This window comes from Macaca nemestrina, chromosome 8, assembly GCF_043159975.1.
Source record: "Macaca nemestrina isolate mMacNem1 chromosome 8, mMacNem.hap1, whole genome shotgun sequence".
In the NCBI taxonomy this organism is placed as follows: domain Eukaryota; kingdom Metazoa; phylum Chordata; class Mammalia; order Primates; family Cercopithecidae; genus Macaca; species Macaca nemestrina.
The window spans coordinates 72,297,762-72,369,850 of NC_092132.1; the positions used below are offsets into that span (position 1 = coordinate 72,297,762).

Consider the following 72,089-nt stretch of genomic DNA (forward strand, 5'->3'; position numbering starts at 1 on the left):
TGGACTTCATAGCCTGGATTCTTGGGTGTGCTTCATGGGGTCTGTGAACCTCTTGAAATTGCATGCCAAATGGAATTGCAGACAGATACTCTCACACACATATCCATGCCCTCACACACATTTGCCGACAGCTGTCATCAGATTCTTGTAGAGGTCCACAACACCCAAAATGATAAAGAACCCTTTTCCTAGAGTTGCCTTAGAGTAATCCTCCCCACACTGCTTAGAGTTGCCTGTGCAGACGCTTTAACTTTTTCTAGTTTTGAAATGTTTCAAATGCTAATTTCTAGCTCTATGCCCCGCTACAGCTCTTTAGTTGGCTGCTCTCCTCATCACTTTGCCAAAAGGCAGCTCTGAAAACACACACTATGGGCCAACCAAGCTTCCACCAGGACAGACAAGCTCCCTTCCACCCAAACTGGGTGAGGGGGGTGAGGGTGCAAGCCGCTTTCTCAAGCCTCCGGCACCAAGTGCTGAGTGATTGCCCTCCTCAACTCTACCAGGTTGGCAGCCTCCATTTGCACAATCCTTTTTGGCTTAGCTACTCACCACACGATGCACTGTTTAAACAAATTCCAGAAAGCACATCAATTATTACTAATGAATTCCAAATCAAATCATCCAGAACTACAAAGGGCCACCAGATGTTTCAGGCAAGGAGAAAAGATGGGGTGGGAGGCATGGGGAGAGGAAGGATTCTTTCCCACCACTCTGTTAACTTGAATCTGAGAGCCATAATTTATCAGGCACCCAATGTAAAGAGGCATCACATACATCTGAAAATATTTTTTGGAGATTGTCCTGATGTTAATTTCAATGTGCAATATTGCTTTGTATTGGTATCATACCTAAAAAAAAATTTCAGACCTCTTTTACACAGACATATATCACTTTATCCTTAACAGTGTCTGAGTGAGGATGCAAAGGCTGTGACTGTTTCTCATTCTTTCACATAAGTAGGTTACAGCACAATGAGACACATAGGGTTTTGTTGTTTTGTTTTATTTTAATAGTAGGGAGGGCTATGTTTAGAAACCAGGTGTTCTGAAGTTCTTGTTGGACACTGTCATTTCCAAACAACCAGTGAGCCACCAGGAAAAAAAACTTTCCAAGGAGTAACGTCACAAGGGCCCACAGGAAAACCACATGATGTGTTTTAAAGGATGTATGTTAATGAGCTATACCAGGGCCAGAAAACAAATCTGCAGGGATGAGCCAAAGTGAGAAAGTGAGAAAGCTGGGATGGCTGTGGCAGGTGACAGTCCCCTGTGGCTGGGATCCCTGGTAGGGAGTCAGGGACAGAGGTTCTTTAGGCAGTGGGATACCACCTTTTGCAAAGGTACGCAAAAGTTTTCAGTGGTAAATTGCAGCAGACTGGCCCTTCTCTGAGCTTCTGACTCCTCCGGGAAGCTTGATCCATTACCAACCAGAATTAAAGATCTCCAGAGGACTCATGTCTAAAACAAAACCCCTTCAAACGGCTGGGGGTCAGTGTTATCAAAATACAGATGACTTACAAAGTGATGATTTTGGACTCGAAAGTGAGAAGGAGGGAATCGTGGCATAAGAGGCCAGGAAGGGACCTGAACATAAGTGATCCAACATGTTCATCTCTCAGGCAAGGGACCTGGAGCCCAGGTAAGGGCAAGCCATTTGCTAGGCGTACACCCCTTTTCTTTAGAGATAGAGTGATCATATGTTAATGAATTGCTTCCTTCTACTTTGTCTCATCTTTATGCTCCTTTTAAATATTGACAGGTTTCCAGTAGGTTTAAATATTTAAAACTTGTGCTCTGAAATGTTAGAATGAGTAAGAATTAAGTGCTGGCTTTTGTCTCTCCTACCATATATTTGATCAAGAAGTCAAATTTTCTTTGAAGGTAGATTTCTAATATTTTTTTAATAAGAACACATGTTAAATATCTCAAAAAAAGGCCTTCATGTAGCAAAAAGTCTTAGTGGCTCCACTTCTGTTGATACTGTGTGAAGACTGCTGAAGAAGGCTGGATTTTTGTTTGTGAGTGCATTGCATACTGCATTCCAGCCCTACAATACATTTGATTTATAAACTCTAAAAATAAGACATACTTTAGAAAAAGATGTGGGCTTGGGCAGAGTAAAAGTAATGGAATAAACAATTTCTTGCCATCACTAACATTCCAAAACCATTTTCCAGAGTGATTATCAAGTCAAGAACTACAAAAACACTTTAATTTACAAATCAATGCAAAATAAAAAAGCTTTATTTACTGACTCAAGAATATATTGTTTGTTTTTCAACTCTAAGATCAACTTCCTAACCATTCATTTTTTTTTAGAACAGTGAGGTGATAGTACAATTAGAACTATACCTCCTTTCTTTCTCCTATCTTCTCCCTGTCTTCTTTTTTACTGGATTTTAAATTAACTTTCATTTAAAAACTATAGTATACAAGCATGCATAATAAAAAATGTTAAGTGCTTAACATCTAGGCTATTTTAAATTTTAAGAATAAAAAAATTTGAAATATATAAATATTCTTGGGTGTGCTTCATGGGGTCAGTGAACCTCTTGAAATTGCACGCCAGATGGAATTGCAGACAGATGCTCGCACACACACATTCTTGCCCTCACACATTTGTGTGAGGATGTGTGAGAGAAAGTGTGTATCTCCATCAAGTTCTCTTCTGACAAATACCACAACCCTCCTTTTCTCTACTGAAGCCACTGGCCAACCGCCATGCTTGAAGTAACCAAAACCCAATATTTCTTTGGAGCTATAAAGAAATAACTTGAAGGACTGCCCAACCCCCTTGAGAAACAGAAGTGCTGAGCAAAGGCACCATCCAGGCGTTGTGAGCCATCACAACTTTGGGTTTGAGATCTACTTTCCAATGGAGTAGTCATTCGACAGATATGTATTGTTAGCCACCCACCAGGAGCTGAATTTCACTGATAAGTAAGATATAGTCCCTGGCTTACAGGTTCTAGTTCTGGAGAGGAGATGGATAAATGGACCGTACAGCCTCACATTGTAAGATGCACTGGAACGAAGAGATAATAGTGATAACGGCTAACATTTATGAAATGCTTGCTGAGGGTGTGGCGTTGGGCTGATAATGTACGTGGTGCTGAGAGAGCGTGGGGAAGGGATGGGAGTAGTCAGGAAGAGAGAACATTTTGTTATATATGAAAACAAAAGCAGGCTGCCCACACACACACACCACACACAAGATGACACACGATGGAAGAAATGTGGCAGCATGGCGCCGGAGAAAGGCCACAGGCAGGCTGATGGAACATTGCTTTATTTTCATTACCTCATAAAACCTAAAGTGACAGATACCTGGAAGCCTGTGTCCCTCAGCCCACCCCTGAGCCTCACTCAGTTTCATCCACTCTCTGGCACTCAAGGGAGTCAGGAACAGACCAAAATGCCATCGGTTAAACAAAAAGGCTGAGAGTTTATTAAATGCCCTTTTTCCCCCTCAGGGAAATGTTCCTGGCTGTGGCATTACAATGTATGTTAAAGCCGTCTCATGGCTTTGGAGTCTGCAGAGGTGGCTCTGAACCCTGTCTAAGCCCTCTGAGGGGCTGGGTGTAGGACCCTGGACACATACCTCACCTAACTGAGCCTCAGTTTCTTCCTCTGTGAAGTTAGACTGTGAGGGCTTCACTTCCAGGGCTGCCGCAGGGATTCAATGAGCTGTGAGAAAAGCATGGTACCTGACACACAGTAGTTAAGATCAGCAGCTCTTACTGCTGTTATTCAGTCACCCTAGCCTCTAGGTGACAGCCCAAAGCCTTGGCACCTGGGACTCAGACCCAGGCCCAGATTCCTGCATTCACCCTTGGATGTGCACATGTGTGTGCATTCATATGTGTGTGTGTGTGTGTGTGTGTGTGTGTCCTGGGCATGGATTATAAAAAAAGGGAAACGATGGATCGGTCTATACCAGGGTTTACCAACCTCAGCACGATTGACATTTTGAACTAGATAATTTTTTGTTGTGAGCAACTGTCTTCTGTTTTATTGGATTTTAGACTAATTTTCATTTAAAATTATAGTATATAAGCATGCATAATAAAAATGTTAAGTATTTAACATTTAGGCTATTTTAAATTTTGTAAGAATAAGCAAATTCAAACTATATAAATATTCAGAGAAAGTGTGTGTCTCCATCAAATTCTCTTCTGACAAATACCACAACTCTCCTCCTCTCTACTGAAGCCACTGGCCAAGCGCTATGCTTGAAGTAACCAAAACCCAGTGTTTCTTTAGAGTTATGACTTTGAAGGGCTGCCCAACACTCTTGAGAAACAGAAGTGCTGAGCATTGCAGGGTGTTCAGCAGCACCCCTGTCCTCTACCCACTAGATGCTAGTAGTGCCCATACCCCCCCAATCCCCTGCCAAGTTGTGACAACCAAAAATGTTTCCAGACATTGCCAAATGTCCCCTGGGCAAAATCACCCCGGCTGAGAACCACTGCTCTATACATTGGCATTTCACACTTCTTGTTGCCAACTAAATAAAACATGGGGTTGGGGATGACTGAGCCCATGGGGATTAATGTTACATGAAAGGTTTCCAACATTCTGTAGAGATAGCACCGGGGTCTTTTGCCCCACCCGTCGAACCAGAGTAGACAAATAAACCAAAAAGACCTGCTTCTAAGGACAGACCTTGCCAATGTTATCTGCAGCCTTTCACTCCTGCTCTTACCAGCAAAGCTCTCTTGCTTTTTGAGTTCAAAATGCTGCTTCCGAAACAATCTCCCCCTCCAGGTTTTCTGACCCACCACCACTCTTTTCTGCCTCCCAAGTCAGCTCCCTCCTCTGCACTTGGGTGCCAGGACACTGTGGCAATCTCATCCCGTGCACCTTGCTGGGTTCCTGTTTCTCATTTTGTCCAAGGGGACACCCTGTTGACCTCTTTCTTGTTCTTCTGGACGTCTGTGTTCCCCACCACCACCCCAGCTGAAGCAGCCTCCCACCTCCTTCCTGCCCATCACCCCATCTTTTCCTTGCAGAACTTTTTCCAAACCCTACTCCACAGGGATATCTCTCCACAGTCTCTGTCTGCTAATCTCTCTTCCCTCCAACAACTTTCCCATGAAGATATCTATCTACCCCTTGGTGGACAGATTCTGAGAAAAGCATCGTTTGATAACATGCCCAGGGGATTTTATTAAATGCATGGAAACACTTCACTGCTCTCGACCGCCATTCCTGAGCTGCTTTCACACAGCAGTTGTGGTGAATTTCAAAGCCGTCTCTCATATTTATCTTGATCAAACATCTGTGTGTTCTATATCTACTGACAGTTGAAAAATGAATGCCTATACAGTAGATGATTGGCTATTTACAAAGTCCACTGAATATCAGACGTGAACACACAATCAAGCCTGTACCCTTGGGCAGTTCGTTCTTGTCTTATTCTTGCTGATTTTGCTCTCTGATTCAAATCAATTTTGTTTTCCAAACTCCCCCCTTTTTTTCTGGCATTTAGCTCTCCAGTTTATAACACTTTCTCCTATACTTCAGTTCTGGCTGTAAAGTTAGAAGTAATTTTTAGTGAGGGAAAAGGATTTAAAGTTAAGTGAATAAAGAGATGACAGTGGGTAGGGAAATAAAGGCTTTGGGGAATGTGCTGTATCTCATGTTCAGGACACATTTATGTTAAAACATATTAATGTTTTTATGTTTATTCTTGCATTTCATTGAACCAATAGCATTATCAAAGTCTACTTAGGATACTTTCAGAAAAAGTTTGGGCATATGCTATGCTTAATGAATCCAGTTACCAAAAATGTCTTCATCAGCGTAATAAGAATGGCTTTTTCTTCTGTGTTAAAATATAAAATAGACTACTGATCTTTTATGCTTTACAAAAATTCCCTGCTGTGCAGTTCTTCGTGTTCTGGTTTTCATTAAGTTTATCCAGTGATGTATTCATAAGCTGTGAGCATGTTCACCCATTTTCCTGACGAGAAACTAAACAGAGGCCGGCACAGTGACTCACACCAGTAATCCTAACATCTTGGGAGACCAAGGCAGGAGGGCCAGTTAAGCCCAGGAGTTTGAAACCAGCCTGGGCAAAATAGCAAGACCCCATCTCTATTAGAGAGAGAGAGAATGAACAGTACAGTCTCTGGGTTCCCTTGATTGAGATCTCGGTCTTAGTACTGATAAGACTAGCACTCCTATTCCTCACACTTCCTGCATCATTGATCCCATTCATTAGTAGAAACTCATGGTTTTTCACTGAAGTTTATCCATTTCACCCCTAGGGGTGCTTATTTTTGTCCGCTTCTTTTCTATTTGCATAGGTAATTTTTTAAGACTCTCAGCATGCTTGTTGCTCTCCTGACCACATTTCAGTTCTGCACATAGAAGCTCATCTTCCTGTCCTAATAGCTTTATAGAACCTGAAATATAAACTGAGCTGAAAACTACCCTTTAGAATTTGTTAACAAGGCTGAAATTTTGGCTGAGGACTACCTCAATCCACCCTTATTTTACCTACACTGATGCCTATCCAAACGGGGTTTAAATCCCCACTTCACCATTTTCTAACTATGCGTTTGGAGCAGGATGTGTCAGTTTTTTCCTCTGTGAATGTATTTCATAGGATTGTCATGAAGATTAGATGAATTAATAACTGAAAGCACTTCAAACAGTGCCTAGCACACAGTAAGAACTCAATAGATGTTAGCCCTATTATTATGGGAATTGTGATCAGAGAAGAGTATCAAAAGAAAGTTCTTAACATTTCTCTTGGAATGGAATCAGAATGAGAGCTCTAACAGGAACAAGGCAAGATACAGATCATTACCCTAAAAGTTAGAAAATACCAACTATGAATGGTTTTGTGAGGCAATAAATATCAATTTTAAAGTGAATTACCTAGCTGGGCATTGTGGCTCATGCCTGTAATCCCAGCACTTTGGGAGGCCAAAGCGGGTGGATCACCTGAGGTCAGGAGTTTGAGACCAGCCTGGCCAACATGGTGAAACCCCATCTCTACTAAAAATACAAAATTTAGCTGGGCATACTGGCAGGCGCCTGTAATCCCAGCTACTCAGGAGGCTGAGGCAGGAGAATTGCTTGAACCTGGGAGGTAGAGGTTGCAATGAGCCGAGATTATGCCCCTGCACTCCAGCCTGGTGACAGAGTGGGACTCCATGTCAAAAAATGATAATAATAATAATAACAATAAATAAATAAAATAAAAATAAAGATAAAGTGAATTACTCAATTAAAAAATGGGCAAATGGCTTGAATAGGCATTTCTTTAAAGAAGATATACAAGTGGCCAGTGAGTACATGAAAAGATGCTCAACATCACTAGTCATTAAGGAAATGCAAATCAAGACTATGATAAGATACCACTGCATCCTCAATAGGATGGCTATAATTTTTAAAAATGTGCACACTGACCACCTGGAAGCTGGGGCCATATCACCTCGCAGTGCCCCCAGCCTGGTGTAAAAATAAAAAGTGCATATTGCTGGTGGGAATATAGAAAGGTAGAGCTGTTGTAGAAAACAGTTTGGCAGTTCCTCAAAAATTTAAACATAGAACTACTATATGATTGTATAATCCTACACCTAGGTATATACCCCAAAGAACTGAAAACAGGTATTCAGACATACACATGTGCACACATGTTTATAGCAGTGCTAGTCACAATAGCTAGAAGGTGAAAACAACCCAAATGTTCATCAATGGATGGATAGAAAAATAAAATGTGGTACATCCATGCAATGGAGTATTATTCAGCCAAAAAAGGGATGAACTACGGATGTATACTACAACATGGATCAACTTTGAAAAAAATCATGCTAAGTGAAAGAAGCTAGATGCAACAAGTCACATATCATATGATCCTATTTATATGAAATAACCAGGATGAGTTTATCCATAGAGACAGAACACAGCCTGGTGTTCGCCAGGGCCTGGGGAAAGGGGAGAATCAGGAATACCTGCTTAATAGACACAGGGTTTCCTTTTGAGGTGAGGAGAATGTTTTGGAACTAGATAAAGGTGATGGTTGCACAACATTGTGAATGTACTAAATAGCACTATTGTCCAGTTTTTATTACTCCACTACAACCCCCAATACTCCAGGGGCAACTAAGTGTTGTTCATTTTCTTCATTATCTGTCCAGCTCAATGAAACCAAATTGCACTGAGTTTGGCTTTGATGCCAGTTGGCTGAATCATTCATATTAAAATGATTAATTTTATGTTATGTGAATTTCACCTTAATTAAAACACAAAGCAGAAGTGAATCACTCATTTGCCAGTGAGCATTTAATACTTCATTGAAATAGAAGGTATATTATCTATGCATTCTCTTGGATATTTCAGTACACCTAAGAAAATTCTGAGGAAATACTTTCTTTGAAAAGCAAAAAATGCCAGTCATGGTAGTTCACGCCTATAATCCCAACACTTTGAGAGGCTGAGGCTGGTGGATCATCTGCTCAGGAGTTTGAGATCAGCCTGAGCAACATGGTGAAACATCGTCTCTACAAAAAAAATACAAAAATTAGCCAGGTGTGGTGGCATGCACCCTGTAGTCCCAGCTACTCAGGAGGCTGAGGTGGGAGAATCACTTGAACCCAGCAGGTGGACGTTGCAGTGAGCAACTGTACTCCAGCCTGGGCAACAGAGAGAGAACCTGTTTCAAAAAACGAATGAATGAACGAAGAAAGAGAGAGAGAGAAAGAAAGAAAGAGAGAAAGAAAGAAAAAAGAGAGAGAAAGAAAGAAAGAAAGAAAGAAAGAAAGAAAGAAAGAAAGAAAGAAAGAAAGAAAGAAAGAAAGAAGAAAAAAAGAAAGAGGGAGGGAGGTGGGGGGGGAGGGAGGGAAGGAAGGAAGAAAGAAAGAAAGAAAAGAAAAGAGAGAAAGGAAGGAGAAAGAAAGAAAAAAAGGAAGAAAGAAAGAAAGGAAGAAAAGAAAGAAAATAAAGAGAGAAAGAAAGAAAAAAGAAAAAACAAAGAAAGAATGAATGAAAGAAAGAAAGAAGGAAAAGAAAGGGAGAGAGAGAGAAAGAAAAGTCAAAACCCCAACAAAACTGGTAATGAACTCTGGACTTTAAATTGCTTTCGTGTGAAGCTGCATCCTCCACACTGTGGTGGAGTATGTGTCCCTCTCGCTGTTCAAGCCTCACTGCGTTTATGGCCTGGGCCGCTGTGGCTCACCGGGCAGGTGGGCATGGCCTGCTCCCCAGTAATGCAGGTGCCATGAAACAGCTTGGTTCGTGGAAGAGGAAAATCTAACCAGACAAGGGAAAATTGCTAACCTCAGTTAAAAAAAAAATGAGTGTCTCTGTTGTCAGAATCTTCCAATATGCTCTCAACGTACACATTACAGCAGACACCTCCAGTGCTTTAATCCAGAAGGGTGACTAGTTGGGGAAATTTGAAGCCCCATAACGAGGCAGTAGACACAGGGGATGGTATTTATGAAAGTGGGGCTTTCTGCCCATTTCATACCAAGTATGCCATCACTCCTCATACCCCTGGCTGCAGCCAGCCCGAATGGAATAGAACTGACTTCAAAACAATTGTGTGGCTATACCAAGTGCTGCAGTTTCACTGCTAGCTTAGAACCTAGGAGAGCTCAGTGAAATCTGTGGTTTTAACCATATGAAGCCAGCCACTGCCTGGAGGCCACATATTTTCCAGGATTTCCCATCTCCAACTCATGTATCACTTCAGTTTAGCTACCCCTGTCCACACTGCCACTCCATCTCCACTTTCCTATGTCCCATCTTTGCTTGTTGTCCAGCTTTTATTACGCTGCTACAGCCCAAGTACTCCAGTGGTGACTACATGTTCTTTTCTTCATTATTTGTCCAGCTCATGATACCAAATTACATGGAGTCTGGCTTTAATGTCAGTTGGCTGGCTTCTTTCCAGGTGTTAATTATTGAAGACCTTGTCTTACTATTTGATATTAATTATTTTGTGTGGGCTTCAGTGGAAAAAAATGGTCCAGGAATGGAATGTGACCTTGGAAAACAGGTCCAAATCCTGAATATTCTTCCCACAAGACAGGCTGCACAGAGATTTTAACCCCAAGAAGAATGATGCAGTGCATGCGGGTGCCTTCAGAGGAATCTTAAGACATTGCTAAACCTAAAGAAAAATGGGAAGAACAGAAAGAGGAGGATCAAGGAGAGTGGATGGGTGTGATGGGTGTGCAGGACACAGCAAGGCAAAGGCACTAAAAGGACGGGGATTCAGGGAGCACCCCTGCTAGCCATCCTTGTGATTAAGATGGGCTACAAATGGTCACTTTCCATGTAGTTGCTCCTGGGAGACATAACAGTTAAAACTACAGACTTGGGAATCAGAACAGTGTGGGTTTTAAGTCAAGCTTTTCCAGTTCCGCAAGTAGTCTTCAGGCAAACTGTCTCATCCCCTATGTTCCCTGTTTCCTCCTCTATAAAATGGGGATAAAATTGACTGCAGAATATCTTTATTATTATGAGACCCTCATTTCCCACCTCTCCTTTTATGATCATTCCACTTCCATTTCATAAGAGGAAGATACAACCTATCTCTAATCTTACCATACTGCATTGTCCTGTGTCTGACAAACCTCTGGGGTGCCTAATAAAAGGACAATTTGGCAGATGGGGTTTTTTTTGTTTGTTGGTTTGTTTTGAGACAGAGTCTCGCTCTGTCATCCAGGCTGGAGTGCAGTGGTGCGATCTCGGCTCACTGCAACCTCTGCCTTCCATGTTCAAGTGATTTTCCTGTCTCAGCCCCTTGAGTAGCTGGGACTACAGGGGTGGGCCACCACACCTGGCTAATTTTTTTTTGCATTTTTAATAGAGACAGGGTTTCACAACGTTGGCCAGGCTGGTCTCAAACTCCCAACCTCAAGGGATCCCCCCTACGTTGGCCTCCCAAAGTGCTGGGATTACAGGTGTGAGCCATTGTTCTCAGCCTGGCAGATGGTTTTGACACTGGTCTTGAGAAGGTGAGTGATTCTAAAGATCAGGTAACATATTTTTGCCGTTCAGTTCATTGTCAAATATTTTCTCTCAATACAATTGAAGGAAGTCCTTTTTGAGCTGCAAGCTGATTATTAAAAATAATTTTGATTATAGAATACTCAGATGATGTTCAAGGGGCTGAGGGGCTTTGCTATGACAAAACACCTTCCATTCTTGTAAATTTATACTAACTTCAGCTCATTGTAGCAATAAATATATATTTATCCATGGATACATGAAAGATTTTTTTTTTAAATTCCAGCTAACTCATTAAGAGACATATTTCAGGACATACCCCCTCCAACACCCTAGGGCCTCTCACTACTGGGGTCTCTTCTTGACAGTTCTACGAACTTGGAGAGGCCCTTACTCCCGGCCCCCTTTCCTGGACATGCAGACTGACTGGTGGGCTAGCCCAATGTGTAGACAATCTTCTATGGTCCTCCTTAGCACATTGACACTGCTCAGCTGAATTAATTGAAGAAAAAGGCCTGTGTTTTTAGTGGAAAGATATTGCATAAAAGGCTTATTGAACAGTCAGAATTTAGTTGATCACAAACACAAAATAGTCCAATCTTTTTTATTCAAGCGTTGCTTTTTAAAGTACTCTGTCAAATCCCTCATCCACAGTTTTCTGATCCCTTATGGTTTTTAAAAAGTAGGATCCTGTCTAATTTAAAATGAAGTCATATCCAATTTGGCAATTGACCTACAGGTTCATTGAAATTTTCTCTCTCCCACTAAATAGTTTATTAAGAAAAGCACATTTCACAGCTCCTCCACCCTCAGATGAGGCCACGAGTTCTCTAATGCAGTGGTCAGCAAAATATCTGTTTATACTCCCCACCAAAGGAATGTTGAAAAACTTTGTATCCCCATACTTTAAAAAATGTGACATCTAAGTTTTTTTATTTTGATGCAAAAGCTGTAATTTTTATTGTATTGTAAATATTGGCACTTATAAATAACACTACTATAATTACTCTTAAATAAACCCAGTATGCTACAGATATGGTAGCCATTTTATAACCACTGCCATGTATTTGTAATACATGGGAAAGTTCTCCCCTAACGGTGGGAAAGTTTGCAGTGCTTCTTTCCCTCCTTGGACTTGGATTTCCATTCCACTTCTCCCACAGAATTTTATCCCCTTATCTTGTTCTGCTTAAAAGTTTTTGCTAACCACCCTATCATAATTTCCTACAATAAAAATACCTCATGTAAATGTAAATGTTTTGATTTCCTCTGTCTCTAAGACCGTAAATATTTTTTTAAAAATGTATTCTGGAGTGAGTTATCAAGTGTTTTTAGGGCCAGGTAAGGTGGCTCATGCCTGTAATCCCAGCCCTTGAGGAGGCTGAGGTGAGAGGATCACTTTAGGCCAGGAGTTAAGATCAATCTGTGACAGAGGTCTCAACATAGTGAGACCTCTGTCACTACAAAAACATTTTTAAACTAGCTGGGCATAGTGGTGAGTGCCTGCAGTCCTAGCTACTTGGGAGGCTAATGTGGGAGGATTGCTTGAGCCCAGGAGTTGAAGGCTGCTATGAACTGTGATCATGCCACTGTACTAGCCTGGGCAACAGAGAGAGACCCTGTCTTTAAAAAAAAAAAAAAAAAAAAAGCTTTTAGGGCCGGGTGTGGTGGCTCATGCCTGTAATTCCAGCACTTTGGGAGGCCGAGGCAGGCAGATCACTTGAGGTCAGGAGTTTGAGACCAGCCTGGCCAACATGGTGAAACCCTGTCTCTACTAAAAATAAAAATATTAGCTGGGCATGGTGGTGGATGCCTGTAATCCCAGCTACTTGGGAGGCTGAGGCAGGAGAATTGCTTGAACCCAAGAGGAGGAGGTTGCAGTGAGCTGAGATCACACCACTGCATTCCAGCCTGGCGACAGAGTGAGGCTCTGCCTCAAAATATACATATATGTATTTAAATTTTTAATAAATAATTTTTATTGGAAAAATTACTTATTAAAACATGAAAAATAAAAGTTTGTTGGAAGTTTATTTTAGGGAGCCTCCAACTTTTCCCTCCAGTCCTGTCCCGCCCATGGTGCTGGCAGGGACAGTGCAGCAAGTTCTGGGAAAGGAGCTTCTTTCTCTTTGGGAATGGAAGTAAGTGGTGGCTGGTGTGGAGGAGCCCAAGATGTAGGCCAAACAGCTGCACCTCAGTTCTTTCCCAGGTGGCTACCTTCTTCCACAGGCCGCTTGACTTCTTTTAGTCTCTGTTTCCTATTCTTGTAAACTGGGGTTAATATAACATGTGCCCTGTTTCCCTCAGAGTTGTAGAAAGCTTCACTCAATATGATGCAAAAGTGCTTTGTAAGCATTAAAAACAAAAATACCATTGTTAGTCACTGTTTTGGGTAAGAGGGAAATGTTCTTTCTGAAATTTGGCATCAGATGTCTGGAATTTACACTGCAGTTTAATCTGACCTGTTTGGTATTGCTTTAGCCTTATCTGTATCCAAGATATTAAAGTACATTTATTTTTCTAAAGAAAAACATAAGGATCTTAATCATCCTTGAAGTAATCTTAAAAATAAAATTAAAAGAATTCCTAATAATCCTAAATGATTCAGTGACCACTCGAGTGAGAGGTTAGCTCTGGGTCAGTCCCCAGCCAGGACCTGGAAGCCAGGAAAGGTGTATCACCGACTAGTCAACCAGGAGTGAAGCTGCGAATCACGGAATCACACAACCAGGCAGCTTCTGGTCTTAGGAGCTTCTCATTCAAGGCGCTTAGAGGAGAGGAAAGATGGGAAGGGAGAGAGAGGAGCGAGGGAAGGAGGGAGAGAGGGAAAGAGGGAGAGAGGGAAGGAAAAAGAATGTCTTTCAAGAGTACACAGATATAAGGAAATAAGCAAGGGAGAGAAGAGGGGAAAAGAAAAACAGAAAAACGCAGCTTGTGCGAAGTGCCCTCATCCTGATTCCATCAGTTAAATCCCTGGAGAGTAAACAAAGCGAGCCCTGCACATCTGTAGTCCCAGCCCCGGGTGGGTCCCAGTGTGGAGGTGGAGGTGTGGCATGCTCTCCCCTGACAGATCCTACATCTCAGCTCCTCTTTGAAGTTAACCTGAACGATCCTTTCATCGGGTTTTCAATATTGCTGTGGCTATAATTTAAACTTGAAACAGGAACAAAGTGTTTTTGCTATTGAGTAAATCCTCTGTTAGAAGAGATTCTCCGCATGCAGATGGTTTCCCTCTGTTCTCCTCTTCCTGGTGGTGCATTTAGCCCCCACATTTCACACATCAAGTTGGAAACATCACTCTGCAGAACAAGACAACAAAACACACACCAGGACTGACTGTGGGGTCTAAACACTGACAATACCTTTTCCCAAGCCTCTCTTTGTCCCTTCCAACCTTACTCTCTTCATTCCTCTCTCCTTTTCTTTTTCTTTTTCTTTTTTTCCTTTTTTTTTTTTTTGGCGGGGGGGGGCAGCTTCTTTTCTTCCTTTCTTAATAAACATCATATTTACAATACTATTGCATTAGTATTATAAGAAATTTTTTTAAGAAAGGAAGAAAAGAAATCCAATGTGAGTTTTAGGTCACAGTTACTTGAGAAGGTCAGTACTAAAGTTTTTGTTCCTGATGGTGACTTGGGGTTAAACTTTCAGGGGTGTGAATAGATGCTGAAATCAGAGCTTTTTCTCTGAGCAGGCTTTTCTGATCTTGACCAACAAGGTGTGATTGAAAAGTGTGAAGTAAAGCAGCCCCTCAACAAGTCCCTCACCAACTGCCCTCCTCCTCAGCTAACTCTGGCCCCTACACATTCCAAGAACCCAGTGTTCTTTGTGTTACAGAAATTCTGGGAGGATTCGCAAATGGAAATGTGCCTGCTTATAGATATCACACCAAAGCCTTGTCATTGGTGTGATGGCACTGAAGGATACTCTGACTTGGATTAGATCATCAGTTCCTGGGAAGAGAAAAAGACATGGACAAAGGTGTGAGTTGGATTGGAGGAGAATTAAGGAGAATGCAGAGTTAAGGGGAGGGAAAGATGAGGAAAGATTCTGACAATATACAGTTCCTCCAATTTGATGAGTGTTCAATAGCAAGGACCAAAAACCCACTCGACTTAGTGCACACTCATACACACACAGAGAGAGGGAGGGAGGAAGGATTCCTGTAAAGATCCAATATTCTTAGAAACTGCAGGGACATGAAATAAAGTAGAGCCAGTCCTTGGCAGTTGGAAATTCAGAAAGAGCTCCTTTATTCCTTTTCTGCCTCTTTCTCTTCAGTTCCTCTATCCTCCAAGCAACACCTTCTAATCACTCACTTGGCACTTGGCCTAAAATAGTCTCAAGCCCTGATATTACAACAACCCTCTTCCAGTACCCACCACTGTTGAGAACTGTTTCTGTATCTTTTAATTCAAATTTACTAGAGTAGTAGCTCCCAAGACTGGCTTGTTATTTACATCAGTTGGGGCAATTTTTAAAGATCTAGATTTCTAGGGTCTCACCCCTGAGGACTCAACCAAAATCGCTGTGGAGAGAGAGTAGTAACCAGCATATCTCTAGCTGGGCAGACTCTGTCATAGCTGCTGGTTGGTTGCCCTTAGGTCAAGTGACCATCCAAGGACACTGAACTGTGTTTGGGGTGGAGGGGCTTCCAGAGACACATGGGGCCACTTTAGGGCTGTGGCCAGGGCAAACCCTTCAGTGCTCCCTTCAATTCACTCTCTACTTGTCACTAGGGAGTTTAAAAAAATATGTAGAAATCACATCACGCTCAGCCAGCTTCAAATCCTTTGGTTGATTAGCAATCTTTTTAGATAAGGATCAGAATTCTTAATGTGGTTCACAGGGAGAGAAAGATGAGGGCAGGAACAGAGGGAAAAAATAACTAGATAGAAGAATTAAGTTCTAGTGTTCTGTAGCACTCTAGGATGACTCTAGTTAACAAAAATATCCTATACAGTTTCAAACAGCTGGGAGTATATTGAATGTTCCCAACACAAAGAAATTATGTTTGAGATAATGGACATGCTACTTAGCCAGGTCTGATCACTATCCATTATATATTTTAAAACATCACCATGTACCCCACAGATATATACAATTATTGTTTGTCCATTTAAAAAATACAGCCGGGGATGGAGGGAATATGGCCGAGGCAGGAGGATTGCTTGAGGCCAGGAATTTGAGACCAGCCTGGGCAACACAGAGAGACTCCATCTCTTCCAAAAAAAAAAAAAAGGAATAAAATAAATACAATTTAAAAAATAGAATGGGAAACATTAAAAGCAAAACTGGAGTCTGGAGATCTGAGTTATGGTTTGGAGTCTGCAAAATCTTGTCAGTCTTGCAACTTCTCTGGCCTCAGTTTCTTCACTATAAAAGTATGTAGGTGGGCCAAGCACAGTGGCTTAGGCTTGTAATTCCAGCACTTTGGGAGGCCAAGGCAGGAAGATCGCTTAACCCCAGGAGTTCTAGACCAGCTTGGGCAACCTGTCTCTACAAAATGTTTAAAAAATTAGCTGGGCATAGTGGTGCATGCCTGTAGTCCCAGCTACTCAGGAGGCTGAAGTGAGAGGATCAACTGAGCCCAGGAGTTCAAGATTGCAGTGAGCTATGATTGCACCACTGCACTCCAGCCAGGTTGACAGAGCAAGACCCTATTAAAAAAAATATATATATATATAGATAGATAGATAGATAGATAGATAGATAGATAGATAGATAAGATGATCTCTAACTATCTCAGCTTTACCTTTTTAACATTTCTTGGTCCTGTGCCACAATCTGGGGGAAAGAAATCCATTCCAGGGCAAGGTAGGATTTGGTTGGTGCAACATAGGTCATGAATACATTCACCTATTATTAATTACTGAGATGTAAAACTAAAAAATTAGTGGTAATGAAGGACTCTGTGTACAAGATCCTGACCAAACCTTGGCTTTATAGACAATAAACATGCAGACTTTTTCTGGCTTTTGATGACACAATCAAATGATTTAAGTGAAAATTGTGATTCTGAGACTATTCTTTCAAAAAGGATAATTCTAAAGCTGACTTGCCAGTGCATCCAGATTTTAGCTTGCTGAGTATGTGGCAAATGCTGAAATAATTCAATCCTAAACAAACTGCAAGAATTGGTGCAAGCGGAAATGATGTGAAACTAACTACCAAGAGAAAATCAAAAGTTTCTATGGATGACTGGCCACATTGCAGCTCATAATAGTCATCTGTAGGGTAGATGAAATAGTGTGTCAACAATTCGTTGGTTGGATGATTATAATGATACCTGTAAATTGATGAAGAGGCTTGAATTGCAGTTTTTAAAGCAAGTTCAGAAATGCTTCATTCATTTCCACCGAGCAATGTGCGTGTCCCTGAGGTCAAAGACAGCATCCATCACTTTAGCATACCCAAGTCCTTAACAAATTCAAACTAATCCACAACAGTAGACTGAGGTCGTGGTTGGATGAAAGACTGCTCAAAGACCCTTTCACCTCGTATCCCACTTGCACTTCCAAGCCGCCTCACAGGCTTCCCGCAGTGTGCTAAAATGCACCTTTCTTCCGCAGGCTGGGCTTGGTTTCTTAGGCTTAACCTATTAAGAGATTTTATGTTCACCGAGAATGCTGTCCTTTACTGCATAGGTAGGGACTGATGACTTCTGATACCTGATGCTTACTTAATTTCTGCATTTTGTGTGCTGCCGTGTCATCTTACAAATACCATGATTACGAGGCTTGGAGCATTGATTATGTCTGTCTGCCTTCTCGTTACAGCAGACGTCATGAGTCACTTCTGTATCTCCCACATCTACCACAGTGCCCAGCACATAACTGGTTTGCAATAAATACTTAGAGAAAAAATTGTAATGATGTCTTGCAGGGATGTGGGTGGGAAGGGGAGAAGAGATAGTTACCATCTCATAAGGACTTTCGTTTTCAAGTGTTTTTTTCCTAGGGACAGGGTCTTGCTCTTTTACCAGGCTGGAGTGCAGTGGCATGATCACGGCTCACTACAGCCTCAAACTCCTGGGCTCAGCCTCCTGAGTAGCTGGGACCATAGGTGCATGCCACCAGACCCAGCTAATTTTTAAAAAATTATTATTTTTTTTTTTGTAAAGATGGAGTCTTGTTATGTTGCCCAGGCTGGTCTTGAACTCCTGAGCTCAAGCAAACCTCCTGCCTCAGCCTCCCAAAGTTCTGGGATTATAGGCATGAGCCACTGTTCTTAGCCAGGAATTTTATTCCAGTTTATTTTGTGCCACTTAACATACTACACATTGACAATGCAAATATATCACATTGCAATAGAAGTTGAATATTAACGATTGAAACACAAAAATGCTATGTGAGAAATATTTATCTTGAACGATGGTGCTTGAGGGAAAGAAAACAAACTGGTTTAAATAAAGGACGGTGAAGAAAGACCTTCGGGAGATAATCCATACCTCCTGAGTGATTTTAGGAGTTGCTCACACTCTACCCAGGTCTAGTTAAATTTCAAAGCACATGGCCTTCTTTTCCCTAGACATGCCCATTCTTATGTGTTCCCATTCCGTATGCGATACTTTGTAGGCTGACGGGGTAGGTTGAGAGCATGTAGAAGAGAGATTGAGAATAAGAGACTGCCTTGAGGGGTCTGAGCAAATTGGAAGAGAAAAGAAGATGGGGAACAGTTACGCATTGAATTGTGTCTCTCCCCACCACCAAATTCATATCTTGAAATACTGGGTGTTAAGCCCAGTATTTCAGCATGTGACCTTATGTGGAAATAAGTTTGTTGCAGACATAATCGGTTGAGTTAAAATTTGGGAGGGCTCCAATCCAATATGACTGTTGTCTTCATAAAAAGGGAATATTTGAACACAGAGACACGTACACAGGAAGACAGCCGTGTGAACATGAAGACAACCTTCTATAAGCCAAGGAGAGAAGCATGGAACAGATTCTTCCCTCACAGCCCTCGGAAGGAATCAACCTGCCAACATCTTGATCTCAGACTCCCTGTGCTACTGTGAGGCAGTAAATCTCTGTTTAAGTCGCCCTGTTTGTGGTACTTCACTATGGCAGCCCTAGCAAACTAATGCAGGAATGACAGAGAATGTGTGTGTACATGTCAAAGAATGATTTACTGAGATAGAATTAATTGAATCGTGGGCTGCGAAATAGCAGGTCTGAGGAGGACAGCTGGTGCTAGACAGTTCAGAGGAGGAAAAAAGGTGAGAAGATATTGACTCTGTTCCTGGCATCAGCCTGCAGATGGGCTGCTGATTGGAACAGCTCTCTGTAGGAGGAGGAGAGATGTTTGTACTCGGTGGGTCTTTCCCATTGGTCAGATATTTGAAAGCGGAGTGGCCACGTAGCCACAGCGTGGAAATTGCTGGACAGGCTGACTACTGCTAATCTGTGGCCCTGCATCCTCTGTGACTCTTGGAAGGCTGTAAAAGCAGGAATTTGTGGGAAATAATATTGGTGGCTATAATCTAGGTGGGTGCACATGTGTGCTGCGTGGTGTGTGGGCATGGAATTTAAACTTTTGCCACATCTGACATTGCATTTTAATGCAAGCTCCTAGAGGGTTTGTAACTGTGGCTGTACCACTCTCTTGGCATAACATCTTATGCAAAGTTAGAAGATTGTTTCTCTTTGTGACAATAATTTTATCCTTTTAAGCTTGGTGAAAGGAGAAATAGTTTTGAAAGTTATATTTTTAAGCCAATAGTATGTACAAAGCTTGCATTTACATCTACTGAAATCTTTGAGACATGCTTCTGTTTACTTCTTAGAATATAAACATTTTAATATAAAAAACTGCAATATAAAAAATGGAACCCAACAGTAACCAAGAAATAATAGTGAGTGTTTTCAAAGCACTTTCACATATACTATTTTATTTGATCCTTACAAGATCCCTGTGGGATTGTCAAGGTAGATCTTGCTGTCCCTCCCTTACAGATGAAGAAAACAAACTTGTAGAGTTTAAGTAAACGCCCTAATCACACAGGTAGAGAGTAGCAAAAACAAAACTAGAACCTTGGCTAGTTTCAGTGGCTCATGCCTGTAATCCCAGTACTTTGGGAGGCCAAGGCTGGAGGATCACTTGAGCCCAGGAGTTCAAAACTACCCTGGGCAAAATGGCAAAACCCTGTCTCTACAAAAAATGCAAAAATTAGCTGGGTGTGGTGGCGCACATCTGTAGTCCCAGCTACTTGGGAAACTGAGGTGGAAGGATCCCTTGAGCCCGGGAGGTGGAGGTTGCAGTGAGCTGAGATCATGCCACTGCACTCCAGCCTGGGCAACTGCACTTCAGCCTGGGCTACAGAGTGAGACCCTGTCTTAAATAAATAAATAAATAAATAAATAAATAAACAAACCTTTAGAACCTAGTTCTTTCCATCTCCAATTCAATAATCTTTATCATTAATTAAATATTTTAAAATTTAAGAAACTTAACAAAAAATAATACCACAAGGTTTAAGGTCTTAGGTTTTTTTAACGGTCTAACTATGCCTTTTTTGTCTTCAAGATATTTATCACAAAAAGTCTATGAAATCTTAATAGAAATCCAATTGCTAACTAGACAATTCGTTTTCTAAGTAGAAAAAAAATGTGGACGCTGGAAATTGCAGAACTGGTTTGAATATCTCTAATTTGGGCACGTTATTTTACATCTTCAAACTTCAATTTTTTTCAACTGTGAAAGATAAATGGTAACACCTGCCTTATAAGCTCCAACAAGATAAGATACATTAAATATTTAATATAGTTCCTGGTACTAAATAGGCCTTAATAAATGTATTGTGAATAAGAGAGTATTTGGAGGCCTAGTGTGCAAAGAACATGTTTTCCCTCAAGCAAATGTCTAGGATCAAGGTCAAAACCATGATACGCACCCATTAGCTGCATTCACACCCACACAGGGCTGCTGCTGGCCAGTGAGTGCACTTACTTCCCACTTACTTGTTAGAACTAAATGGGGTAGAACATTCCTTTCCCTTGAAGGGGCCCATTTCTCTCTGATTTGTTGCGTGGCAGGCTTCCTAGGACTCTCTGCCCTTCGCTGACACAAGGAGAGTTTTGCATGTAGGAAGAAAGAACAATTATATAGATCTCTACTGTGGATCAGAGAAGGCTATTTACCAAAAAAGGAGCAAAATTAGATGACTTCTTTAATGTCATCCAGATGATTTTCTCCTTTTCATTTTTGTAAGCTCTCTTATAATTCCACAGCATTTTCTAGCAGCACAGGATTAACCTTGGCATTATCCGTAGTTTTACCATCATAAACAATGTTTGCTGGGCGTGAGTGTTCTGGCTGCGCCTTTTTAATTTCAGAATTCCATTTTATCTAAACCCCTTATATGTGGATTAATGCTGTGTCGTTTACAAAGTGTTTAATGTCACCTTGCCTACTGAATGTGTCCAGTTCTAAATTTTATTATTTATTTATTTATTTTTGAGACAGAGTCTCACTCTGTTGCCCAGGCTGGAGTGCAGTGGTGTAATCTCAGCTCACTGCAACCTTCGCCTCCTGGGTTCAAGCGATTCTCCTGCCTGAGCCTTCCGAGTACCTGAGATTACAGGTGTGCTCCACCGCACCCGGCTAATTTTTGTATTTGTGGTAGAGACGGGGTTTCACCATGTTGGCCCGGCTGGTCTTGAACTCCTGGCCTCAAGTGATCCACTTGCTTTAGCCTCCCAAAGTTCTGAGATTACAGGCGTAAGACAGTGTGCCTGGCCCAGCTCTGTGTTTTAGTTCACGGAATTTTAGAGCTGGACACATTCAGTAGGCATTGGCAGACATTTTCTATAAAGGCCAGGTAGTAAATATTTTAGGCTTTGCAGGTCTTACAGTTTCTGTCTGCTGCAACTACTCAGCTCTGCCCTTCTAGCATAAAAACAGCCATAGACAATATGGAAACAAATGGGCATGGTTGTGTTCCAATAAAACTTTACTTATGGACATTGAAATTTGAATTTCATTTAAATTTCACGTGACACAGAGTAATATTCTTTTTTTTAAATTTTTGCCCATCATTTTAAAAAATGTAAAAAAAATTAGCTTACAGGCCATACAAATAGGCATAATTTGCCTACCCCTGAATTAGAAGATTATATTCATAGAATCAGTGTTGGATTTGTAGGAGATCTCATAGAGCCTCTCAAAGCCTTTCTTTTTATAGCTGGGATTCTGAGCACAGAGAAATTCCATACTTTCCCTAAGGTCATACAGCTAGTGAGTTATAGACACAAAACTACAATATCCATCTCCTGATTCTTAAATCCAAATTTCTTTTTACCACATAATTGCTTCAATAATCACCACGACTTATGCACATCCGGAAAATCATCTATGATGAACTTGTAATTAACCTATTGACATAAATGTCTGTCTCCAAATTAGCTCTACTTGGAGAGACTTTGCAAAGTCACTTCTGCAGTTGTGTTACTTGCATCCTACTATTAAGGTCAAAGAGATCACACGTGAGACCACTGCCTTGTGGCTTACACTGTTACTTAAATTGAATATTACAATTTTTGAACTAACAGGGTTCTTGGAGATTTTCTTGGCTCCCATTATCAAATTATATAAGGGAAATTGAGGCCCAGAGAGGCTAAATGAACTGCCCAAGATCACTCATTGGCAGGATCAAAGCCAGGGTTTTAGACTCCCACTACGGAGCTCTTCCGATTGCACCATGTAGCCTGACACACTAGTTAATGGAAACAAAAATTAGTCATCATTAAAGCATGTCTTTTGTGTTAAAATCCAGGGCTAACATACAATAATTATTAATTACCAGCTCATTTTTTATGAAGCAGGAACTATACTAGACATGTGTAAATTATATAATTAAATGCTTTTCTTATTTATCTCCATTTTTACAGATCAAGAAGCTGAGACTTGAGTTTACAATAATTTATTTATGTTGCATAATAAGCGATAAAGCCACAGTTCAAATCCACTTTTCTCTTTAAAACTTAAGCTCTTTTCACTTTCCATATGCCCTCTGTTGAGTGCTTTTGTTTAAAGCCACGGAAACTGCAATTGAAATGGCATAAATTATAAAAAGGATTTAATAGGGCAGAGGACTGAGAAGGGGGAAGTTTGACTTCTAATGTCAAGCAAAGCCCCTGTGATTTCCTGGCTCTCTCTCCCCTGGCTTGTTGCCTAAGATCTCAGGCTGGCTTCACATGGCCAAACGCGTCCCCATTCTCCCCTAGTATGTGAAGAGATGAAACCAAGTCGTCTATTGAACAAATGTCCCTGATCCCTGAGGCTCTGATTGGACCAGCCTCTGAATGATGGGTTCATAGACTGAGGATAAGATTAATCCTCAAAGCTCATCCCTAGAACTAGGGGTGCAGTCTAATAATGGAGGGAAGAGATGCTTCCTCTGGAAAGGAAAATCTAAAAAGTCTGTTAGAAAAAGAAGGGAAAAATTGATTGAATTTATCTTTACCACTTCCATATCCAGTTTACATTTTTTTTTTTTCATTGACAGGGTCACCATTTTTTCCCTTCTTTTCTCTGTCAATGAAAAAAATGTAAACTGGATATGGAAGTGGTAAAATAAATTCATTGACAGGGTCAAGGGCATAGAAATGGCAGCATAAACCTTACTGGTGATGTACTTGACTGCTGTCTATAAGGTGATAGGAGATGAATTACTCAAAGTGAGTTATGCATACCACCTTAAACAAGCATCTTTGGATACTAGTCTGCACATTTTGGCATTATGAAATAAATGCAGGTACTAGCCTACACAGGCAGTACCTTTCCAAAAGTTATTGGAGCTTTCCTGGTGGCTGAATCAGCATTTTCCAGGGAGAACGTAAAGGGATGAATCCTGATCTTCATAACCCAAATTCAAAATCCTCCTTGTCTGCCCGGATCCAGTGTCAGTATCTCAGACATCCCTTCCCCTTCCCTTTAATGGTAACACTTATCACCACCTGCTGCGGTGACTGCTTACACGTCCAGCTCCTCCACTGGATTTTGGTCTTCTTAGGGAAGAACCATTTTTACCCACCTTTGACCCTCAATGTGGAATGACATCACACCCTCAGAAAGAGAATGCATGCAACCATATGAACAGCGCTAGCTCTCCAGAGAGGGCTGGGCTTGACTCCCTGAGACACTGCCCAGGTCGTTTAGCTCCTTTTAACCTCCCCTTCAGCAAAACAAGTAACTTTTTGGGCAATCATAGGATTGCCCAAAAAGCATGTTATAAAACGTAAAACGATGAAAATGATATCTTGTTCCATTTTTTCATTGGTTCAGGGATACACATGCTTCCAAATTTAAACATCTCTGCAACTGAAATCTGTCCTACAATCACATATAAGTATGCATCACAGTGTAATTGGCAGACAGGGTTTTTTTTTTTTTTTTTTTTTTTTTTTTCTGTATTAGTGTAAGATAAAACACTAGTGCATCTTTTTTTTTTTTTTCTGAGACGGAGTCTCGCTCTGTCGCCCAGGCTGCCAGGCTGGAGTGCAGTGGCGCGATCTCGGCTCACTGCAAGCTCCGCCTCCTGGGTTCACGCCATTCTCCTGCCTCAGCCTCCCGAGTAGCTGGGACTACAGGCGCCCACCACCACGCCCGGCTAATTTTTTTTTTTTTTTTTTGCAATTTTAGTAGAGACGGGGTTTCACCGTGTTAGTCAGGATGGTCTTGATCTCCTGACCTCGTGACCTGCCCGCCTTGGCCTCCCAAAGTGCTGGGATTACAGGTGTGAGCCACTGCGCCCGGCCTACTGGTGCATCTTATAAGCAAAAGTGGCTAATATCCAATATTCTCTCTCTCTCTATCCATGCAGTATTCTGCCTCTGACAAATGTCCCCAAATTGTGTAAGAATCAACTACCTTATTTGTCAACCTCAAAAGGTTCCCTCTACAGCCCTCATAGCATCCCGGTTGCTTTTAAAAACTTTTTATTCATCTTACACAGATAAAAATGTAAAACATAGGCTAGGCACGGTGGCTCACACCTGTAATCCCAGCACTTTGAGAGGCTGAGGCAGGCAGATCACCTGAGGTCAGGTGTTAGAGGCCAGCCTGGCCAACATGGTGAAATACCATCTCTACTAAAAATACAAAAATTAGCTGGGCCTGGTGGCACGTGCCTGTAATCCCAGCTACTCTGGAGGCTAAGGCACAAGAATAGCATGAACCCAGGAGGTGGAGGATGCAGTGAGATCCAGCCACTGCACTCCAGCCTAGGTGACAGAGTGAGACTCTGTCTCAAAAAAAAAAAAAAAAAAAGTAAAACTTACATTTTAAATGCACCCAAACCTTTCTGGAAAGTATTTGTATTTTGATTTACACATACATTATTATAGTTACAGAATTTAGTACAGTACTTAATCCTATTTGTCTTTACTTTCTATTCCAATCTTTCCCAATCCCTCATAAAAAGCTTTATGTAAGGGGAAGAATGTTGCGGTGTTTTGGAAAGAATAATTTCAGTTCTAGTTCTGTTTTGTCACTAATTAGCTACATGTCTAATCTCTCTGTCATCTGCAAAATGAGGATGCTAATATTTTCCTCACAATTATACAGCATCAAATAAAATCATATATGTGGATTTTAAAAAAAAATTACTATATTCTGGCCAGGTGATGGCTCACACCTGTGATTTCAGTGCTTTGGGAAACCAAGACAGGTGATCTGCTTGAGATCAAGAGTTTGAGACCAGCCTGGGCAACATAGCAAGACCCAGTGTCTCCAAAATATAATTAGCTGGGTGTGGCAGCATGTGCCTGTAGTCCTAGCTACTTGGGAGGCTGAGGTGGGAAGATCGCTTGAGTCCAGGAGTTTGATGCTGCAGTGAGCTATGACTGTGCCAGCGCACTCCAGCCTGGGCGACACAGCAAGACCCTGTCTCAAATAAATAAATAAATAAATAAATACATAAATTACTACGTTCTAGAATGATGAATAGGTAGATCTCCATTCTCCCCTCCGCCTCGCCCCCCCGCCCGCCTCCATAATTTTACCAATCCTGGACAGCTTCCAAAGACAACACTTCAGAAGAAAGAGTGGCTGCTAAGGTACATTTTATTACTTCCTGTAGTCATCCACCTGATCACTGGGATGATTTTTGCTCTCCAAACATCTCCAGGGCAAGGAAAACAAAGCCACTAATTGTTACAGTTGACTGCATCCAGTTTCCAGTAAGGATGTCATCTCCATTGCTTTAAATGTCAGGGTCCTCTGACTTTGCCCATTCCTGCAGGAACAGCTTCCTTTGCTAGAGCCTGCTACGGGAGACTTATCTTGATATTTTCAAGACAGTACAAGCTTTAACTTGAGATTTGTTCTTTTAATGTTACTTACCAGAGACAAGCTCCTTTTTATGCTGTTAAAGTAGTAATCATTTGTGGTTTTCTTTTTCTTTCTTTTTTTTTTTTAAGCAACAAAACCTTTCTGCTTTCCCCAATTTTGCACACAACCAAAACTGCACTTGTCTTTACGTGATTTAGCCTTAAATTATGGAGTGGGAGTGGGGTGGACATCAGGACATTAATAGAGATATTTAGTTCCCACTAACATCGCCTCATCTCTGTGGGCATCTCACAACAATTTAAAAAGATTTAGTGTTCTATGTTTGAGTTGGGGGCACTGAGATTTGTCAGAAATCATAGAATCAGAACTAGACCCAAATTTTGTAATTCTGGAACCTAAATCTTGTGAGCACAGACCTCCTAACTTTTTGTTTTTGATTTTCAATTTTGGTTTTGTCTATAAGGAAAAGGGCTGGTGAGGGTGGGGAGGGGGCTGAAAAAAATGGTATTTGAGCAGACATTTGGCATTATACTTTTAATTCTCTTAAACCAGACCTCTTCTTCTCCTTTCTGTTATCACTTCGTTTCATGTTTTATTCCTAAAAGTGAACTTGTCAGCAGATCATTTTCCTTTACATCTTTCTGGAACTGTTCCAGATTCTTATGGCATTACAAAAAAAGTATCTGCCTAAAGGCGTTCTATAAAGCAGGCAGTCTTAGAGAAGGCGTGGGTATAAATTACATGAATGAGTTAATACAAAACTGCTAATAAAACCTGTAACATGGGAAAAGGCAGAGGGTATAATTTGCTAGCAAAGTTATTTAGTTCCAGCTACAAAAGCTAAAGATACACACCCACACCCACACCAACACACACACACACATATAAGTATATATGTATATGTTATTTCTTTAGACTACAAAAGTAAGAGAGACTTACCTAAAGAGGAAAAACTAATCTCAACGTTGAGAGTTTATTTGTATAAGCTCACAAAGAAAAAATTTCTTTTTGACTTTCGAGTGTGTTTTTCTTGGAAGATGAAGTAAGATTAGTCTCCACTGGTCAAACTTTGTGGTTAGAGTTTATAAGATAAAATTCTTATAATGTATTAAATCTTTTTCATTTCACAATGTGTTTTTTATGGTTGATTACTGTATTGTTTTACTGCTTTTGTAGTCAAGCTTTTCATTTCTACTTTTGTTAACTTTTCTCTCTGATGAGTAAAGAAAATTCCTCTAAAAATCCTTTTATGAGAAAGGAAGAAAGTCTATGAAATTAATTTGATTTCTTAGGTTCGCAGATGCAAAAAACGTTATATTCTTGGCTTCACATAAAAACCATATTAGATTAAATGATTTAAGAACATAATATGAAAATTCCAGAATAAATTTTGGTGAACAAAACGAGTGGTGCAGAAAACGTAACACATTTGGAGAGAAAGGGAGAAGAAAATATATATATAAAAAGTTAGGCAAGCATTTTATTAAAGTGAAAGTTCTAAAATCTCAGTACACAGAGTTTTCAGGCGGAGAAATTGGCTTTATCAGAAAGCAGAGCCCCGTTATTTTATTTATTCTTCCCACCATTCATGAATTGCCTCCTCGTGAAGCGAAGTGGCATTTTCCTGGGGCAGAAGAGTCCCATTATAAAATGCAGCAGAAAGAAAGGATGCTCTTCGGACTTATCTCCTGGCTTCTCTGCGGCCTGCGGGGACTGAGAGGGTGGGCGAGCTGCTGTCCGCTCTGTATTTGAATGAGCTTTCCCAGGCGAAGGCGGGTGGCCCGCGCAGAGTAGAGTGCTGCTGAGACGGGTTTGGTGCACTTCGAGTGCTCTTGGTCTCAAGGCTTTATAGTGAAAATGCCCGCTTGCTAATGTGTCCCCAGGCGTTAGAAGTACAGTTTAGAGCCAGGAAATGTGGCCTCCCCGGCCAGGCTCCTGGCTACGCCCAGGCACCCCACCCCAACCACCCCCCCCGCCAACCAGCACCTGCTTTTCCGCTCCCGCGCCCCGTAGGTCCCCGTGCTGGAGCTGGGGCGCGGGCTGGCAGCGGGGAGTGGGTGGCGCCGGGACCGTCGATTGCGGGCGCGTCCCGGGAACTGCAGCGCCCTCTCCACCTGGGCAGGGGCAGCTCCGCCACCCGCCCGGGCCTCGACGGGCTCGCCGCCAGGGCTGGGGAGGGGCGGCGCGGAGGGCGGGGGCCGGGCGCGGGGCAGGGCCCGGCTGTGCCTCTCCGGCCGTTCGGGCAACTCCCGGGCCGCGGCCAGCCGAGGAGCAGAGCGCTTGCCCGGGGGGTCTGCCGCGTCGCAGGCGCCGCCGGAACCCTGGCCATGAGGACCCTGTGGATGGCGCTGTGCGCGTTGGCGCGGCTGTGGCCCGGAGCCCAGGCCGGCTGCGCCGAGGCCGGGCGCTGCTGTCCCGGCCGGGACCCCGCCTGCTTCGCCCGCGGCTGGAGGCTGGACAGGGTCTACGGGACGTGTTTCTGCGACCAAGCCTGTCGCCTCACCGGGGACTGCTGCTTCGACTACGACAGGGCGTGCCCAGGTGGGTGGCCAGGCCGAGGGTGGGGCGCCGGTCGTTCGCCTGCAACCAGCGGGCACAGGGCAGGGCTCTGTGCCAAGGACCTCAGCCCCTGAGCCAGGTGTCCTCCAGCCCCTTCCCTCCTGGCGTGCCAGCCCCTCTATCCCCACCCATCCCCACCACTGCCATCCAGGTACGCCAGGCTCCATTCATCCTAGAGTCTCCCAGTCCCCTCCTAGACAGCGAAGTGTCCTCCCCACAACCCCCAGACAGAGCAAAGCCTGGATGGAAGGGCTGGATCCCGCTGTTCTCCTGGAGGGAAGCCGGGTGACGAAATCTCCGACTCAGGAACTCCATTTGGATAGGGCCACCTCTGGCCGGCAGAGATGGCACTGACAGATAACGGGCATGTCCCTGGGCCAGGCTCCACCACCTTCATTCTGTTAACCCTGGGGGATCTTTGGGGCTGGTGAGGGGTGATGAGGGCAGGATTGTATAATCTTCCCACTTTGTGCCAAGGGCGTGCTCTGGGAAGGTATTAATACTTTCTTCTGAAGAGCAAGGTCTTAAAAAACTGAAGGTGTCCTCATCTCTGGACCCCAAAATGTAGCACAGGCTCTTTTTCCTAGGAGGTGTACAGTATGTTCTTGGAATTCAATTTTCTCTATACAGCATGACAAGGATTGTATCTCGAGGTCCCTATTATGTTGTAATCTTGCTGGTTTTCCTTTAGGGTCAGTCATTTTCAACTTTAGATTTCCCACAGTATCTCACAGTTCCTTGCCCCTGTAAGGGCTCAATAAAAACTGGTTTAATTGAATTAAAAGATAAAGGAACAAATGATGAGTACAGCCCTAAGGAACAAGGTGTACCTGAGAGAAGCCAGCCATGGAAGTGGAAGTCGCCCTGCTCCTGTTAATCACATCATCCCCAAAGCCACACAGATGTTAGGGTTCGAGCTGAAGGATCCCGGCCTGTGGGATCCTCAGCGTTTTCTGGGGCTATGCCATTCCCTGGGCAACCAGATACCCAGTGGCGGGGGGCACCCCTCCTGCCTCTGCGCTGTTTGAAGAGGGCTTCAGCCCGCCGCCAGGCCGGATGCTGAAAGAACACACTTGAAAGCATTAAGATTTTTTGACCCTGGTTGAAAGCTAATGATTTACCTGTGAATATTGATATTCTTTTTGATAAAGTTTTTTGATAAGCTTCTTTCCCTTTCTGGCTGCAAAGCCAGAGTATTTTACTACTAAAGTAAGATGGAAGAGTCAGCTATTTAGGAAATGCAGCGCCCTTGAGCCAGGTGTCTCCAGCCCCTCCTCACAGCATCCTAAACTGTCGGCCTCATTTCCCTGTATAACTCAAGCAAAGCCTCTCTCATGAGGGGCTTGCCTATGTTTTAAAGGTAATGATGGAATTCCTGTGGTCCAGTTAGTGTCCCCTGATCTGTGGTAAGCGCAGGGATAGAGAAGCAATGAAGATGCAGTCTCTGCTCTCTAGGACTTTCTACTCTAGCCGGGAAACCTGTGCAAACCCCTGTTAGACACACTTAGCACTGAAATAGGTGATCCAGGAGCTGACCTGGAAGGGAGCACTTAAAAGACCCAGGGAATTCAAGGAAGACTCCCCTGAGGAAGTAATGGGTGAGCCTGGACCTGCAGAATGAGGAAGAGGCCTGCTGGAGGAGGGAGAGGCAGGCTGTAGGAGGGAAGCCCAATGTCACAGTCCAGCAGTTACTGTGGATGTCACCTGCTTGTGCCAGGCCTTGTGCTAGGCCTCGAGGCCAAAATGGTGAACAGGACAGATGCTGGAGGCAGCCAGATCTGGAGAGATGCAGGCACATAAGAGGGATGAGGAGGAGACAAGGCGAATGTCTTGAGAAGAACTTGCTTTCTAGTGAGACCTAACAGTGCTCCCAGGAATTGCAAAACCCTCAGTCTTTATTTGGTCAAAAAGAAATTGCTTATTTTCGGTCTAGGCGGTAGAATAGTGTGACAAAGAGCTTATGGTTTTGGAGTCGGGATTTAGTGGCTAAGTACGGAAGCGGTGAGACGGCCTGCTGTCTTTTGAAGCTCTCAGAAATCACTGTAAGTGTGCGCCCCAGAGAAGAGCTGTGAGTTGGGAAAAAGGAGATAGTGTCAGATTGAATTTTAAAAGGAGCATATTCTGAAGCCCGCAATACCCTGTGGCAGAGTCAATAGAGGACCTTGCAGGCCCTAGAAGGAAGCAGGTGTGGGACTAAAAAGCTCTGTGTTGAGAAATTCTCTGTGTCTGAAGTTTCTTGCAAAGGGAGGAGGAAAATAAAGACAGTCGGAAGGTGGCCACTTGGTGGGACTGAGTCTGCCCCTCCGAGGGTGAGAGCAGAGGGCCGGGAGCTGAGAGGCCCGGCCTGCTTAGCCCTGGACCCACGCCACAACCATATGGACCATGGCTCCTGGCCTCCTGGGCCCAGAGCTGACCTGGCAGCTGGAAGCTGGTTTGGGGCAACTCCTGGAATGCAGCCTTTCCTCTCACAGAGTCTAAGTCTCAAATATTTGTTTTTTATTTGTGATTTTTTTTTTTTTTTAATCCCAGAAGTAACCTGAATGCCTCAATTTTGCCTCTAAAGTCAGAATCCCGGGTTCGACCTTTACCCTGGTGCCGTTTGGCTTTGTGACTTTGGAAAAGTCACCCTCGTGGGGCCTAAAGCACCTCATTAAAGGGGAATGAATGATACTGCCAGGCAGCAGTGACTCATGCCTATAATCCCAGCACAGTGGGAGGCCAAGGCAGACGGATTGTCTGAGCTCAGGAGTTTGAGACCAGCCTAGCCAACATGGCGAAACGCTTTTTCTTCTAAAAAGACAAAAATTAGCTGGGTGTGGTAGCGCACCTGTAGTCTGAACTACCCAGAAGGCTGAGGTGGGAGGATCACCTGAGCCCAGGAGGTAGAGACTGCAGTGAGTTGCGATCACGCCACTGCTCTCCAGCCTGGGCCACAGAGTAAAACTCTGTCTCAAAAAAAGGTGAGGGCAGGGGAGATGAAACCACTGTGTGGGACTGTGGAGTTGACAGAAGGAGGCTACACTGCACCTGGCTTGTGGTAGACATTTAGGTAGCAAATGTACTGTCGGTTGGCTCTTAGCACTAGTGGACAGCGGAGAATATTTTATTTGATTAAATATTTACATCATAATTTTCTGACAACATATTGCTATAATTTATATTTGTTAATATTAAATCATAAACACATTATATTTAACTCACACCATGTGCCAGATACTTAATATTTTGTCTCAATCCTCCCAACAATTTTTTTTTTTTTTTTGAGAAGGAGTCTTATTTACTCTATCACCCAGGCTGGAGTACAGTGGCGTGATCTTGGCTCATTGTAACCCCCGCCTTCTAGGTTCAAGCGATTCTCTTGCCTCAGCTTCTTGAGTAGCTGGAATTACAGGCGCCCGCCACCATGCCCGGCTAATTTTTTTGTAATTTTAGTAGAAACAAGGTTTCACCATGTTGGCCAGGCTGGTTTCAATCTCCTGACCTCAAGTGATCCACCTGCCTTGGCCTCCCAAAGTGCTGGGATTACAGGTGTGAGCTACCACGCCCAGGCATCCCAACAATTCTTAAGAACAGCAGGTCAGGTCCACAAACCCATATGACAATCCCAATCTAAAAAGTGCTAACATTTTAAAGTTTTTTCATAACTCATTTGGTGGCAAAAATCTCACCTGACTTGCACTGATAGAAGGATATTGATAATCTTTGTTTATATTTTGTGTGAAAAATATTAATATATTTTTCAAGGAACTGCTCCAGACCCTGCTAAGGAGAGGCGAACACTCCAAATAAGGTACATAGACTGTATTCCCTTTCTAAGATCCGGGAAGTCCTGAGTTCTGAGACTCAACTGCCTCAAGCATTTGGGAAAAGAACCTGGTGACCTATACTAGTATTTTTATAGACAGAACAGTTAAGGCTTTCCAAGGGTTTCCATTACTCAAGTTAACACCAATGAGCAGAGCTGAGATCTGAAGTGCCTGATTTCAGACTGCCAATTGCCACATATATTTGTGCCAATTTATGGCTATTATTTATTCCTGGATAAATCAGGTTTCAGCATCTCAGAACCCTCAGTTACTCTATGCCCATAGAACCATTCTGCCTCTTAGAATCTCTTCTTCTCTCTCTCTTTTTCTTTTTGAGAGGGGATCTGATTCTGTCACCTAGGCTGGAGTGCAGTGGTGTGATCTCAGCTTATTGCAACCTCCACACCTCTGCTTCACAGGCTCAAGTCCATCTTCCCACCTCAGCTCCCTGAGTAGCTGGGACTACAGACGTGTGTGCTGCCAAGCCTGGCTATTTTTTGTGGAGATGAAGTTTCACCATGTTGCCCAAGCTGATCTCCAATTCCTAGGCTCAAGCAATCTGCCTGCCTTGGCCTCCCAACATGCTGGGATTACAGGTGTGAGCCATGGCGCCTGGCCCTCTTTTCCTGCTTACCCATTATATTACCTATTGTTGCTACCTAAAGCCTTTTTTGACTGATATTACATTCAACGTGAATGGAAAATGTAACTGAGTCAGTGTAACTAAGCATGCTTTACTTCTATTCCTTCTGATTTTTTCATCTTGATAAATGCAGTATTACTATTGTTATTATGTGGCTAAGAGATTAAATACTGGCATTTCTTTTTCTAAATAAGAAGACTTTTTTTCTCATGTAAAAACTAAAATGTTGTTGAATCTATACAGTTACTAAACTGTCAAATACATCTGTTCGGGAATGATCTCAGGAAATCTCATTACGACAATGGCATGAGTTTCAACACCAAGGAAGCATCACGGCTCCCTTCCCACCTCCACTAAAAAAGGGATGGAAAATTCTCCACTGGCTGTGCCTTACCAGGGATGGGGAAAAGTAGAGTAGGGGAACAGATCCAAGTTACCCTGCCCTGGAAGAACTTCTTGGAAGACTTGCTAATGAAGTGGGTAACACCCCCAATCTCTAATTCTCCAACTGGGTTCCTAGAGTTTGCATTTTCTAAGATCGTAGAACAGTAGTTGCATTAGATCATTGATTGGCAGCTTAAGGAGAGGGTAATAATTAACCCAAGTGAAGCAGGACAAACATTGAGTAGCCTATATGGGCTGGTGTCTTCTCCTAGATTTATGGAGAGTCTAGGAAACAAACTAGCCAAAGTCTGATGACATCATATCTGGAGGGAAAGAGGCACCATGCTTGAATATATAGGCTCCAAACTCACCCAAAGGAAAGATGCCAGAGTCTACGATGATTTACAGAGTTGAGGCTTTATAGGAGCCAGAACAGTCTGAGAGATGTCGCCTTTGGCTTTAAAGAAAAAAAAAGAGCGGGGCCTGCCTGGAGCCAGTATTCAAATGAACTTGACTTAGTAGAATTTGGCTGCGGCCCTGGGTGAGCAGTGAAGGAGGGTCAAGTTGTTAACACTTAACATTTACTCCATACCAGGCACTCTCCCAAGCACTTCACAGTTATTAACTTACTTGATCCCACAACCCGCTGAAGTTATTCCTCATTTTGGTCTCATTTTACATACGAGGTAAACAAGGCACAGACAGGTTCGGTAACTTGTCGGAAGTCACAGTGCTAATAAGTGGTGTAGTGAGATTTGAAGCCAGGTCCTCCGGATCCAGAGCCCACATGTCAAAACATGATGTTTTTCTGCCTCAGAGAAATGAGGTCTTACGAGAAGCAGTGTGCTTTGCGGGGTAGGCCCCACATAAACACCAGCAGAGTGAGCAAGCCTTCTCCCTCCATCTACTCGGGGCCCCTCGAGGGCAGAGTGTGTCTTGCTCATCTTCATAAACCCCAATGGCTATCATGATGCCACTTCATAATGTTTGTCAAAAGAGTGTGAGCAGTCGTCCCATCCATCCCCACCGGGGGATGTTGTCCATGGCTTCAGATGACACTGCCATCCAGGGTGTTGCCACATTTCCTTTATAAAAGATTTTCCTTCCTTTGTATATATTTTGTATACAAACATATACAAAATATATGTTTGTTGCAGAAAATTTGGAAAATACAGAAAAGCACAAAACAAGAAAACAACTCACCTGGAAACCTGTTACCCAGAAAAAAAAAAAGTACTATTTTCTTTTTTATTCATATATTTTTTTCCCCTGGGTTACATAGTGTATAAAATTCTATTTATCAAATGACGCAGCCCATATCATCTTGCTAGTACTTCAGGAACTAGTCCAGTAAATGTCTCAAAAGAAAAAAAAAAAAAAACAAAAAACACCCTTTGGGGGCCAGATAGCATGGTTTCCGCAAGAGGGGGAAAAAAGTCTTGATCATTTTTTTGAGCTTTCTGATGGAGTAATAGGCACTTGGGGAACGTAGTCTCATTTGGCTTTCAGAGAAGCTTTGACAAGGTTCTACAGAAAGAGGAATACACATGGAGAAAGAGAAAGGAAGATGATGGCCAGGCACGGTGGCTCATGCCTGTAATCCCAGCACTTTGGGAGGCCGAGGTGGGAGGCTCACCTGAAGTCAGGAGTTCGAGACCAGCCTGGCCAACATGGCAAAACCCCGTCTCTACTAAAAATACAAAAAATTAGCCAGGCATGGAGGTGCGCTCCTATACTCCCAACTACTCGGGAGGCTGAAGCATGAAAATCGCTTGAACTCAGGAGGCGGAGGTTGCAGTGAGTTGAGATCACACCACTGCACTCTAGCCTGGGTGATAGAGCAAGAGTCTGTCTCCAAAAAAAAAAAAAAAAAAGAAAAGGGAGATGACATATATTTAAATTTTTGTCACTATGAGGTGTGCATGTGTGGGTGTTGGGGGATACTAGGACCAGATTTTTTTTCTTCCACAGAATGTGAAGAAACAATAGCTGTGCATAAACGGGTACTGCTGTTGGTATGGTGTAAGAACATTTCCTTAGGAATGATTAGGACTATTTGAACTTCACAGTGTGAGGGAGAAAGCACTTATTTGTGGGTGGTCTTAAACTTTTAGATGGCAAAGAGCCAATAGGCAGGGCTAGATTACAAAGGAGAGTGCTTGAGTCTCTGTGATTAACCAAGGAGACACCGTTACATGAAAACAAGAACAACGCCTCACATCGAAGAAGAAATAGTCCAAACTCTCTTTATAAAATGAATGGCTCTGGCTGTCGGCTCATTTTGTTGCTCTCTGTGTGCATGTATTTGGCATTGCCTAGAAAAGCATTTGAAAAAATATGTATATTTTTAAATGACCCTTTGGTACCTAAAGGCTGAGAATAGGGTGTCTTGCTCTGGCTGGCACAACTTCCTGAGCTGTGAACAGACCTAGAGAAAGTCCAGTGGTAACTCCGAGATGAGAAGTGCCTAGAAAGATGGGTCCAAAAGCGGAAGACATGACCTTGAAGAGTCTGGCTGGGAGGAAAGGAGACCTCCCCAAACCATGAGTGGCACAGACCACGTCAGACCATGAGTGGTACAGAAAAGGTAAGCGTGGATTATTATGTTTTTAAACATATTCTGAAATTCTTGAGTGAGGGAAATTTGGATCAGATGAAAGGAAATGCCATGTTATGGCACAGATAATAAAAGTAAAGAAGCTTGTTACTTTCAAAATGTGGTCCTGGCAGGAGATATACATAGATCAGAATGGATCTAAAGGACTCGCAGCTGCCAGGAGAAGCTTGGACCTACCTGATCTTTAGGCACAGAAAACAGTGCTCCTTCCAATGGACACCCTTGGGGCCATTGCTGCCAGGAGAGCCCAAACTCTGGGCCAGACTAAGAATTCCCATGGGTTTGGCTGTGGGGGCTTCTGATTTGTTTGTGTCCTTCCACCCTACTTCCTTCCTTTGCTGGAGCCTCCGTCAGTGCTTTGGTTTCTAACAAATGATATGAACAGATCAGAGTCTGTTTCAATGTAGAACATTATCTAGGGAGGAGGGGAAACATGCCCAATGCCATTTCATTCATTCATTCATTCATTCATTCGTTCAATGAATATGATTAAGCACCTACCACGTGCCAAGTGCCAGGAATGAAATAAAAAACTATCATGATCCTCAGGGGCATCAACAATAAACACAACAAATGAATATGTAATTATGAATTATGGCAATGCTACAAGGGAAGGAACACCAAGCTCTAAGAGGAAATGTGTGTGTGTGTGTGTGTGTGTGTGTGTGTGTGTGTGTGTGTGTGTCTGTGTCATGGGGCTGGGCGAAGACTAGAAAAAGCTGGCCAGAAAAAGACTCCCTGAAGAGGAAATAGTTAGTCTGGGAATTAAAGAGTGAGTGGGACCCAGCTATGCCCAGTGTGGGGAGAATATTCCCAGCAGAGTAAAAATGTGTACAAGGTCCCAGGGTGGGAAAGAGCTTGGTGTGTTCAAGGGGTAAAGAGACCCATGTGGCTGAACTTGGAGCGGAGATGGGCGGTGAAGTGCAGGTGGAAGTGGAAGGTCAGGCAGAGGCCAGGTTACGCAGGAATGGAAGCTTGTAGGTCACAGCAGGGAGTTCGGATGTCAGATGAAATCCAAATGAAATGAGGGAGTTTAAGTCATTTATTCTTTTAAAAAATTAGTGATCCATCTTTTAAAGTAATTGTACTTGGACGTGACTGGCTATCTCCATTAGGACTGTGAAAATGTGCTGCTCTTGTGTGTGATTCATTACTGAGATATATCACTTATTCTCCTTTGGCTGTGGTAGGAATCTCTGATAGCTGGAAAGCTCTTGAGAAAGGGGGACCAGTTGGTAAATGGGCAAGGACTTGATAATTCCTTGCACTCTGAATCTATATCCATTATCTCACTCTCCAATGAGCTGAGAGCCAGAGGTGCCTGCCAGGCCTTCAGCAGAGCTTTTAAGTGTCTATTTTCTGTCTGTGCTCTCTTCTGTCTGTGCTCTCTTCTGTCTGCTTCTCTGACTCTGTTCTCCACTCCTCTATGGTGCTTGAGATCACCTTACAAATAAATTGCTTGCATTTAAATCCATGTCTCACAGGCTGCTTCTGGGGAGACCCAACCCGAATATTAACTTGAGTTTAAACAAAGAAGAAAAGAAAAGAGAAAGCTTACCGAGCTTCTTGGCACCATTAAATCTAGGCTTTCTTCTCCTAAAAGGGGTGGATGATGTCATCAAATTCTAACTCTGAAGCAACTGAGAAGCTGTGACAAACTTGGAGTCAAAGGCCACCATGCCACTCCTAGGTGCCACAGTCTATCGGCTCCATTAACAGCTGGTGAAACTCAAGTGAAGATTGAGAAGGTCAGATTGTAAAAAGAATATTTTGGGCCGGGCGCGGTGGCTCAAGCCTGTAATCCCAGCACTTTGGGAGGCCGAGACGGGCGGATCACGAGGTCAGCAGATCGAGACCATCCTGGCTAACACAATGAAACCCCGTCTCCACTAAAAATACAAAAAAACTAGCCGGGCGTGGTGGCAGGCGCCTGTAGTCCCAGCTACTCGGGAGGCTGAGGCAGGAGAATGGCGGGAACCCGGGAGGCGGAGCTTGCAGTGAGCCGAGATCGCGCCACTGCACTCCAGCCTGGGCGACAGAGCGAGACTCTGCCTCAAAAAAAAAAAAAAAAAGAATATTTTGATATGCTGTGAATAGATGTGAATTAGATAAGCTAGTGGGAAAGGGGACACGAATACTATTGGAATCGTCCAGAAGGAAATCTGTGTCAGGCAGCCATAATAAATGACTTATAATAAATCTGTCAGAAGTTTCCTTACTTCCCCTATCCTCCATGACCAAAGATCTCTTGTGATCTATGATGGCTTGCAATCCAAATAATCAAAAGTTCACAAGCTAACCAAGAATAGAATCTTTGGTGCAGTATAGGAATAAATACTTCTTAATTTATTTCATCTTCTGACACAAAATATTTTGTGAAACACCTTTTTATTCCTGTAATTCTGAGTGAGTGTTTTTTATTTTGTCTCATAATGAAGCTATTGAGATGTCATTGTTCTGGACCCTACAACTTTCTGATTCTCTTTATGGAGCTTTTAAAATCATGGATTGGAAAAATAGGATATAGCGTTTTGCTAAGGACAAACTGTAACCAACAGGAACAACTTGATGCAGTGATTGATTCTGTAATTTTGAGGACTGCAACTGTGAGACCAAACCAAATACAAGAAACAAATACTAGACAAGAGACACATATGATGATGGAATCCTGGGAGGCTAAGTTCAGTCAGAAAACCCTCCCCAGTGTCATCTTTTACCATAAGAACTGAGTCTAACTCAAGGCCATATTACTAAGTTCTGAGTTAAGGCTATGGCAAAATTGTATTTTATAGTGATGTCCAAATGTTAATCTTTGAAACAAGTGCATTCTTTTGTATGCCTTATTAAGTATTGTTCAAGCCTAACACATCACAGCAGGACTAGCTAGACTCAAGGCTGAAGGTGGAAGAAAAGAGGTATTGAAATAATGAAGGATAGAAGGAATCCTTCTCAATCAGCTCGCAGCCTAGGGGATCTCTTTCAATGCCTTTTGCTTCGATGGGCCAATGAAATTATGAAATCATGAAAATAAAAAGGGAAGGGCTAACAAGAGCCAACAAAAGCAGGAAGTGACCTGTTAGTGGTTTTCTGAAAGATGTAGGTATGCATGGCGGATATTGGGAATGAACTCTAACGTGGCTCATTCTGGCTTCTTTAGGTAGTCGACTTGTGATACCTATAGGTATTTAGTTGATGAATGAAAGCATGTTTTAAACTAGTTTGGAAATTTTAAAAATACTGACATGTTTATGTTGCTTGGGACCCTTTTTATGTCAGGGGTAGCTATGTGCTGCCAAATCACATGTCCTCCGAAAACTATAAATGCAGAAGTTCAAATCAAGCTTTCAAAAAGTCAGAGTGCTAATTCTTGTGGGAAACACTATGAATTGGAAAGTACGAGGATGACAGGAAAGTGGATCACACTTCAAGGGAAAAAAAGGTTTGGCATCTAGGTCATGGGCACGTCTTCTGTCTTCTGGTTCTTTCCTTTTCTTATATTTAGTTTTAAATCCTGAAATAATTCAATGTAAAAGCTGATTACAGTCTGAGACACATTAGAACTTTGAATGAGAAAGTTAAATGTGATGCCATATTGATTTTATGGTCATGGTGAGGAAATTGCATTTTTAAATTACATCTTCAGATTTGGTAAGTGGACTTCAGAATCAAGGAAGGAGAATGGCTTTAGTTGTCCATCAGGGGAATCCTAATACGTATTGCTGGACTCCAGGGAGCAGCCCAGTGCACGGCTGGCTGCCGAGAAACCAGCTGAGCCCCACGCCGACCAAATTGTGTGGAAAAGCGTAGACCAACAGCACAAAGACTCCAGGACCAGATTCTTGGCCTGACTCTGCCTCTTCATACATGACCGTGAATACTCTTTACCTCTCTGGGCCCTGGTGGCTCATCTCTAAACTCCAACCCTCATAGTTTACAAGTCTACAAGCCATGGAGAAAGAAAATAGAGTAAACAGGAGAAACTTAAAGTATAGGGGTCCCTATGCATGGCCCTAAGCCCTGTTTCTTATGAAGACACATTTGCTGAGAAGAATTGACCTGGGTAGGTGATGGGATTGTTGGTGGGTGAAGTACATTTTCTTTTTCATACCTTCTTTTTTGTTTATATTGTCTATGATGAGAATGTCTTGTTATAATAAAAATGTTATGGGCAGGGGCAAATAAAGTTAATATCAAGGAAAAACAAAAGCAAATATCTGATCTCGGCCCAGGGAGTATGAGAAATTCCCCTGAAAGCATCCGTCTCTTCTGCTTGGGTGTGTTTCCCTGGGTCAGACCCACATTTAGGATCCACGGGTATCCAGCTGCTTCTAAGGGCTACCAGGTTATCAATTCACCATCAGGGTGGGCAGGTGGAGTCAGTGTCAACTGGGACCTGCTGAGGCTTTGTGTGCATCTCCTGATACAGGGCCTGGGGCCAGGCGAAGTTTACATGGGGCTAAACTCAGCTGTTTGTGTTGGCGGGAACAGCCTGACAACCTGGCGGGATTTACTCAGGTGAGCGTCCTTTTGTGCTGTTTTTCAGCTCGCCCATGCTTCGTGGGGGAATGGAGCCCCTGGAGTGGTTGTGCAGACCAGTGCAAGCCTACAACCCGTGTGCGGAGGCGCTCTGTGCAGCAGGAGCCTCAGAACGGCGGGGCGCCCTGCCCACCCCTGGAAGAGAGAGCCGGCTGCCTGGAGTACTCCACCCCGCAGGGCCAGAACTGCGGGCACTCCTATGGTACTGATGTTTTCATGGTTGCTGCCTTTGTTATCTGTGATGACTTTTTGACCACTTCATTCCCATAAAAGGCCATATGCTGTGCCAGGGAAAGTTCCATCCACCACAGGGAGTGGGATGGGCCAGGCTGCCCAAAGTAGCTAGGAAGCTCAGGAAATGCTTAATAAAGGAATTATGGCCAGCTGTGCAAACGCCTGCCTTTCCCTCACTTCCCTTCGTGTGTTTTATAATCCGATGGCCCATTCTCATTGTGCATGGGCTCAGTAATGAAATAAACCGCATGCTTGTGGTTTTGAGTGAACTCAATCAAGCTAGTCATGAAGGACTTTAGATAGGAGGATGACATTTCACACAGCATAGTAAGTGTCCAGGAAGGATAACGCTATTTCACCTTCCACTGCAATTCCTGTTTCATTATGCACACTCACACATGTGGGAAAATCGCAGAAAAATCACAGAATTCTAAACAATGATAAAATGATTGTTTTATTATTATTGTTATTATTATTTATTATTACTATTTTTGAGATGGAGTCTCGCTCTGTCACCCGGGCTGGAGGGTAGTAGCATGATCTTGACTCACTGCAAGTTCCGCCTCCCGGGTTCATGCCATTCTTCTCCCTCAGCCTCCCAAGTAGCTGGGACTACAGGCACCCGCCACCAGGCCCAGCTAATTTTTTGTATTTTTTAGTAGAGACAGGGTTTCACCGTGTTAGCTAGGATGGTCTCGATCACCTGACCTCGTGATCCACCCGCCTCAGCCTCCCAAAGTGCTGGAATTACAGGCGTGAGCCACTGCCCCCGGCGTTTTATTATTATTTTTAAATGATTCCTTTTACCTGCCTCTCCTCTCAAGACTGGATTGGGGCTAAAGTAATTTGAAAAGATCACTCTGGTTTTGGAGTGGCCAATGGAGGGGCCAGGAATCGGCTCATTAATGAGCCAGAGACCGTACAAGGCTCACAGAGAAATAAATGAAAAAGTTAATGTGTTGATCTGCATTGAATCCAATAGGGCAAACACTGACTTCTCAGGATAGCAAAAACCATGTGTTTCCCATAGGAATGTGGAAATTTCATGTCAACACAATCCTTGTAAAGCCATTTTGTTCCTTCTTTTTTTCCACACACGAATATTTATTGAGAGTCTACTTGATGCCAGGTGCTGGGCTGGGCACTGGGGTCACGATGGTGAGAGAAGTTGATGTGGAGCCTGCTGTCAGGTAGATCATAGCCTAGTGAGAGGGGTGCAATCATCAGATAATCCAGGGAGTTAATGGATTTACAGCTGCAGTAATTGGTGCAACCTGTTGAAAACAAGTGAGAGGTGCAGGGAGCTCTCAGCGGGTGTAATCAGGTGATTCCCCTTGGTCTTGAGGGAAAAGGAGGAGGAGGGGCTTCCCTGGAGATGGAGCTGAGGTATGTAGACTGCCCAGGCAGGCAGACTAGTGCGGTTAAACCTGATGGCCAGGTGTAGAGGGTTTGAGGGATTTGGAAGCTGATCAAGGGAAAAGCTGTATCCACGAGAGGCAGTAGCACAGCAAGCTTTACTGGGCAGTGCTTGGACAGGGCTGCATGAGAGGGGCCGCCCTCACAGCATGAGACTTTTCAGAGGCTTATGGTGGGCTGGGGAGAAGGGCACAGCAACTCCTGGGGGAGAGGGAGACTGGAAAGGGGCCTTAAATGTCAAGGTGAGGTCATCCAGCAGCACAGTGGGGAGTCTCTTGGTCAGAGACCTCAGAAGGGCAGCAGCATCTTGGGGTCTGATAACACAAGGCCTATCAGTGGCCAACAGATGCTGGGTATAGTTTCACAGGTGTGCAGGCAGGCAGGCCTAGGTGGCTAAAAATCTGCCTATTTGGCTATTTAAAAACCGTTGCATGTGTAAAAAATTTGAATTTTGTGCCAGCATGTTTGCGAGCTAAAGGGTCTTAGCCTAGCGTGAGGAATAAGCATCTTTGGCTCTTTTATGTAACATGGGGGAGCGCAAGGCCCGCACGCAATTGGCAAAGGAAGGTTGGCGTGTGGGGCGCACAGAGAACACCCTATTTGGGATTCTGGGCTTTATCTTTGGGGTGTTCTTTGCAGGGGAGAAGATCACTCTGGTAGTGGAGTGGCAAGTGGAGGGGCCAGAGTGTTGTCCCCCATTGATGCGGAGGTCATATTAAGGTCACAGGGAGATCACTGAGCGCTTCAGGCATGGCTGCTCACAGACATGTGCCCAGTCGCTTTCAGAGACACTACACAAACGGCTCGGGGAGGAAGACGCTGTGGGACATTGTGGATGTTTTTGGTGGTTCTTAAAAGCCAGCGCCAACCTATCAGGAAAAGCAGCCCACCTACTCCTGTGCCGTGCCTGACTGCTAGAGGGTTCCTTCAGCACATCAGGCTCTTCAGTGGGGCACCAGGCTGTCGCGCTCCCCTTCCCAGCCCTGGGTCTCTACCCAGGACAATGCAGGAAGTTGTTAGTGACTATGTCTTAGCATATCTGTACTGAACAGCCTCCTTCACTACTATCATAAAATAAAAGATGTCAGCTCGGGAAGAGAGGAGAAATCTCTACTTGAGGGAGGGCGGCTGGCATTTGCAGTCCTGACTTTGGTCCCCAGCATTCCCCTCCTGTTGGAGATGTCTTGGTGATGATTACTCCTGTCACAAGCTAGTTGGGGAAGACAGGACCCCTCCAACAACCCTGTCTGGTGATTCCTAACAGGTGGTCCTGGAGCAGCAGCATCAGGATCTGCTTCCTCAGCCTCACCCACCCAGACCCATGAGATCATAATCCCTGCATGTGGGCCCAGCACTCTGCATTCTAGCAAGGCTTCCAGGGGCTTCGGATGCTCACTGGAGTTTGAGAGCCACTGCTGTAGCCCAAGCGTGACAGACACCCCCCTGTCATAGCTGGGTCACCTAAGTAGCACTTTCCTGAAGGCAGAAGTTCCCAAAGCATATCCTCTTTTATTAGAATAGTTGTGCAAGAAAAGGGATTAGTTGGAAAATATGGGGTAAATCAAACAGTTTTCGCTACCAAAGAACTTTTCAGAGCCTTTATTATGTGGATCTGCATTTTTATTCTATAAGACAGAGAGAGGATTTGCAGTATTTTCCCACTTAATTTGATTATATGACCTCCCTTTCTATGGAGCGTCCCACTAAAATCATTCATGTGCTGTGGACTGCTCTTTGGAAAATGATGGTTTACTAGAGGAAAACAAGAGGGACATGAGAGGCAATCACGTGAACATCCAATTTGGTGGATTCTCCATGGGCCCCAGGCCCTGTTTCACTCCAGGCACTATGCATTCACTTATGGGTTTCATTAACTTAACACTCACTGAGCACCTCCTATGTGTGCCAGTACTGTGCTAGGTTTTAGAGATCCAAACTTGATTAATAAACATATCACAGCTAAATAGAATTCATGGTGGTGAGCTCTGGGATAGAAGGAAACACAGGTTGGCGTGGGAGCATGGAGAAGCAGCCCACACTCAACCTGGAGGCTTTCATCCTGCTGCATGATCACCTGTGTCCCTGTTACTGCCTCCCACCCGCACTGGACTTCCTGTTCACAGATCAGGCAACTTTGTGGTGCGGCACACGAATCCCTAATGTTTGCATAGCAGAGAGATCTTACAGACATCATTGGTTCAGCCTTCGTAGCAACCCCGTGGAGTGTATTCATTTTCTATGGCTGCTGCTACAAGTTACCCCAAATTTAGTGGCTTGAAACAACACAGATTAGGCGGGGTGTAGTGGCTCATGCCTGTAATCCCAGCACTTTGGGAGACCGAGGTGAATGTATCCCCTGAGGTCAGGAGTTCGAGAACAGCCTGACCAACATGGTGAAACCCCGTCTCTACTAAAAATAAAAAATTAGTAGGGTGTGGTGGCATATGCCTGTAATCTCAGCTACTTGGGAGGCTGAGGCAGGAGAATTGCTTGAACCCGGGAGGCAGAGGTTGCAGTGAGCCAAGATTGTGCCGTTGCACTCCAGCCTGGGCAACAAGAGTGAAACTCTGTATCAAAAAAACAAAACAGATTTATTATCTTACGTTTCTGAAGATCAGAGTCTGACATGGGTTTCTTTGGGCAAAAATCAAGGTGTCAGCCGGGCTACAGGCCTTTCTGGAGGCTCTGGGGGAGACTCCTCTTCCTTGCTTTTTCCACCTTCCAGAGGCTGCCCGCATCCTTTCCTCACTGCCACTGCCCTCTATCCTCATAGCCAGCAACAGTGCATTTCTCTGTCCCTTTCTTCTGTTGCCACATCTTTTTTTTCTTTTTCTTCTTTTCATATAAGATGGAGTCTTGCCCTGTCACCCAGGCTGGAGTGCAGTGGTGCAATCATGGCTCACTGCAACCTCTGCCTCCCAGGTTCAAGCAATTCACCTGCCACAGCCTCCCAAGTTGCTGGGATTACAGGTGCCCGCCAACACACCCGGCTAATTTTTGTATTTTTGGTACAAATGGGGTTTCGCCATGCTGGCCAGGTTCTGACCAACTCTTTCTAAGGCTCCTGTGATTACATTGGGTCCACCTGGAAAACCCAGGCTATGCTTCCTATTTTAAGGTCAGCTGAGCAGCAACCTTAATTCCACCTGTAACCTTAATTCCTTGTTCCCATGTAATATAACATATTCACAGGTTCTGGGGATCAGGACACGGACATCCTTGGGGTCACAGTTCTGCCTCCACAGAGAGGTAGGACAGAGTCATTATCCTTGGTTTACACCTGAGGACATTGGAGTTCCAAGAGGTGACAGCACGTGTGAAGGATTACTGGAACTTAAACCTGGATCTCCTGGCTAAAAGTCCTGTGGGATTTTCCCACCTCAATAGTGTTTTGCTATTAACTGTCATCATTACAGCTAAAATTGTAATTACAGATTCTTGTAACTAAGTAGAAATACAAAGGCCCGTGAAGCCAGTGAAGGAAACATGATCCCCGAAGCTCTCTTATTAATGATCAAGTAGCTATTTCCTTTTTCCTGTTTCATTTAATGCATACCATGATTATACTTTTATCATAAAAACAAATTAAAAAAGCCACATTACTGAATGTGTTGCACATCAATGACAATTGTTTATATATGTTTTCCTCCTAAAAGGAGACCAATGGTGCAATATGATAAACCATATGCCTCTAGGTAGATATTATTTGTCAATTTTTCATTTTACTCTCTTCTGCACCATATCTACAGACCAGTGATCCCAGGCCTGCTTTTGTGACACCCCATTGTGTCAGAGGGCGTTACGAAATTCTCAAAGCAAATTTAATTTACTTTCATGTTCAAAGTAAGTATATGCAATGCCCTGCTTTTAGAAGTGGAAGTTGTTGTAAAACCAAACAATGGTAGGCTGATAGAACGCCAGAAACATTGGCAAATCGCCTATGAACAAAGAATATATTGCACTTGAATACTGTTGCCAGGAAGGGGAACTTAGATTTATTGGGGGCCTTTGTCCCGGGGATGCTGGGTTACGTGTTTCCGCACATTAGCAGAAGTGGGGCGGGAGGCAAAAACAATTTCTAAGTTATTTCATTACTTAAGTAATGCAAATTGAATCAGGGGGGTGTATTAAAAAGTAGTGCTGGTTCTGGGACCTCCAGGCAGTCTGGATCATGTGAGGAGAGGGACCTTGGCAATAGAATGTACCACTACCAAGCCCAAGGCCTGGGGGCAGGACATGGAGGGGAGCAGCCCTGGCTTGCTCTTAGGATGCACCCTAATCCCAAGAGCATGAAACCAAGCTTGATAGAAAGTCCTAAAAAACAGATGGGCCAAGCTTGGTGGCACATGTCTGTAATCCTAGCACTTTGCGAGGCCAAGGCAGAAGGATTGCTTGGGCCCCAGAAGACCAGCCTAGGCAACAGAGTGAGACCCTGTCTCTAACACAAACAGAAAATGGAAAACAAAAATGAAAACCCCCAAGTCCTCAGAAGATAGCTTCTGTGCTGGGTTCTTGCTTAGTCACGTACTATTTATCTTCCCTTCATTTAACCTCGGTGAGCCTCAGTTTTCTGATGAATGAAATTGGTATAACACTACTTTGCAAAGTTTTGGTGAAGGTTAGTAACATATGATGTGAAATTACTTTGTAAATGAGAAGGCCATACACATACCAGGGGCCATGGTACCCAGGGGGTGACCCTGCGTCCACTGCGTGCCCTCCCTGGCTCCCCTACCTCATGGCCTGAGGGCACTCCAGATACAAGGGGCTAAAAGTTTCTCTTTTCCGTTCTTAAATCTGACTTCACATAAAACACAGTGATTAGTGACAGAAAGGGAAAATAAAGCCGAATTTAAATAATTCATGGGAAACGTGCTGCAGGCAGTACTGGAACTTTGTCATCTGTGTTATTATAGAGGCAGTGGAGTGCCGCCCTGAGGAGTTTGATTTCGGAGACATTGCCTGGCTGGGCTATATTTAGGTATGAGCCTTAAACAGATTTCTTAACCTCTCTGTGCCACAGTTTTCTCATCTGTGAAATGGGGAAATAATAGGATCTATCTCAAGAGGCTTGTGAGAATTAAATTAATACATGAAAAGTGACTTCGAGTTGTCCCTGGAAACTCAGAAGTGTGTAATTGTTAGCTTTTATTTTTATTATGATAGAACCTTTTCCAAGAATTTTGTATCAGAAACTAGAGTCATATATTTATGTTTTCCTTCCACTTCATAACTTTTCTGAGCTATACATTAAGAACCTTGCCTTTGAACATTTGTAATGATATATGCATACAAACTCGATTACATAAATATCTGAGCTAAAGAATCCCCAAAAAATTACAGGTGGACTTGTATAATGCTGCATGGATTTAGCAGTAAATTTATTCTTCACTTAGTGAAGAAATACATACATGTGTCTGAAGAACAGAAATGAAAATATATGGGAAAACTAAAATCCTTTAGATGTTTGTGTTTCTGATAATTCTGTCTGAGAGAAACAGAGAGGGATCCTGATATACGTGCACTCACTTGTTCTTTCTAATTCTGTCTGTAGATCTTAGAAATGCAAACGCTACGGTCACATTTGGAAAACAATTAAACATGTCAGTGAAGCAAAAAAAAAAAAAAAAAAGAGCTACACAGGAGCAAGTGGCTACCTGGTATTAGGCAGCTGCTCTTGTCTTTTTTTTTTTTGAGACAGTCTCACTCTGTTGCCCAGGCTGCAGTGCAGTGGTGTGATCTTGGCTCACTGCAGTCCCCGCCTCCTGGGTTCAAGCGATTTTCCCAGCCTCCTGACAGAAGGGTCTACGGCCGAATGCCACAACATCCGGTTCACTTTTGTATAATTTTTAGTAGAGACCGGGTTTCACCATGTTGGCCAGACTGGTGTTGATCTCCTGGCCTCAAGTGATCTGCCTGCCTTGGCCTCCCAAAGTGCTGGGATTACAGGCATGAGTCACTGTGCCTGGCCTCTTGTCTTAAATTCCCTAGTAATACAAAAATAACTCCTCATTAAGAAAAGCTCAAGAAGACTTAAGGTTTGTCATCTTGGGATAGTAAAGAGATAGGTAAAATCAACATGTAGGCTTGAAGCATCTGTTTTGCAACCAGTATCCTCACATTGTTGAACTCATGTTGATGATGACTTTGGCATTTCACAAGTTGATATCAGCTGTGTCTACCCTTCCTGGAACTGCCCAGTTTCTGAAACAGAGGTAGGGAGGACTGTTGAGCCATCTTGGCTGCAAGGCTCAGTATAGGAACAGGAGACTACAGGGAAGTAGGGCCTGTGTGTCTTGGGTGCAAACCCATGACCTCATTCATTCACTCACTGGTTCATTTATTCCTTGCACAAATATTTATTGAGTGTGTAAATGTGTGAAGCTATAGTGATGGACAAGGCAAAACTCTTCCTTCCTCAAGATTACAACAGAGTCAATCCAGGAGACTGGAACCTATAGGTGTTATTATAGCAACAAATGCCTCCCTAGACTTAGTGATGAGGTAGAGAGGAGACACACAAACACAATAGAATTAAAGTGAGCAGAGGCAGGAGGAAGGATTCTTGGCACCATTTTTTTTCCTCTGACCCAGAGCATCAGAGTTGGGGTAGAGTTGTGGGGAGGAAGAGGGAAAAGAAGGGGACCACTGAAGACTTCCTTTCCCTGAGCTTGTGTGGGGACAACGCTGGCACTGGGCAGCCACATTGGTACTATGTGGTGGGCAGAGCTTCCATGAACTTTTCCCGCTGTGGTTACCTGAGGCTTGGGGAAGACTCACCTTCTTTCCTCCTCTGCTTTTTCTGCCTTTTTTTTTTTTTTTTTTTTTTTTTTTTGAGGTGGAGTTTCACTCTTTTGCTCAGGCTGGAGCGCAGGAGCGCAATCTCAGCTCACTGCAACCTCCACCTCCCGGGTTCAAGTGATTCTCCTGCCTCAGCCTCCCGAGTAGCTGGGGTTAACAGGCACTCACCACCACTCCCAACTAATTTTTTTATTTTTAGTAGAGACAGGGATTTGCCCTGTTGGCCAGGCTGATCTTGAACCCCTGACCTCAGGTGATCCACCCACCATGGCCTCCCATAGTGCTGGGATTACAGGCATGAATCAACACGCCGGCTGCTTTTTTCCTTTCTCATTTTTTTCTCCCTTTGGTTGTCTGTTTTCTCTCCTTCCATCCCCTTTTACTCTCTTTTGTCTTTTCTTTCTCATTTCTTCTTTGTTTCCTTTCTATTCTTTTATTATCTTATTTTTCCCTTTCTTTCTTTCTCTTCCTTTCATTTTTAAAAACCCCCTCTTCTCTTCATAATCTCTATTATCTCACTTTTTCCCTTGTTCCCCTTCTCACCCCCATTTTCCTTTCCTTCTAGTTTTTCCTCCTGGCCCCTCTCCTTCCTCACACAGTTGTATTACTGCAGACAAATGTGCTTGTCAAAGGCCTGCAGGCCCCCTCCCTACCCATCTGTGTGCACATACATCTTTATCAAATTTGTAAGTTGGCCTTATTTCACACCTTGATGGTGTGCCGTAGCCCTGTGAGTTTAGGAATGGAGACCTTTAGACAGGTACAAAACCAAGATTGGGAAACGATGCTCTGAGTACTTTGGCTCCCTGAATTCAACAGAAATCTCCCTTTTCCAGTTCCTGCCTTTATAACTACCTCTGCATTCAACAAGGAGAGAACACGACAAGCTACGTCTCCACACTGGTCTACGCACACAGAGGATGCTGGGTAATTTCGTGTTTTTTTTTTTTTTTTTTTTTAATCATGTTTTTCCAGTTATATAGTGAAGTCAATGCAAGAGGGTCAACTTGGTTTATGTTTTCTTCTGTTACTTGCTCTTTGACTTTGGCTAAAATATGGACTCTTCATCAGGGTTGGGAAAATACTTGTCCCCTCCTGGTTTTTGTGGGGCTATAAAGAAGTATCTACCTCTCAGGTCCAATCTCCAACAAGAAACAAACTGTATACAAATGAGATTATTTTACGAGCTTATTTTATCAATCATACTAAGGATGCTTCTCTTGCAGTCTTTATGGGACCTTAGACTTCAGCACCACCTCTGTTTGGTGAATTTGAAAGTGACACACACTTCAAGTCAGAGGTTTCTTATGGAAATCTATTGGCACAGGCTGGAAGTCAGCTTCACGCTCAACTGAAATCCATTCTTCTGCCATCAGATAAGGAATACCAGACAGCTGCATGCTTAGGTCCCCACACTGCCCTCACTAGCATAAGACCTTGAACAACTTTTTCCACCTCAGTTTTTTCTTCCTAAAAAATGACTGTTAATAACCTACCACATGAGGTTGGTATGAGCATTTAATGAGAAAATAGCATTGAAGAGATGCCTGAGGCTGGGCCTGGTGGCTCATACCTGTAATCCCAGTACTTTGGGAGGCTGGGGCAGGAGGATTGCTTGAGCCCAGGAGTTTGAGACCAGCCAGGGCAACATAGTGAAAACCGCATCTCTATGAAAAATAAATAATAAAAAAAAGAGATGTCTGGGATTAGCTGTCTAAAATTGATTGAAGCCACATTGTAGGATTTCTTATCTCAATAACTAAAGATACTGTTACGTTTAGTTACTAATTAGCTGTACCTATCATTATTAAAGGTCTTTAAAGCAGATTCTCCAAACACTTCCCATTCAACCTATTGTAACTCATAAGTGTATGGGTAAGAAATTAGCCCACGGAACTGACAATGCAACAAGTTTCTGCTACAATACTCAGAGTTTTTACTATGTCTTGTTTCCCTGAAGAATTGGAAAACTGTGTTGAAGTACAGATTTCTAAAATATTCCACATGTCTGGATGCTCCCCTGGGCATTCAGTGTCTAGTCACATATAATGTTAGAGATTTCCACAGCTCAGTTTAAGGTGACACTAACTTCTTTCAGAAAAGTACGTCTCAGCCTCCCACTTCTGCTTTCACCTGTGATGTCCAATATAACCGTGATGATTGACTTCAAGTCAAAACTCATCATCATTACTCCAGACCATGCACGTGAGGTGGGTGGAGAGGGTGAGGAATATCCCGGGTACTTTCGTGGAGCAGAACAGCAGAGGTGCTGGCCTAGGTGTTAAGGACTAGCCCTCCTGGGCTCATGTTTTAGGGTTCTCAGGCTCAAGCAAGTGCTTGTTCAATTTATAGAATTCCTTAAGATCAGCAAAATTATCAAGGGCTGGGTTTCTACAAAAACCTGGCCTTCTGTGCACAATTTAGTGATCTGATTAGACAGGGTACCGGATATCCAAACTTCTGCACATTTATGTTGCCCAGAGAGCTCAGTGATGGACTGAAAAAGGGCAGAAAGGTTCTTTGTGATTATGAGTAGTGTTTCACCGTGGTTCAGGGAATGAGAAACCTTAAAGGTGATTGACACGTAACTTGTGAAGATGCACTCACTACCTGCTCCAGTCGGCCAGATGCCCTCGGAGGTGACAGGCTTCCTAAGACTTTCTACAGCGTTAGGCCACCGCTCATTACAGCAAGTGTCATTGTTACTTCTTTTGCTGTAGATACTGTATGGAGTTTAAGACAGAGTCCTTGACTCCTCACTGTGCTCTGGAAAACCGGCCCTTGACTAGATGGATGCAGTATCTCCGAGAGGGATACACGGTGTGTGTGGATTGTCAGCCTCCAGCTATGAACTCTGTGAGCCTTCGTTGTTCCGGAGATGGCCTGGACTCCGATGGGTAAGGAGGGAAATTAACTGAAGTACTCTTCTTGTCACTCATTCTGAGAAACGTGTCCTCTCCATGTCTGGACAGCTGACCAGTATGTAACATATCAAGGGATGACTGGGAAGTCAAAACAGTAGGTGAGGAGGACCATCTTTCTGGCACTGCTAGGGGCCAGGGCTCCAGTTCCCACCATGGAACCCACAGGCCCTATACACCAGCAATGAATATGGATCCATTTGGATATTGGGGGCTGGGAGTGGTGGCTCATGCCTGTAATCCCAGCACTTTGGGAGGCCGAGGCGGGTGGATTACTTGAGCTCAGGAGTTGAGACCAGCCTGGGCAACATGGTAAAACCCCATGTCTACAAAAAATTAAAAATTAGCCCGGCACGGTGGTGCATGCCTGTAGTCTCAGCTACTGGGGAGGCTAGCTGGGAGGGTCACATGAGTCCCGGGAGGCGGAGGTTGCAGTGATCTGAGATCGCACCACTGCACTCTGGCATGGGTGATAGAGCCAGACTCCGTCTCCAAAAAAAAAAAAGGATATTGGAGTTTAGATCACATTCCCAAATGATCACCAAAAACCTGATCACTCCAACTCCAAAGTGGTGTTCTGAAGATCACTAGAATCAGAATCTCATGAGATGGAGATGTAAAATGTGCAGATTCCTGAACCTCATTTCCTACTAACTGAATCACTCTTTGGAGGTGGATTTTTTAATAATGTCTTAGGTCAGGATCCAGAAAACGTTTTCTGTAAAGGGCCAGAGAGTAGCTATTTTTGGCTTTGTGTGGTCTCTGTGACAACTCCTCAACTCTGACTTTGTAGCAGGAAAACAGTCACAGACACTATGCAAACCTTGGATTTGTGCTAACAAAACTTTATTTATGGACCCTAAAATTTGAATTTCGTATAATTTTCATGTGTCACAAAATATCATTATTGTTTCAACACTTTAAAACATAAAAATTATTAAGTCACAGTCCAGAGACAAAGAAGGGGTAGGCTGGCTTTGGCCTCTACAGGGTCCTAATTTGGGGACCCCTGCCCAGGTAATTCATACCCACAGTGAAGTTTCAGAACTGTTGCTTGGTGGGGCTTCTTCATAAAACCCTGACTGAGACAGTGGTGGGGTCATTTCTGCAGTATAACAATCTTATAAAAATCTGTAGGTTTCTCTGAAAGAATTGACTCCAAAAACGTTTTACCGTCATGCACCTGTATCCCAGTTCTGCACTTATTTAGTGTTTAAATTTGATAACACTATTCAAAACTAAAAGAAGAGTCAACTTCATGCTGGGCAACTATTGGGCAAAGACTAATTTAGGTCACACACAGATTATGGTTTTCAGTATGTCAGGTGACACTGGTAGAAATACAGATTAAAACGTAAAATATGGGCCTTTCCAGTCAATTATTATTCCTGTAGAATGTTTTCATATTTAATAACTTGTATTTATGTTTATTAGTCACTAGAGCCTCATGGCCCCCACTGAGCACACCATATGAACAATAAAGTGGGCAAGGAATTTATATCAAATAGAAAATATTTACATAATATTTTTCTGAATACCTCATCCATGTTTTGATTTTAAATGAATTTATAATTTATTTTGTACCCATAAAGTATTTACACCCTGGCTGAGGTAGCAGTGACTTTAAAAATAATAATTTTAATCATCTGGCTTTGCTCTTTTCAGCTCTCTCATTGTTTTTTCATTATGAAATCAAAGAGTTGGAAAGCATTAAAAGAGATCATTTAGTTCAGACCCCCCAGTGTAAATACACATGGAACAGTCGGCCATTTTCCTTTATGCAGCACTGTACTCAAATAGAGCAGGAAAAGCAAATACAGTAACCCCAAGTTACCCTGTCAACATGAGGGTGTCCTAAAGTAGCAATTAATTAAAACTTGCTTTGAGAGAAACTAAACAAGGGAAACTCTGTTTGTGATCATTAAAAAAAAAAATGGGGGAACTGGGTGCAGTGGGTCACGTTTCTAATCCCAGCGTGAGCCAGGAGGCCAAGGCAGGAGGATCCCTTGCACCCCGGAGTTTGAGACCAGCTTGGCAACACAGTTAAACTCCATCTCTACAAATAATTTTTCTTTATAAAATTAGCCAGATGTGGTGGCATGCACCTGTGGACCCAGCCACCTTGGAGGCTGGGGTGGGATGACTGCTTGAGGCCAAGAGTTTGAGGCTGCAGTGAGCCATGATTGCACCACTGCACTGCAGCCTAAGCGGCAGAGGGATACCCTGTCTCAAAAAAAAAAAAAAAAAAAAAAGGAAGGAAGGAAGGAGGAAGGAGGTAACACAGAGTTTTCAAGTGCATTCCAAATAATTTTTTTTTTTTTTTTTTTGAGACAGGGTTTCACTCTGTCACCCAGGCTGAAGTGCAGCAGTGAGATCATGGCCTCCAACTCCTGGGCTCAAGCAATCCCCCTACCCCAGCCTCCTAAGACCATAGGCATGTGCTACCATGTCTGGCTAATTAAAACAAATATAGATATAAATTATATCTATATATATTATATATATAATTATAAATATATATATGGTTTTTTTGTAGAGACAGGGTCTCACTGTATTGCTCAGACTGTGATCAGTATTTTTTAACTTCGAGTTTTAATTCTGTAAATTAGACTTTTCTTTGGTGTGCTTTTAGTACAACTAACATTTTTGAAATATCATTTCAGAAATCAGACTCTCCATTGGCAAGCAATTGGTAATCCTCGATGTCAAGGAACTTGGAAAAAAGTTCGGCGAGTAGACCAGTGTTCTTGTCCAGCTGTTCACAGTTTCATTTTTATATAGATGGTGATATAAATATTTCCAAATGCATTTGTAAATGTGCTAAATATTCTCAAGTCATGTTCAATGTTTCCTAAACCTTCAATTTTGGCCAGAGTCCCCAAACACATCATTGCCACACTCTGAAGTAGAGAAAGAAAAATTAGGGGCCAGTTCTCAAGGGACACAGGTCCTTTATTTTTATTTTAACTAAGTTGAAGACCCACTCAAAAACCTCCTGTGGTTTTATGTTCTTGACCTTTCATCTGGAGTCCTCTCATTCAGCAGGTGGCGTGTGAGACATAGAATACATGTCTGTTTGCTAAAGTAAAATTACTGTAACTCAGTCCAATTATTGGTGATGGAAGTGTCATTTAAGGGGATCTATGTTTTGAATCTTGCAGTCTTTCTTTCTATTTTATAATCTTTTAAAAGCTTCTCCCTTTAAAAAATGTATACACGAATGCACACTCTACACATATATTTCCATATATTTAATATTCCATAAATTTTGAAATAATTTCAAGAAAATTATCACAAATAATTTTTCCACAGGGCAAATTATTTAAATTTTTAGTAAGCATTCTGTAATGAAAAACCAACAGCTATACTAAAAACATTTTTTGAAGAAGAATAAATTTTTTTTCGCATAAGTGAAAGGATCAAACACTCATTCTAGGTCAATGGGAGTTCTTTTAAATGTTATAATTTTCATGAAGAGAAATGTTGGTACCAGTGAATGAAACAATTGCTTTCATTCCGAAAATTCTACCACCATTTGCATCTAAGATTATTTCCAAGGCTTAAAGCCTGAAGCTGAATAAAATAATCTTTCAAGAGTCCAACTTCAAGTTTAGTTGATGTAAGCTCACTATTTTTTTCCTACCGCATGCATTTTCTAACGTTTGGGGTGGATGGCGTGTCGGTTATGGAAGGCATAGACGTCATTACAGATGCTATGATCTCACACATACACAAGGAAATGTTAGTCTCCTTATTTTATGATTGGAAAATCAATGACCTAGAGGCAAAATGGCATGTTTAAGGACCTGGGATGACAAGTCATTCTGCAGTCAGCCAAAGAGCCAAATTTGGACTCCTCATCCAGGACTCCATGAAAAGCCTGACTTTGCCAAACACTGCACTGGAAAAGCTAAGCCCCTTTCATTTTTGAAGTAAATTTTGAATTCAAGATATTTAGTTTAAAGAATTGAGTCTTGACATGTAAACTACATGAAATTCCTTTGGTTTCAATTGAATAATATTCACTAACAAATGATTTACTAAAATACATATTTCTTGGTCCTTATCATGTAATGACAGATTGACAACAGCAATAGGGATGGAAATTTCCCCAATAATTAATAACACCGAGAGTGGCAATATTTCTGACTATATTTTCATTTAATTATCAAAGTTGTTTTTGTGGAAAATTAAATTTTTCAGAAATTGGTAATAAAATATGTGAGTCCATCAAGGCTAGCAACTTTAAGTCAGTATTAACATTTTCATACTGTTTCTAACATTCATAAAGCTAGATTTTTGAGGCTATGTCCAGATAATTTCCAATGCTACTTAAAATTTTTATACTAGTAAATAAACTGTTTGTTCACATTTATAGAAGCTCTATACTTGTTTGACTAGAAAATAACCCAAAATTTCTGGACTAGTCAGAGAATGATAAAATTTCACCAAAAACAAAACAAAAAATCCTTCAGAATTGATAGGTATAGGTACAGCGACTACTAATAGCAGTGAAGCAATGGTGCATTTACAGTTCCGATATGTGTTATAACATTTAACATAATTGAGTTGTATAAAATAAATTTTTCACCTTATGCCTTTAATTTTTGGTGGATGACCAGTAATTGCTTTCTTATTGAAGTTAAATTTTTTGTCATTTCTATTCTTGAGAAAATTTTATGGGCTAGAAGAGTTAACTTAATGTTAACTAACAGTTTTGAAAAGCTTGTTATTAATTTTAGCAAAGCCCAAGGGAAATAGTTCAGAACTGAAACATGCAGTCCAAGTGATGAATGAAAAACCAAAAGTTTTTATTTCCAAAGTTAAAAATCAAAGTATAAAAGACCTCTTGGCACTCTTTTTTAATAAGTACCTTAGTCTTAGGGCCCTATCCCCAGGCACTCTAAAAAGATTTACGAACTCTAGAATCCCTTATTAGACTCATTTTCAAAAGTGCTTGCGGAAAAGAATTTCAACAAAAATAAATACAGCCACCAGAAAAGAAGCGGAAAGAAGCAAGGGATAAAGGCCATTTTTGAAAAGTGAAAAACAAGTGAAGGAAAAAAAGAACAGAAAAAGGAATGAGGTGAACTATAATCACAGTATTCTTTTTAGAGTTTTGCTTTAGTTTTTATTTGAGAATGTTACAATTAAGCATAAACCACAACAGCAATAATTTAAAGTTTTAGGTTCTCATCTGGCATAAACATTTCAGTTAGCTATCTTTTCTAGATATGCACAAAAATGATATTCGGTTCCTGCCCTCTAAGAATATTCTAGTGAAGGTTCATACAAACAACCACAGGTTGGCTTAGAAAACAAAGACCTGGGCCTTCTGAGGTCCGAGCGATCAGACAAAGAGCACCATGAGGGAGAAGGTCACACTCTAGGTCAGGGTGACAGACAGACACATGTTTACCCTCTCTCCTTCCTCAGATCCCACTGAAGAGACAGGGTTCACAGAAGAGAATAAGTCCATAGCAGATGAGAAGTGAGGTGGGCAGAATCAGCCCACAGATTTTGAATAATTTTTTTGAAAATTGAAAGCAAATGAGAACCTACTGATAGATGAACCAGAATAAAGGGGCCATACCCTTTAACACGGGTACACAAGAAGCTGGAATCAGAGGTGAGAGCCATTCTTGGTGGGGCGGTCCCACCAAGCACCAAAGGATGAATAAAAAGACTCTCAGCCCTAGAGACAAATTTGTGAACTTGAAAATGAAGGATAAAGAAAAGACCATAAAACCTTCCAGAGAGAGAACATCAGATTACCTGTAAAGGAACAGGAGTCCCCATGAAGACAGCACTCTTCTCATCAGCATCAGTGCATGCTTAACATCTAACAGAAGAAAGCCTCCAAGCTCTGAGGGAAAATGAACGTGAAACTAACATTTGATAGCAGCTATCACTAATAAAGTGTGAAAGCAACATGCAGACTTTTAAAGGCACAAGGATTGGAAGCTTTATTAAAATGTCCTAAGCAGGACATTCTTTTTTCTGGTTAAACATGGCAGGTTGGACACATGTATTTATGTGCCAATTCCCACTAAAATTACAGTTAAGGGATTTTCAAAGCCATCCTCCCACCAAAACAACAACAAAGCCCATATATAATGAGGAGGTCAAGAGAGAAAAAGCAGAAGAGATGGCCACAACATTTCAGGACCAGAAAAGATGGCTATTAAAATCGGAGGAGAAAGCCAAACACCTAGATCTACGGGTGAATTTGAGTAAGCAAGGTAATTTCTAGCACTCTGGAAAGGCTCTGGAACTGAAGGTTCCAGGTATTTTCCTTCAATGGAATGAATGGCTGATGGTTGGTCTAAGTCAGAGCCTTAGAAGCCCTCCCCCATGCTGTAGGTCAACAGCCTGACAGAAGGTTCAGTCTATGGAGGAGTTTGGATTGGAAACACCAGTCACAAAGACTGAGAATGAAGCCTGAGTGAAAGTCTATTCTGACTGGTGACCCCCGGTTCCCTTTTCCATGTGCTCTGAGAATACTGCAAGCAGGGATAGATATGCCCCTCCTTCACTCCCTCACTGCCATTCTCATCCCTACACACCAGTTTGTTAGATTCCTCTCTGAGGAAGTGGATTATCCAAGAGAAATGACAACAGGTGTTGACAGTTGGTGGTCCCCTAATGAAGGAGCCATGTCCCTGTCTAATCACTATACAGGCATATCGCTACCTGGATGTCTTTGTTCAGGCTGCTATATATTAAAAAAAAAAAAAAAATACCATAGATTGGGTGGTTTAAACAACAAACATTTATTTCTCACACCTCTGGAGGCAGGAAAGTCCAAGATGAAGGTACCAGTAGATCTGATAACCAGTGAGGGCCCTCTCCTTGGTTTGGAGATGGATGCCTTCTCGCTGTCTTCAGATAGCATGGAGAGAGACAGAGGGAGAGAAAGAGAAAGAGAGAGAAGAGAGAGAGATGGAACAGGAGGAAAGAGAAAGAGGAGAGTAAGCGGGGAAAGCTTTTTCATGTCCCTTCTTATAAGGGCACTAATTTTATCATCAGGGCTCTATCCTCATGACTTCATTACCTCCCAAAGGCCCATCTCCAAGTTCCATCGTATTTGGGATAAAGGTTTGAACATACGAATTTTGCGGGGACACAACCATGCAGTCCATAACATTTGACATGTCCCATCAGTGCTCACAGAACTTGAATCAGCTTTTTAACTTTTTTAAAGTATTATTTATTTATTTAGAGATGGTAACTTGCTATGTTGTCCAGATTGGTCTGAAACTCCTGGACTCAAGTGATCCTCCCACCTCAGCCTCCTGAGTCACTGGATTATAGACATGAACCACCTCATCTGGCTTCAATCAACTTTTTTGTTCTTGTCCATAAATATAAATGGACAGCACAGGACAACCAGACATTTCAGAAAAACCACTAACAAGAGCAACCAAAATTAAACATGAAGAAACAAGAAATATAACAAAACTCAGAGTAAATAAATCAGAGTAAATGATCACTACCAGGAATGAAGAGATGACATGATAAATCATAGAATAAGGACAGGATGCTCTAAAAAGGGAATATTTAAAGCTCTTGAAGATTAAAAAGTGTAATAGTCATATATAAATGTTATGAAAATTTATAACATAAAGCTTAATGCCATTTTCCCCAGAAAGTAAACAAATTACAGACACAGAAATTAGGAGATAATATATGAGGACATCTGAGAATCAGTCAAAGAGATATAAAACCTGAATAACGGGAGCATGTCAAAGTCTACTGAGTGACAGTCTCCTTACTTTACAAAGAAAGGCTGGCCCAGTACAGTGGCTCACACCTATAATCCCAGCACATTGGGAGGCCAAAGTGGGTGGATCACTTGAGCCCAGGAATTTGAGACCAACCAGCCTGGGCAACATGGCGAGGCCTGTTTCTATAAAAGTTTTTTTTTTAATTTTTTTCTTTTTATTATACTTTTTAAGTTCTAGGGTACACGTACACAACATGCAGATTTGTTACATATGTATACATGTGCCATGTTGATTTGCTGCACCCATTAACTCATCATTTACATTAGGTATTTTTCCTAATGCTATCCCTCCATCGCCTCACCCAACAACAGGCCCTGGTGTGTGATGTTCCCCAACTTGGGTACAAGTGTTCTCATTGTTCAGTTCCCACCTATGAGTGAGAACATGTGGTGTTTGGTTTACTGTCCTTGAGACAGTTTGCTCAGAATGATGGTTTCCAGCTTCATCCATGTTCCTACAAAGACATGAACTCATCCTTTTTTATGACTGCATAGTATTCCATGGTGTATATGTGCCACATTTTCTTAATCCAGTCTATCATTGACGGACATTTGGGTTGGTTCCAAGTCTTTGCTATTGTGAATAGTGCTGCAGTAAACATACATGTGCATGTGTCTTTATAGTAGCATGATTTGTAATCCTTTGGGTATATACCCAGTAATGGGATCACTGGTCAAATGGTGTTTCTAGTTTTAGATCCTTGAGGAATTGCCACACTGTCTTCCACAATGGTTGAACTAGTTTACACTCCCACCAACAGTGCAAAAGTGTTCCTATTTCTCCACATCCTCTCCAGCATATGTTGTTTCCTGACTTTTTAATGATTGCCATTCTAAGTGGTGTGAGATGCTATCTCATTGTGGTTTTGATTAGCATTTCTGATAACCAGTGATGAGCATTTTTTCATGTGTCTGTTGGCTGCATAAATGTCTTCTTTTGGGAAGTGCCTGTTCATATCCTTTGCCCACTTTTTGATGGGTTGTTTGATTTTTTTTTTTTTTTTTGTAAACTTGTTTAAGTTCTTTGTAGATTCTGGATATTAGCCCTTTGTCAGATGGGTAGATTACAAAAATTTTCTCCTATTCTGTAGGTTGCCTGTTCACTCTGATGGTAGTTTCTTTTGCTGTGCAGAAGCTCTTTAGTTTAATTAGATCCCATTTGTCTATTTTGGCTCTTGTTGCCATTGCTTTTAGTGTTTATTCCTGAAGTACTTGCCCATGCCTATGTCCTGACTGGTATTGCCTAGGTTTTTTTCTAGGGTTTTTATGGTTTCAGATCTAACATTTAAGTCTTAATCCATTTTGAATTAATTTTCGTATAAGGTGTAAGGAAGGGATCCAGTTTCAGCTTTCTACATATGGCTAGCCAGTTTCCCCAGCACCATTTATTAAATAGGGAATCATTTCCCCATTGCTTTTGTCAGATTTGTCACAGATCACATGGTTGTAGATGTGTGGTGTTATTTCTGAGGCCTCTGTTCTGTTCCATTGATTTGTATCTCTGTTTTGGTACCAGTACCATGCTGTTTTGTTTACTGTAGCCTTGTAGTATAGTTTGAAGTCAGGTAGCTTGATGCCTCCAGCTTTGTTCTTTTGACTTAGGATTGTCTTGGCAATGCGGGCTCTTTTTTGGATCCATATGAACTTTAAAGTAGTTTTTTCCAATTCTGTGAAGAAAGCCATTGGTAGCTTGATGTGGATGGCATTGAATCTATAAATTACCTTGGGCAGTATGGCCATTTTCACAATATTGATTCTTTCTATCCATGAGCATGGAATGTTTTTCCATTTGTTTGTGTCTTCTTTTATTTCACTGAGCAGTGGTTTGAGTTTCCCCTTGAAGAGGTCCTTCACATCCCTTGTAAGTTGGATTCCTAGGTATTTTATTCTCTTTGTTGCAATTGTGAATGGGAGTTCACTCATGATTTGGCTCTCTGTTTGTCTGTTACTGATGTATAGGGATGCTTGTGATTTTTGCACATTAATTTCGTATCCTGAGACTTGGCTGAAGTTGCTCATCAGCTTAAGGAGATTTTGGCCTGAGACAGTGGGGTTTTCTAAATATACAATCATGTCATCTGCAATCAGGGACAATTTGATTTCTTCTATTCCTAACTGAATACCTTTTATTTCTTTCTCTTGCCTGATTGCCCTGGCCAGAACTTCCAACAGTATGTTGAATAGGAGTGGTGAGAGAGGGCATCCCTGTCTTGTGCCAGTTTTCAAAGGGAATGCTTCCAGATTTTGCCCATTCAGTATGATATTGGCTGTGGGTTTGTCATAAAGAGCTCTTATTATTTTGAGATATTTTCCATCAATCCTAGTTTATTGAGAGTTTTTAGCATGAAGGGCTGTTGAATGTTGTCGAAGGCCTTTTCTGCATCTATTGAGATAATCAAGTGGTTTTCATCTTTGGTTCTGTTTATGTAATGGATTATGTTTATTGATTTGTGTATGTTGAACCAGCCTTGCATCCCAGGGATGAAGCCCACTTGATCGTGGTGGATAAGCTTTTTGATGTGCTGCTGGATTCAGTTTGCCAGTATTTTACTGAGGATTTTTGCATTGATGTTCTTCAGGGATATTGGTCTAAAATTCTCTTTTTTTGTTGTGTCTCTGCTCGGCTTTGGTATGAGGATGATGCTAGATTCATAAAATGAATTAGAGAGGATTCCCTCTTTTTCTGTTGATTGGAATAGTTTCAGAAGGAATGGTACCAGCTCCTCTTTCTACCTCTGGTAGAATTCGGCTGTGAATCCATCTGGTCCTGGACTTTTTTTGGTTGGTAGGCTATTAATTATTGCCTCAATTTCAGAGCCTGTTATTGGTCTATTCAGGGATTCAACTTCTTCCTGGTTTAGTCTTGGAAGGGTGTATGTGACCAGGAATTTATCCATTTCTTCTAGATTTTCTAGTTCATTTGTGTAGAGGTGTTTATAGTATCCTCCGATGGTAGTTTGTGTTTCTGTGGGTTCAGTGGTGATATCCCCTTTATCACTTTTTATTGCATTTATTTGATTCTTCTCTCTTTTCTTCTTTATTAGTCTTGCTAGCGGTCTATCAATTTTGTTGATCTTTTCAAAAAACCAGCTCCTGGATTCATCGATTTTTTGAAGGATTTTTGTGTCTCTATCTCCTTCAGTTCTGCTCTGATCTTAGTTATTTCTTGCCTTCTCCTAGCTTTTGAGTTTATTTGCTCTTGCTTCTCTAGTTCTTTTAATTGTGATGTTAGGGTGTCGATTTTAGATCTTTTCAGCTTTCTCTTGTGGGCATTTAGTGCTATAAATTTCCCTCTACACACTGCTTTAAATGTGTCCCAGAGATTCTGGTACGTTGTGTCTTTGTTCTCATTGGTTTCGAAGGACATCTTTATTTCTGACTTCATTTAGTTATTTACCTTGTAGTCATTCAGGAGCAGGTTGTTCAGTTTCCACGTAGTTGTGCAGTTTTGAGTGAGTTTCTTAATCCTGAGTTCTAGTTTGATTGCACTGTGGTCTGAGAGACAGTTTGTTGTGATTTCTGTTCTTTTACATTTGCTGAGGAGTGCTTTACTTCCAACTATGTGATCAATTTTGGAATAAGTGCGATGTGGTGCCAAGAAGAATGTATGTTCTGTTGATTTGGGGTGGAGAGTTCTGTAGATGTCTATTAGGTCCACTTGGTGCAGAGCTGAGTTCAAGTCCTGGATATCCTTGTTAACTTTCTGTCTCGTTCATCTGTCTAATATTGACAGTGGGGTGTTAAAGTCTCCCATTATTGTGTGGGAGTCTAAGTCTCTTTGTAGGTCTCTGGGAAGTTGCTTTATGAATCTGGGTGCTCCTGTATTGGGTGCATATATATTTAGGATAGTTAGCTCTTCTTGTTGAATTGATCCCTTTACCATTATGTAATGGCCTTCTTTATCTCTTTTGATCTTTGTTGGTTTAAAGTCTGTTTTATCAGAGTAGGATTGCAACCCCTGCTTTTTTTTTGCTTTCCATTTGCTTGGTAGATCTTCCTTCATCCCTTTATTTTGAGCCTATGTGTGTCTCTGCATGAGAGATGGGACTCTTGAATACAGCACACTGATGGGTCTTGACTCTTTATCCAATTTGCCAGTCTATGTCTTTTAATTGGGGCATTTAGCCCATTTACATTTAAGGTTAGTATTGTTATGTGTGAATTTGATCCTGTCATTATGATGTTAGCTGGTTATTTTGCCCATTAGTTGATGAGGTTTCTTCCTAGCATCGATGGTTTTTACAATTTGGCATTTTTTTGCAGTGGCTGGTACCAGTTGTTCCTTTCCATGTTTAGTGCTTCCTTCAGGAGCTCTTGTAAGGCAGGCCTGGTGGTGACAAAATCTCTCAGCATTTGCTTGTCTGTAAAGGATTTTATTTCTCCTTCACTTATGAAGCTTAGTTTGGCTGGATATGAAATTCTGGGTTGAAAATTCTTTTCTGGCGGGGGTAAGTGGCTCAGGCCTATAATCCCAGCACTTTGGGAGGCCAAGGTGGGCAGATCACGAGGTCAGGAGATCGAGACCATCCTGGCTAACATGGTGAAACCCCGTCTCTCCTAAAAATACAAAAAATAAGCCGGGCGTGGTGGCAGGTGCCTGTAGTCCCAGCTACTCAGGAGGCTGAGGCAGGAAAATGGTGTGAACTTGAGAGGCGGAGCTTGCAGTGAGCCAAGATCGTGCCACTGCACTCCAACCCTTGTGACAGAGCAAGACTCCATCTCAAAAAGAAAAAAAAAAAAAAGGAAATTCTTTTCTTTAAGAATGTTGAATATTGGCCCCCACATTCTTCTGGCTTGTAGAGATCATTCTTCTGCCACGAGATCTGCTGTTAGTCTGATGGGCTTCCCTTTGTGGGAAACCCAACCTTTCTCTCTGGCTGCCCTTAACATTTTTTCCTTCATTTCAACCTTGGTGAATCTGACCATTATGTGTCTTGGGGTTGCTCTTTTCGAGGGGTATCTTTGTGGTGTTCTCGGTATTTCCAAATTTGAATGTTGGCCTGCCTTGCTAGGTTGGGGAAGTTCTCCTAAATAATATCCTGAAGAGTGTTTTCCAACTTGGTTCCATTCTCCCTGTCACTTTCAGGTACACCAATCAAACATAGATTTGGTCTTTTCACATAGTCCCATATTTCTTGGAGGCTTTGTTCATTTCTTTTTACTCTTTTTTTTTCTCTAAACTTCTTGCTATATTTCATTAGTTTGATCTTCAGTCACTGATACCCTTTCTTCCACTTGCTCGAATTGGCTATTGAAGCTTGTGCCTGTGTCATGTAGTTCTTGTGTCATGGTTTTCAGCTCCATCAGGTCATTTAAGGTCTTCTCTATGCTGTTTATTCTAGTTTTCCATTCATCTAATCTTTTTTCAAGGTTTTTAGCTTCCTTGTGATGGGTTCGAACATCCTCCTTTAGCTTGGAGAAGTTTGTTATTACTGAACTTCTGAAGCCTACTTCTGTCAACTTGTCAAAGTCATTCTCTGTCCAGCTTTGTTCCATTGCTGGTGAGGAGCTGCAATCCTTTGGAGGAGATGAAGCGCTCTGGTTTTTAGAATTTTCGACTTTTCTGCTCTGGTTTCTCCCCATCTTCGTGGTTTTATCTGCCTTTGATCTTTGATGTTGGTGACCTACAGATGGGGTTTTGGTGTGGATGTCGTTTTTGTTGATGTTGATGCTATTCCTTTCTGTTTGTTAGTTTTCCTTCTAACAGTCAGGTCCCTCAGCTGCAGGTTTACTGGAGTTTGCTGGAGGTCCACTCCAGACTCTGTTTGCCTGGGTATTACCAGCAGAGGCTGAAGAACAGCAAATATTGCACAACAGCAGATATTGCTGCCTGATCCTTCCTCTGGAAGCTTCGTCCTAGAGAGGCACCCACCTGTATGAGGTGTCAGTTGGCCCCTACTGGGAGGTGTCTCCCAGTTAGGCTACACGGCAGTCAGGGACCCACTTGAGGAGGCGGTCTGTCCAGTTCTCAGAGCTCAAACACCATGCTGGGAGAACCACTGCTCTCTTCAGAGCTGTCAGACAGGGATGTTTAAGACTGCAGAGGTTTAGGCCAAGGTGGGCAGATCACGAGGTCAGGAGATCGAGACCATCCTGGCTAACACAATGAAACCCTGTCTCTAGTAAAAATGCAAAAAATTAGCCAGGTGTGGTGGCGGGCACCTGTAGTCCCAGCTACTTGGGAGGCTGAGGCAGGAGAATGGTGTGAACCCCAGAGGTGGAGCTGGCAGTGAGCCGAGATTGCACCACTGCATCCAGCCTGGGTGACAGAGTGAGACTCTTTGTCTCAAAAAAAAAAAAAAAAAGACTGCAGAGGTTTCTGCTGCCTTTGTTCAGCTATGCCCTGCATAGGCAGGCAGGCCTTGGTGAGCTGCAGTGGGCTCCACCCAGTTCGAGCTTCCCAGCCACTTTGTTTACCTACTCAAGCCTCAGCAATGGCAGACGCCCCTCCCCCAGCCAGGTTGCCACCTCGCGGTTTGATATGGGACTGCTGTGCTAGCAGTATGCAAGGCTCCATGGGCATGGGACTGACTGAGCCTGGTGCGGGATATAATCTCTTGGTGTGCCGTTTGCTAAGACCTTTGGAAAAGCCCAGTATTTGGGCAGCAGTTTCCTGATTTCCCAGGTACAGTCTGTCACAGCTTCCCTTGGCTACGAAAGGGAAATCCCCTGACCCCTTGCACTTCCCGGGTGAAGTGATGCCCCACACTGCTTCAGCTCACCCTCTGTGGGCTGCACCCACTGTCCAACCAGTCCCAATGAAATGAACCAGGTACCTCCGTTGGAAATGCAGAAATCACCCGTCTACTGCGTCAATCATGCTGGGAACTGCAGACCAGAGCTGTTCTATTTGGCCATCTTGGAATGGACCAAAAGTTTAAAAAATTAGCTGTGTGTGGTGGTGCATGCTTTTGGTCCCAGCTACTTGGGAGGCTGAGGCAGGAGGATCACTTGAGCCCAAGAGGTCAAGACTGCAGTGAACCATGATTACATCACTGCACTCCAGCCTAGGTGACAGCGCAAGATCTCAAGAAAAAAAAAAAAAAGGTTCACACCAAGGCATCTTACCATGAAATTCCAGATTATCAGACACCCAAGAATCTAAAATATTCCAGAGAGAAAAAAGTAGGTCATGTGCAAAAATCAGTAATTAGAATTGTATCAGAATATTTATGGCAAAGCAACATTTGAAACTATAAGACAACAGAGCAATGCCTTTAAAATTCAGAAAGAAAATGTTTTCCAAACTAAAATTCTATGTCCTATAAAATTATTATTCAAATGTAAGGCAGAATAAGGATATTTTCAGACATGCAAGATAGGAGTTTTCCATTCTCTGTGCTTTTTCTGTGAAGGTACAGGAGGAGGTGCTCTATCTAAACAGGAGTGTAAACCAAGCAAGAGGGTCCAGGTAATAAGGAACACAACCTGGGAGAGAAATGAGGATCCCCAGAGTGCAGACGAAGGGCAATGTAAGCGTGACAGCTTGCAGCAGGCCTGCAGAGCAGCCAGACTACCTGGGAGCAGGGGCAGGGACCGTTCCAAAAACACAATGCAATCCGAAGGAGGGCCTACATCTTTCATTATGTTCTGAGATTTTCAATTTGGTTGGAGAATTTGGAGATGAGTAAGTGACATGTACATAGAAACTGCACAGCTCAGGTGTAAAGAACAATTACAGAGTTAACATAATATGAACACTTACAATTGATTCAACAAAAACTGGCATAAACGTGCTGAAGGAACTGGGGAGGAGAAGCACATGTGTGAGTGCAATGAGTGTATGTGAGGTGTGGCCAGGCACAGCATCCCATATAGAAGAGGTCAATAAGATATTATCTCTGGCCAGGCATGGTAACTCACACTTGTAATCCCACCACTTTGGGAGGCTGAGGTAGGTGGATCGCTTGAGTCCAGGAGTTGGAGACCAGTCTGGGCAACATGGCAAAACCCTATCTCCTTAAAAACAAAACAAAACAAAACAAAAAAAATGGTCATGATGATGCATGACTGTGGTCCCAGCTACTCAGGAGGCTGAGGTGGGAGAATTGCTTGAGTTGGGGAGGCAGAGGTTGCAGTGAGCTGAGATTGCACCACTGCACTCCAGCCTGGGCAACAGAGCAAGACCCTGTCTCTAATAATAATAATAAACTGAAAAACAACAAACAGCAGTAAGTGCATGTTTTTAACAAATACAAAAATCAGTAACTAAGAGAAGAGCTAAAAGAGTTGAGAATGGTGGCTTATAGGAAGCACCAAAGGGTAGTGAAAGGGAAGAGTGTTTTGTATTTTAAGCCATGGAGAACCATTTCAGTTTTAAAATTGTGAACATGTACTACTTTCATAAAACTAGAAATAAAAGTTTCAGGATAAAACTGCAAATAAAAATATGATCAAAATATGAAGCTTAAATGTGGCATGATTTTGAGCTATTGAGAGGGGAAATAGAGAACATTTTGACACTTTAGTTGTATGAATTTTGTGATACGGGATTACATTTTTAATGAGTCAACCACACTTCTAGGAACTAATGTGAATAATATACTATATAATCGTAAAACAGGTGTATTGGTTTCCGATTTTTTAGAATCTACCCACACATAAAGCACAAAATATTTAATTATAATTAGTGGACAGACTGTGTTTGAATGGTGAAACCAAAACCAAACCAACCAACCAACCGCTTGACAATGAAATAGTCATAGCTAACAAAATGAGTGAGTGTGACATTGGGAATTGCTTTTCTCCATCTTACTTAGTAAAGCCAAGGAATTCTGTCTAAAGTCAATGGCATAAGAAAGAGTACCTTAAGCAAGTAAAAGGAGAATAATATTGAACAAAGCATGGGAGGTGCACGGGGAAGGAGGAGGAGTGAGTGTGAGGAAGCTAAACGTCTCATCTTCTTCTCAGGGAGTTACTGTAATAGGTTTCAAAATAAAAATAAAAATAAGAAAGCTGGGCATGGTGGCTCACACCTGTAATCCCAGCACTCAGGGAAGTCAAGGTGGGTGGACTGCTTGAGTCCAGGAGACAGAGGTTGCAGTGAGTCATTGCACCACTGCACTCCAACCTGGATGACAGAGCAAGACCCTCTCTCAAAACAAAAACAAAAACAAAAACAGAAAAAAGAGAAAGAAGTAATCCAGAAATATAGAAAAGACTCTTTAAAAGGGAAGTCAAGGGAAGTTGACTGAGGTGTATTTTGCCTCTGTGCTTCTGTGCTTCATACACATATAGCATGTAGGGGTCACACTGTGCCATGATCGAGATGCCCCTGGGATGTGGTAAGTGTTAAACACATGTTTAACCTACTTCCTATTCAAAATTCCAAATATATAATACAGAGATCATTTTTCTTTTCAAAATTGCTCATCACAGGATTCCTTTGAATAACAGCTCATCAAAGTTGTTGTAACCACTTGGTAGAAGTAAAAAGGGCTGGGATGACTGGGTGTGGTGGCTCATGCCTGTAATCCCAGCACTTTGGGAGGCTGAGGCTAGACGATGGCTTGAGGCCAGGAGTTCAAGACCAGCCTGGGCAACATGGCAAGATCCCGTCTCCACCAAAAATACAAAAAAATTAGCTGGGTGTGGTGGCAAGCACCTGTGGTCCCAGTTACTTGGGAGGCCGAGGAGGAGAATCACTTGAATCCAGGAGTCAGAGGTTGCAGTGAGCAGAGATTGTGCCACTGCACTCCAGCCTGGGTGACAGCATGAGACTCTGTCTCAAAAAGAACAAAAACAAAAAAAGAAAAGAAAGGCTTGGAGCTTGGGATAAGAGGAACATCAATCTGCTTGATGCCATGCCAACGGATCTATAACCAGACACAGAGGAAAAGCATCTCTGAAATAATGAAAAATACCCTTCTACTGTAGGTGCATTTGGGTGAATTCCCATACATTCTACTATCTGCTGCAGCTGCAGAGCTCCACGGGTATCGAGATCACAGGCCTGGGCTTATTTATAACAAGCGTATCAACATGTATAGAATAAAAGGGAAAAGAAGTCTACCTGAATAATGAAAAGTTTTAATTGTGGAGTATCAGCAAATAAAGTTCTGTCACTTACCAAATCAATTTTGGGCAAGTCAAAATAAATGAAGCTTGATTCCTTATCTATTACATGCAATTAATAATACCACTCTCCCTGTTACTACTACCATTCTGCTAATTAATAATACCATTCATCAAGGTTTTGCAAGAATTAAATGATATAATCCATGCAAAGCAAAACACTATACAAATTTGGGCTAAAACAGATGTGAGTCCCTTGAGGACTTAAACATGGAAAGGGAAAAATTAATATGTATCTCTTTAAATTATGACTTGTAGATACCATCAAAACATTGCAAAACTATTACTCTTTTCTTTTGAGAGTTGTAGGTCATATAAACCATTGCATTTCTTGAGTCAAACTGCCTTTTTTTTTTTTTTTTTTGCTCTTTCAATATAGGATAGATTTAAATGAAAACTTAGTGTCATTTTGACATATGACGGGGTGTGTGTGTGTGTGTGTGTGTGTGTGTGTGTTGGGGGGAGTAAGTTGAAAAAAATTAAAGCACTTTATGTGCCAGTTATCAATATAATGGCTCTCAGCTCCAAATCCACCCTTCTTTGCCCTGCTTTGTGATAGATGGGACATGGGTGGACTCTAAACATCTGTTGACACAATGACCATTAAGCTTTACCAACAGAGGGCTTTGGAGGGTCTCTGGAGTGAAAGTGACAGGAAAACCGTTTCCTTCTAGTCCTAGTCCTGTCATTATTATTGGGGGTGGGGTGGGGGTGGAGCTACATGGATAGTTCCAGTTGTGCCCTCAGGCCACCTTTCCACCTTTCCACCCGGCCCCACCCTCCAGTTTTAATGGACTGTTGTTCCAGGTTAGCACCGCCTGTGCCCTCTGGCCAGTTTCTTCCCCAATGCGGACCGTGGTCCAGGGGTAGGAAGGTCCTCTTTGAAGAGGTCTGTTAGCCTTGGAGGAAAGGGGGTCCTTCTACACTTCTTCCATTATTGTCTTCTCTTCCTCAGCAAGGGGGCCAGAAGTCAAAGCCCAAGGACACATTGAGGTGGGAATAATTAAATGAGGACACTGAAAGACTATATTCTTAGGGGGAGATTGAACCAGAAGCCACTTCAAACCCTCCCTTAAGGCTCAAGGAACTGTGTGAACATTGAATGGGACTAAGAGGTCACTGGCAGTCAGCTATCCTGTCTATCTGAAGCCCAAATTCTTATCACTAGGCTGATCTTGGAAAACCAACCTGTTAATTTATAAGTGGTTCCAAACTCTAAAACTGGAAAAAAAAAAAAAAAAAAAAAAAAAAGAGAATTAAAATAAGTTCTCAGATTCAGAAGTAACTTAACTGCCTGCCAGAACAAGGTCCAACAAATTTGAAAGGAAGGAAACACACTCTAGATTCCACAGTAAAGGTCAGGAAACTATAACCTGTGGCTAAATCCAGCCTGTTTGTTGTTGTAAATACAGTTTTGTTGGAACACAGCCATACTCACTCATTTATATATTGCCTATGGCTAATTCGAGGCAGAGTACACAGACCGTATGGCCCACGAAGCCTAATATCTGGCTCTTTACAGAAGTTTGCCATGCGCCTTCTGGCTTAGACCGTTAACATTTGATGTAACTATTGATGTGGTTGGATTTAGGTGTACCATTTTATTTCTTCTGTTTGTCCCTGTGATTTTGTTTCACTACTTTTTGTTTCTGGTTCATTAGTATTCCAAATAAAGTAATTTAGTATTCTATTGGCTGTCTATATTTTTGAAAAAATGCTTGCTCTAGGAATTATAATATTCATACCTAACTTTTCATAGTTGACCTTTGCTGTCGAGTTCTAGATTGTGTTTCCTTCCTTTAAAATTCATTGGACCTTGTTCTGGCAGGCAAGAGTTCATATTATTTCTAAAATCATACTTCATATGAAATGTAAAAGCCTAGCAGTCAGAAACTGGAAACAACTCTGAGACTAGGCATATATACGGACGATGGACAAGCTTCTGTGACAATAGAACTCTCACCCACGCCTTCTGCAGCAACCAGTCCTGGAAGCCAAACCACAATCTCCACAGCGATCCATTCAGAATGGTCAAGACTTACTCAGTT

General features: G+C 42.5%; 1 protein-coding gene across 1 annotated transcript; it reads left to right on the forward strand.

Moving 5' to 3' along the window:
- The first annotated feature begins 28,498 nt into the window (after positions 1–28,498).
- On the forward strand, positions 28,499–56,785 carry LOC105483588 (somatomedin B and thrombospondin type 1 domain containing). The gene is made up of 5 exons (XM_011744507.2): positions 28,499–28,805; positions 40,817–41,011; positions 50,097–50,187; positions 51,981–52,157; positions 54,845–56,785. Exons 1-5 carry the CDS (start codon positions 28,592–28,594, stop codon positions 54,960–54,962), a joined length of 795 nt encoding a protein of 264 aa, XP_011742809.1. The 5' UTR covers positions 28,499–28,591; the 3' UTR covers positions 54,963–56,785.
- The last annotated feature ends 15,304 nt before the right edge of the window (positions 56,786–72,089 follow it).

Coding starts and splice junctions, on each gene's coding strand:
- LOC105483588 (XM_011744507.2), top strand. CDS start 28,592: ATGAGGACCCTGTGGATGGCGCTGTGCGCGTTGGCGCGGCTGTGGCCC. Junction 41,012..50,096: donor GAACTGCGGGCACTCCTATG/GTACTGATGTTT, acceptor TCCCTTTTCCAG/TTCCTGCCTTTATAACTACC. Junction 50,188..51,980: donor ACGCACACAGAGGATGCTGG/GTAATTTCGTGT, acceptor CTTTTGCTGTAG/ATACTGTATGGAGTTTAAGA.